Source organism: Lithobates pipiens, unplaced genomic scaffold, assembly GCF_037356315.1.
Source record: "Lithobates pipiens isolate NorthernLeopardFrog02 unplaced genomic scaffold, aLitPip1_a1.2 Scaffold_8, whole genome shotgun sequence".
NCBI classification, from domain to species: Eukaryota; Metazoa; Chordata; class Amphibia; order Anura; family Ranidae; genus Lithobates; species Lithobates pipiens.
The window spans coordinates 646,385,021-646,445,754 of NW_027507903.1; the positions used below are offsets into that span (position 1 = coordinate 646,385,021).

At 48.0% G+C, this 60,734-nt stretch overlaps 1 protein-coding gene across 2 annotated transcripts; it reads left to right on the forward strand.

The window, feature by feature from the left end:
* The first annotated feature begins 8,061 nt into the window (after positions 1-8,061).
* On the forward strand, positions 8,062-56,006 carry LOC143961667 (sentrin-specific protease 3-like). 2 transcript variants are annotated; one of them, XM_077470987.1, is made up of 11 exons: positions 8,062-8,211; positions 16,487-16,904; positions 16,990-17,184; positions 21,254-21,365; positions 28,981-29,128; positions 29,209-29,256; positions 38,346-38,423; positions 41,256-41,393; positions 52,255-52,338; positions 52,432-52,482; positions 55,432-56,006. In XM_077470987.1, the coding sequence occupies exons 2-11, from the start codon at positions 16,496-16,498 to the stop codon at positions 55,540-55,542; spliced, it is 1,374 nt and encodes a 457-aa protein (XP_077327113.1). In that variant the 5' UTR covers positions 8,062-8,211; positions 16,487-16,495; the 3' UTR covers positions 55,543-56,006. The 2 variants fall into 2 exon arrangements, with proteins under 2 accessions (XP_077327113.1, XP_077327114.1); XM_077470988.1 differs by having other exon boundaries at positions 8,093-8,245.
* The last annotated feature ends 4,728 nt before the right edge of the window (positions 56,007-60,734 follow it).

A 60,734-nucleotide genomic window follows, 5' to 3' on the forward strand; every position in this document is an offset into this window, starting at 1 on the left:
TAGCAGTGTCAGTATACGGGTTTTGTTTATTAGGATTTTATTCAATTCAGTGTTCCAGTTAGGGAGTGTATAATAACATATAACCTGGTTGAAAGGGTGGGGGAGAGATAAGTGTATAATAACATATAACCTGGTTGAAAGGTGGGGGAGAGATAAAGGAGGAAGAGAGAGCTGGGGGGGAGATGGGGAAAGAGAGGGAGAAAAGGGGAGAAAGAAAGATGGGGAGAGATGGGGGGAGAGAGGAGGGGGGGAGTGGGGAGAGAGAGATGGTGGGAGAGAGGAGGGGGAGAGAGAGAAGTGAGAGAATGGAGAGAGAGAAAGAGAGGGGAGAGAGAGAGAGAGAAATAGGGGGAGAGAAAGAGGGGAGAGAGAGATAAAGAGGGTGGAGAGAGAAAGAGGGGGAGAGAGAGAGAAGAGAGAGAGAAAGGGGGGTAGAGAGAGAGAAAGAGGGGGGAGAGCGAAGGGGGTGAGAGAGAGAAATAGGGGGAGAGAGAAAGAGGAGGGGAGAGAGAAAGGGGGGGGAGAAAGAGGGGGAGAGAGGGAGAGAGAAAGCGGGCGAGAGAGAGAAAGAGGGAGAGAGAGAAAGAGGGGGGGGGAGAGGGTGAGAGAGAGAGAGAGGAGAGAGAGAAGAGGGGGGGAGAAAAAGAGGGGGAGAGAGAGAGGGAGAGAGAAAGAGGGCGAGAGAGAGAAAGAGGGAGAGAGAGAAAGGGGGGGGAAGAGGGTGAGAGAGAGAGAGAGGAGAGAGAGAAAGAGGGGGGGAGAAAAAGAGGGTGAGAGAAAGGGGGGGAGAAAGAGGGGGATAGAGAGAGAGAAAGAGGGGGAGAGAGAGAGAAAGAGGGGAGAGAGAGAAAGAGGGGGAGAGAGAGAAATAAAGAGGGGTAGAGAGGGGGGAAGAGGGGGGAGGGGAGAGAGAAAGGGGGGAGAAAGAGAGAGGGAGGAGGGGGTAGGGAGTGAGAGGAAAAGAGCCGGGAAAGAGGGAGAGAGAGAGAAAAGGGGGAGAAAAGGAGGAGGGAGAGAGAAAGGAAAAGAGGTAGGAAGAGAGGGGGAGAGAGAGATGGGAGAGAGAAAGAGGGAGGAGAGAGGAGGGGGAGGGTGAGAGGTGAGAGAGAGAGTAGGAGGGGAACTGAGAGGGGAGAGATGAGGGGAAGAGAGAAGGTAGGGAGGGGGAAGGAGAAGGGGTGGAGAGAGAGAAAGAGAGAGGAGGGAGAGAGGGAAAGAGTGAGGGGAGATAAAGAGATGGGGAGGGGGAGAGAGAGATTGAGAGAGAGAGCAGGGTGGGTGGAAGGGACAGAAAAAGAGGGGGTGGGGACAGAGAGGAGGGAGAGAGAGAGAGTAAGAGGTGGACAGAAAGGGGGGGGGGGAGAGATGAGGAAGGAGAGAGAAAGATGGGAGAGAGAGCAGAGAGGGAGGAAGGGGGAGAGATAAAGAGTCGGGAAAGATTGAGAGACAGAGAGGGGGAGAAAGAGTGAAGGGGACAGAGAGAGATGGGGGAGTGATAAGGAGAAAGAGAGAGAGGAGACAACAAACCTCTCCAAGCTCCATGTGAGCTCTGCGATTGGCTCCCAGGGGGATCACATGAACGCATACAGTATCTACTTGGTTCCTAGTTGTGGGTCTGGGGCTCAGATATAGGAGTGTGCACAGGTGCACATTCCAATTTCACAGCTACAACATAGATGAACATTCTCACAGTATGGGGTACTATCCAAACACTTGAACCCCCCCCCCCAAGGGGAAAGGACCAGCCTTGGGATTTCTGCATTTCCAGGCAGACGGAGCTGCCGCCACTATGATTTGCCTATCCTTCCTCTAAAAGGGGCCTTCCGCAAAGGTTCTAGAGAGCCCACTTGTACTGGATGGAATACAACGTGCCATGTGACTACCTGGCGCATTTCACCTTCGCACTACTAACTAACCTACCCTCACATCGTCAGTGCCACGGGTGTCCTCCTTCAAGAGGCTTCAAAGCATGACCTAACCTCCTCACACTCCAGAGATGACTTTCCGGTTCTCCTCCACTGTCTTCTTTCAGCACCATGGATTTGACACGGGGGGGGGGAATTGGTCCCTAGAAATGCCAGAAGACTATCTATCCATACAACCAATAGTGATTCTAGTCTCCACGCAGCATTAAAATGTCACGGGAGTGGCTCCTCCCTTTTTTAAGATGCCTCAATATGAAGTTTCAATCAGAGAAAGGGAGGTCCAAAGCAATCCACTCTGCTGTCTATTTGGATAATCCTTAGTGCTCTGCAAATCCTTTTTCAGGAGAAAAATCTCTCCCATTTCGGAGAGATAATAAAACAAATGTAAGATGAAAAAGCCCAATTTGATCTTCATTTTTTTTTTTTGGGCTCCCCAACCCCAAAAGGACTGCTTCCCCTTCTTCACCTTCCAGTGCTGCTCTCTGTATCCTCCTCAGCTGCCGGTCCTCTTCCAAACTGAATGACCTAGTGGTCAGTCAACCTGCTTTCTGTGAGCCTGGGTGTCATGGACACACCCCCTTGAGGCTTAGTGCTAATACTTCATCCTGGGCTTGCTGCACAATACTGAAGAGAACGGCACTCCTGTCATAAGACTGCCCACCGCTGCACCTTCAAAAGAAGAGGATGGGCCCCGGGATATCATGTGACCAGGCATAAGAATAGCTGGAAAAACAATGAAGTGAAGTGAAATCCTTGGACCGGTGTCCCCAATAGAAGACACCAGGAGAGGTTGAGTCACAGACAGCAATGGCCCTTCTATACGCCACCCAAAACGTAAAAAAAGGAAAAAAAAAGGTTTTTTTTGAGGGGGTGGTCAACCATATCAAAGGCAGCCAAAAGGTCCAGAAGTAGGAGAGTAGGAGTACACAATGGTGTCCATTGGTTTTTGCTGTTAGTAAGTCATTTGTGAGTTTTAGGAGAGCAGTTTCTGTGGAGTGTTGAGGGTGAAATCCAGACTGAAGGGGATCAAGAAGGTTATTCTTAATGAGGTGGTCATTTAGCTGGTTGTAGACCAGGCGTTCGAGGAGTTTAGAGGAAAAGGGGAGCAAGGAGATAGGGCGTAGATTGTTAACATTGGTAGGGACCAAAGAAGTATTTCCTGTGTCTCCAGTGACCCCAGAGCTTTTGTGCCCAACCCAAGTGTCTCCCATGATTCCTTTGACAAAAGTGTCACCAGTGACCTCAGAGTTCCTACGTCAGACCCCAGTGTCTCCAGTGACCTCAAAGCTCTTACATCTGACTCCTGTGCCTCCAGTGAATCCAGAGTTCCTACATCAGACACCAGTGTCTCCAGTGACCAAAGAGCTCCTACATCTGACCCCAGTGCCTCCAGTGACCGCAGAGTTTCTATGCCAGACCCAGTGTCTCCAGAGCTCCAACACCTGACCCAAGTGCCTCCAGTGCTCCCAGAGTTCCTACATCAGACCCCTATGTCTCCAGTGACCCCAGAGTTCCTACATCAGACACCAGTGCCTCCAGTGACCAAAGAGCTCCTACATCTGACTCCAGTGCCTCCAGTGACCGCAGAGATTCTATGTCAGACCCAGTGTCTCCAGAGCTCCAACATCTGACCCAAGTGTCTCCAGTGCTCCCAGAGTACCTACATCAGGCCCCATTGTCTCCAGTGACCCCAGAGCTCCTACATCTGACCCCAGTGACCCCAGAGTTCCTAAGTTAGACCCCTGTGCTTCCAGCAATTGCATTGGCAAAAGTGCCTCCAGTGACCCCAGAGTTCCTAGGTTAGACCCCAATGTCTCCAGTGACCCCAGAGCTCCTACATCTGACCCCTGTGCTTCCAGAAATTGCATTGACAAAAGTTCCTCCAGTGACCCCACAGTTCCTAGGTTAGACCCCAATGTCTCCAGTGACCCCAGAGCTCCTAGCCTCTTACATCTGACCCCTGTGCTTCCAGCAATTGCATTGACAAAAGTGCCTCCAGTGACCCCAGAGCTCCTATGTCAGACCCCAGTGTCTCTGGTGAACCCCGAGCTCCTACATCTGACCCCAAAACTCCTGTGTCCACTCCAGTGCCTCAGTGTCCCCAGAGCTCCTGTGCCCACCCCAGTGCTTCTGGTGACCCTAGAGCTCCTGTACCTGAACCCAGGGCCTCCAGTGACCCCGTGACTCCAGGTTTTCAATGACCCAGTGGCTCCAGTGACCACAGCACCTCCAGTGGCCCCAAAGCTCTTATACCTGAACCCAGGGCCTCCAGTGGCCCCAAAGCCACTGTGACTGACTACAGGGCTTCCAGTGACAACAGTGCCTCCAGAGCTCCTGAACCCAGGGTCTCCAGTGACCCCAGAGCTCCTACATCTAACCCCAGTGCCTCCAGTGACCCTAGAGCTCCTAAGTTAGACCCCAATGTCTCCAGTGACCCCACAGCTCCTACATCTGACCCCCGTGCTTCCAGCTATTGCAATTGACAAAAATGCCTCCAGTGACCCCAGAGTTCCTAGGTTAGACCCCAATGTCTCCAGTGACCCCAGAGCTCCTACATCTGACCCCTGTGCTTCCAGCAGTTGCATTGACAAAAGTGCAAACAGTGACTCCAGAGTTCCTAGGTTAGACCCCAATGTCTCCAGTGACCCCAGAGCTCCTACATCTGACCCCTGTGCTTCCAGCAATTGCATTGACAAAAGTGCCTCCAGTGACCCCAGAGCTCCTATGTCAGACCCCAGTGTCTCCGGTGATGAACCCAGAGCTCCTACATCTGACCCCAAAGCTCCTGTGTCCACTCCAGTGCCTCAGTGACTCCAGAGCTCCTGTGTCCACCACAGTGCTTCCGGTGACCCTAGAGCTCCTGTACCTGAACCCAGGGCCTCCAGTGACCCGTGACTCCAGGTTTTCAATGACCCAGTGGCTCCAGTGACCACAACACCTCCAGTGGTCCCAAAGCTCCCCTACCTGAACCCAGGGCCTCCAGCGGCCCCAAAGCCGCTGTGACTGGCCACAGGGCCTTCAATGACAACAGTGCCTCCAGAGCTCCTGAACCCAGGGCCTTCAGTGATCCCTGTGACTTCAGGGACCCCAGGTCTCCAATGACCCAGTGCCTCTAGTGTCCCTGTGACTCCAGGGACCCCACTGACTCCTGTGCCTCCAGTGACCATGGAGCTTCTATACCCAAGCTCAGGGCCTTCAGTGACCCCAGAGCTCCTATACCTGAACCCAGGACCTCCAGTGACCCCACAGCTCCTGTGACTGACCCCAGGGCCTCCAGTGACCTCAGTGCTCCTGTACCTCATCCCATGTCACCTCAATTCATCCCATGTCACCCCTGTCACCCCAATTCATCCCATGTCATCTCTGTGATCCCAATTCATCCCATGTCACCCCAATTCATCCCATGTCATCCCTGTGACCCCAATTCATCCAGTGTCATCTCTGTGACCCCAATTCATCCCATGTCATCCCTGTGACCCATATTCATCCCGTGTCATCCCTGTGACCCCAATTCATCCCATATCATCCCTGTGACCCAAATTCATCCCATGTCACCCCTTTGACCCTCCCCCCCCCAGCTATTGCTTTACATTATCTTATATACTTGCTACAAGAGGAAGTATCCAGCACAGATCTCCTCTGTATTTGCTGAAAATGTTCCTAGACTGGTGAAAAACAAACAAATTCAGGTGCCTCACCTAAGGACCAGAGTGACAACATCTGACATTTCTGTCCCCAGGTTTACACACACTTCCTGTATTAGAGTCACGCTGCTGCTCCATAGATGTAGAATGTGTAAGCGTTGTTGTCACCTTAAGATCACCCAGTGAGAATGTGTACATATATATATATATATATATATATATTTGATGGTAAAACGGCAATTGTTGTCGATGTTATTAATAGGGAAAGGCCACAAGGCCAGGATTTTATCCCAGGGTCTCTGGTTACCATGGTGACAGAACATGGATGCCTTTTTTGTGTTTTTGGCGACAGCGGCCTACTAAGGTATTTTGTATTTGTGGTCGATGTTACTAATAGCGTAAGGTCACAGGCCCAGGATTATATCGAGGGGTCTCTGGTTACCATTTTGTGGTTTTGGAATTACCATGGCAACAGCGGCTTTGTAAGGTGTTCTGTGGCGGGTAAAAACAGGAATGGTTGTTGACGTGATTAAAAGGGAAAGGCCACAAAGCCAGGATTTTATCCCAGTGACACCGGTTACCATGGTGACAGAACATGGATGCCATTTTGTACTCTTAAGCCGCGTACACACGGGCGGACTGTCTGGCCAACTAAGTCCGTCAGACAATCCGACGGACAGTCCGTCCTACTTTTGAATGAACGGACTTGACCACACACGATGAACAGACAGTCCGTTGAAAGCTTGCGCGATGACGTGTACAGCACGTACGACGGGACTAGAAATAGGACGTCCAATACTCAGCAATGCAACCTTCCGCCGTGTAAATCCTTTCTGAGCATGCGCCATACTTAGTCCGTCCAACTAGCCTACTCACGAGCGGACTGTCCGCTGAAACCAAAGTTGGACGGACTGTATTACGGAAATTCCGAAAGACTTAGTCCGCCAGACTGTCCGCTGAAAAAGTCCGCTGAAGCCCACACACGAGCGGACTGTCCGCTGAAATGTGTTTCAGCGGACTAAGTTGGACAGACAGTCCGCCCGTGTGTACGCGGCTTTAGAATTACTGTAGCGATGGTGGCCTAGTAGTCTTTTCTGGAGGATAAAAATTAGACTTGTCATCCATATTACTAACAGCAAAAAGTCACAGGCCCAGGATTATATCACAGTGTCTCTGGTTACCAAGGTGATAGGACATGGACGCCATTTTTGACTCTTGGAAATACTGTGGCGACAGCGGCCTTGTAAGGTGTTCTGTGGTGGATAAAAACGGGAATGGTTGTTTGACGTTATTAATAGGGAAAGGCCACAAGGCCAGGATTTTATCCCAGTGTCTCTGGTTACCATGGTGACAGAACATGGACGCCTTTTTGTGTTCTTGAAATAACTGTGGCGACAGCGGGCCAGTAATGTATTCTATGGCGGATAAAAATTGTATTTGTGGTGGATGTTACTAATAGCAAAAGGTCACAGGGCCAGGATTATATTGCAGTGTATCTGGTTACTATGGTGACAGAACATGGATGCCATTTTGCAGTCTTGGAATTACTGTGGTGACAGCGGCCTTGTAAGGTGTTCTGTGGCGGGTAAAAACTAGAATGTTTATCGATGTTATTAACAAGGGAAGGCCGCAAGCCCGGGATTTTATCCCAGTGTCTTTGGTTACCATGGTGACAGAACATGGACACCATTTTGTGTTTTTGGAATTACCATAGCGACAGCGGTCTAGTAATGTATTCTGTGGTGGATAAAAATTGTATTTGTGGTCGATGTTACTAATAGCAAAAGGTCGCAGACCCAGGATTATAAAGCAGCGTCTCTGGTTACCATGGTGACAGAACATGGACACCATTTTGTGTTTTTGAAAATACCATGGCGACAGCGGCCTAGTGAGGTATTTTGTGGCGGAAAATATTGCACTTGTTAATGTTACTAATAGCAAAAGGTCACAGGCCATGGAATTATATTGCAGGACTGCTTGGTACACTGGCGTGAATTTAGCAGTGACGCTCTGGGGGTTGGGTCGAGAGGAAAGGTTATAAATGGTGGGGCACTTGGTGATTGTGGCTCAGCCTGGAGCACTGCCCTGTCCTGTGAAGGGGGTTCAGTTGAGGTTGGAGCCGAGTTCAGGTGGAGCACCTGGAGGACAGAGAACAATGAGCACGTGCTGCCAGGTTTCTGGGTGTACCAAGATGGCGGCCGCGCCTTCACCTATATAGGCCTCCGATGCTCTCCGGAGCTTCTTCCGCCTCACGCAGGGAAGATATATCGCGGTAAGAGTCCGCTCCCGCTACGGCCGACCGAAAATACCGGAAAATGTTGACTTTTGGCCGCCCTGAACCGAGAGGAGGGTGTCGGCGGGTGTACAAAGATGGCCGCCGTCCTGTGGAGCACCAAGATGGCGGGAGGATCGCTTCCTGGATACTCGGCTGAGCGGCGGCGCGGGAGTCCCAAGGTGGCGGCGCTTCCGGCGTGGGAGGAGGCGTTACCATAGTGACCCGCTCCGTCGGCCTGTCAGGGCCCTGACGTCATTTCCCCGCGACGCCCGCCACCGACGACGCCAGAGAGAGGAGAGCGCCGAGACCCGGAGCGCCGGGAGAGGGATGAGAGGAGGAGCCGCCGGCCTGACAGTACCGAGAGCCTGTGCGGGAGAGTTCGAGACACCCCCTCCCCCATTGTGTGTGCACCGCCTTACCCTCTCCCCCCCAGCATATATCCTGTGTACCCCTCCCCCACCCCGTGTGTACCCCTCTGTACTGCACCCCCTCCCCCCATTGTGTCTGACCTTCTGTACTGCACCCCTCCCCCATTGTGTGCACCCCTCCATACATGCTGAGCACCCCTCCCCCACATGTGTGCACCCCTACTATATACTGAGCACCCCTCCCCCACATGTGTGCACCCCCACTATATATACACAGAGCACCCTCCCCCACATGTGTGCACCCCCACTATATATACACAGCACCCCTCCCCCACATGTGTGCACCCCCACTATATATACACACACAGAGTACCCCCCCCCACATGTGTGCACCCCCACTATATATACACAGCACCCCTCCCCCACATGTGTGCACCCCCACTATATATACTGAGCACCCCTCCCCCCACGTGTGCACCCACTGTATATGCTGAGCACCCCTCCCCCCACATGTGTGCACCCCCACTATATATACACAGAGCACCCTCCCCCACATGTGTGCACCCCCACTATATATATATATATATATATATATATACACACACACACACACAGAGCACCCTCCCCCACGTGTGCACTCCCACTATATATACACACAGAGCACCCTCCCCCACGTGTGCACTCCCACTATATATACACACAGAGCACCCTCCCCCACGTGTGCACCCCCACTATATATACACACAGAGCACCCTCCCCCACGTGTGCACCCCCACTATATATACACAGAGCACCCTCCCCCACATGTGTGCACCCCCACTATATATACACACAGAGCACCCATCCCCCACATGTGTGCACCCCCACTATATATACACAGAGCACCCCTCCCCCATATGTGTGCACCCCACTATATATACACAGCACCCCTCCCCCACATGTGTGCACCCCACTATATATACACACAGAGAACCCCTCCCCCACATGTGTGCACCCCCACTATATATACACACAGAGCACCCATCCCCCACATGTGTGCACCCCCACTATATATACACAGAGCACCCCTCCCCCATATGTGTGCACCCCACTATATATACACAGCACCCCTCCCCCACATGTGTGCACCCCACTATATATACACACAGAGAACCCCTCCCCCACATGTGTGCACCCCCACTATATATACACAGAGCACCCCTTCCCCATGTGTGCACCCCCACTATATATACACAGAGCACCCTCCCCCACATGTGTGCACCCCACTATATATACACAGAGCACCCTCCCCCACATGTGTGCACCCCACTATATATACACACAGAGAACCCCTCCCCCACATGTGCACCCCCACTATATATACACAGAGCACCCCTCCCCCACATGTGTGCGCCCCCACTATATATACGCTGAGCACCCCTCCCCCATGTGTGCACCCCCACTATATATGCTGAGCACACCTCCCACTATATATACTGAGCACCCCTCCCCCACGTGTGTACCCCCACTATATATACTATGTACCCCCACTATATATACTATGCACCCCCACTATATACACACACTATGCACCCCTCCCCCACATGTGTGCACCCCCACTATATATACTGAGCACACCCCCACTATATAAATATATATATATTACTCCTCCGTGTGACATCCTGTGCACTCTCCACTATGCATAGTGCTCCCCCACTCCACCATATGCCCTCCCCCCACAGTGTATGTACCCCACCATACATACTGTGTACCCCACTATACAAATTTGTTACCCCCCCCTCCCCCCAATGTCACATCCTGTGCACCACCTTCCCCTCCCCCACTGTACAAATCTGTACCCCCGCTTCTGTGTGTGATAGCTTGTGCACCCCTCTATACTGCACCTCAGAGCATGCATACTGCACCCTCTCCCCCACTGTGTACCCCTGTATACTGCACCCTCTTCCCCACTGTGTGCCCCTGTACACTGCACCCCCTCCCCCACTGTGTGCCCCTGTACACTGCACCCCCTCCCCCACTGTGTGCCCCTGTATACTGCACCCTCTTCCCCACTGTGTACCCCTGTATACTGCACCCTCTTCCCCACTGTGTACCCCTGTATACTGCACCCTCTTCCCCACTGTGTACCCCTGTACACTGCACCCTCTCCCCCACTGTGTGCCCCTGTATACTGCACCCTCTTCCCCACTGTGTACCCCTGTATACTGCACCCTCTCCCCCACTGTGTGCCCCTGTACACTGCACCCTCTTCCCCACTGTGTACCCCTGTATACTGCACCCTCTCCCCCACTGTGTGCCCCTGTACACTGCACCCTCTCCCCCACTGTGTGCCCCTGTACACTGCACCCTCTCCCCCACTATGTACCCCTGTACACTGCACCCCCTCCCCCACTGTGTACCCCTGTACACTGCACCCCCTCCCCCACTGTGTACCCCTGTACACTGCACCCCCTCCCCCACTGTGTACCCCTGTACACTGCACCCCCTCCCCCACTGTGTACCCCTGTACACTGCACCCCTCCCCCACTGTGTACCCCTGTACACTGCACCCCCTCCCCCACTGTGTACCCCTGTACACTGCACCCCCTCCCCCACTGTGTGCCCCTGTACACTGCACCCTCTTCCCCACTGTGTACCCCTGTATACTGCACCCTCTTCCCCACTGTGTACCCCTGTATACTGCACCCTCTTCCCCACTGTGTACCCCTGTACACTGCACCCTCTCCCCCACTGTGTGCCCCTGTATACTGCACCCTCTTCCCCACTGTGTACCCCTGTACACTGCACCCTCTTCCCCACTGTGTACCCCTGTACACTGCACCCCCTCCCCCACTGTGTACCCCTGTACACTGCACCCCCTCCCCCACTGTGTACCCCTGTACACTGCACCCCCTCCCCCACTGTGTGCCCCTGTATACTGCACCCTCTTCCCCACTGTGTACCCCTGTACACTGCACCCTCTTCCCCACTGTGTGCCCCTGTACACTGCACCCTCTTCCTCACTGTGTGCCCCTGTACACTGCACCCTCTTCCCCACTGTGTACCCCTGTACACTGCACCCCCTCCCCCACTGTGTACCCCTGTACACTGCACCCCCTCCCCCACTGTGTACCCCTGTACACTGCACCCCCTCCCCCACTGTGTACCCCTGTACACTGCACCCCCTCCCCCACTGTGTACCCCTGTACACTGCACCCTCTTCCCCACTGTGTACCCCTGTACACTGCACCCTCTCCCCCACTGTGTGCCCCTGTACACTGCACCCTCTTCCCCACTGTGTACCCCTGTATACTGCACCCTCTCCCCCACTGTGTGCCCCTGTACACTGCACCCTCTCCCCCACTGTGTGCCCCTGTACACTGCACCCTCTCCCCCACTGTGTACCCCTGTACACTGCACCCCCTCCCCCACTGTGTACCCCTGTACACTGCACCCCCTCCCCCACTGTGTACCCCTGTACACTGCACCCCCTCCCCCACTGTGTACCCCTGTACACTGCACCCCCTCCCCCACTGTGTACCCCTGTACACTGCACCCCCTCCCCCACTGTGTACCCCTGTACACTGCACCCCCTCCCCCACTGTGTACCCCTGTACACTGCACCCCCTCCCCCACTGTGTGCCCCTGTACACTGCACCCCCTCCCCCACTGTGTGCCCCTGTATACTGCACCCTCTTCCCCACTGTGTACCCCTGTATACTGCACCCTCTTCCCCACTGTGTACCCCTGTACACTGCACCCTCTCCCCCACTGTGTGCCCCTGTATACTGCACCCTCTTCCCCACTGTGTGCCCCTGTACACTGCACCCTCTTCCCCACTGTGTGCCCCTGTACACTGCACCCTCTTCCCCACTGTGTGCCCCTGTACACTGCACCCTCTTCCTCACTGTGTGCCCCTGTATACTGCACCCTCTTCCCCACTGTGTACCCCTGTATACTGCACCCCCTCCCCCACTGTGTACCCCTGTACACTGCACCCCCTCCCCCACTGTGTACCCCTGTACACTGCACCCCCTCCCCCACTGTGTACCCCTGTACACTGCACCCCCTCCCCCACTGTGTACCCCTGTACACTGCACCCCCTCCCCCACTGTGTACCCCTGTACACTGCACCCCCTCCCCCACTGTGTACCCCTGTACACTGCACCCCCTCCCCCACTGTGTACCCCTGTATACTGCACCCCCTCTCCCACTGTGTACTCCTCTATACTGCACCCCCTTCCCCAATGTCTGCACCCCCAAATTTACACCTCTGCATGCCAATATACATATGTGTATTCCCCCCTCCCTCATACTGCACCCCCAATATTCATACTGCTCCCCTCCCCCCGTACTGCACCCTAGAGGTCGGCCGATATCTGGCCGGTTTTAATTCATCGCCATTGGCCGATTGTGCTGATAAAAAAAAAAAAGGCAGATTTAAAACTTCAGCGGGACTTGCAAATGACGTCTGTAATAGAAGTCACTGCAAGTTGTGTGAAGTCTTCCTGTGTCTCCTCTCTGAGCCCTTCCCAAGTCTGAGAGAAGAATCTACAGATACAAAGTTTCTTCTTCTTCAATGGGCTGAGCTCTGTGTGTGGAGGAGATCTCAGAATAACCGATGCTTACAAGTAAAAATCCTGTGTTTTCTGCTAGAAAATCACTTGGAACCCCCAAACATTATATATATTTTAGCAGAGACCCTAGGGAATAAAATAGCGGTTGTTGCAATATTTTATGTCACGCGGCATTTCCGCAGCGACCTTTCACACGCAATTTTTTTGGAAAAAATACATAAATGAATAAAAAAAAAAAAACAGTAAAGTTAGCTTTTTTTTTTTATCCAAAAGTTCGATACCCATTTTTGTGTATTTAATATTTAAGATATAGTTTTTTTTTTTTATTATTATTATTCTAAATTATACATACAAGTGAACTGATTGGAGGTTTGTTTTGTTTAATGTTTAAATGTAAGAAATTTTCCGTATCGCTTATTACTGAAGGCTGCTTTCACACTGGAGCAGGTGAAACGCAGCTAGTTTTAGCGGCGTTTTAACGTCATTTTAGCGTTAAATGCGCCACTGCAAATTGCAAAAGCGCCTGAAAAACACCTCAGTGTGAGAGGTGTCTGTTAGATTTTATGAGATGAAAGGGGGGGGGGGGGAATCGGTCTAACATATCGGCCCAAAAAAATCGTTGTCGTCTATCGGCCGCCGCAATTTGTAAATATCGGCCAGAGAAAAACCCATATCGGTCGACCTCTACTGCACCTCCCAAGTATAGGATGCCTGACCATCCCCCGCACTCCAAAATATCCACCTGTACCTGCACCCCAATATACTTTTCATATACTCACCCCCCCCCCCCCCCCCGATTGTACACAACCCCCCTTATGTTACTGTCTCTGCACCCCCCACCCATTATATTCTGTCACTGTACCCCTCCATTATATTCTGTCTATTACACTGTACCCCCCAATTATATTCTGTCTGTTACACTGTACCCCCACATCTGTCTGACACACTGTACCCCCCACATCTGTCTGTCACACTGTACCCCCCACATCTGTCTGTCACACTGTACCCCCCACATCTGTCTGACGCACTGTACCCCCCACATCTGTCTGACGCACTGTACCCCCCACATCTGTCTGACGCACTGTACCCCCCACATCTGTCTGTCGCACTGTACCCCCCCACATCTGTCTGTCGCACTGTACCCCCCCACATCTGTCTGTCGCACTGTACCCCCCCACATCTGTCTGTCGCACTGTACCCCCCCACATCTGTCTGTCGCACTGTACCCCCCCACATCTGTCTGTCGCACTGTACCCCCCCACATCTGTCTGTCGCACTGTACCCCCCCACATCTGTCTGTCGCACTGTACCCCCCCCACATCTGTCTGTCGCACTGTACCCCCCCACATCTGTCTGTCGCACTGTACCCCCCCACATCTGTCTGTCGCACTGTACCCCCCCACATCTGTCTGTCGCACTGTACCCCCCCACATCTGTCTGTCGCACTGTACCCCCCCACATCTGTCTGTCGCACTGTACCCCCCCACATCTGTCTGTCGCACTGTACCCCCCCACATCTGTCTGTCGCACTGTACCCCCCCACATCTGTCTGTCGCACTGTACCCCCCCACATCTGTCTGTCGCACTGTACCCCCCCACATCTGTCTGTCGCACTGTACCCCCCCCACATCTGTCTGTCGCACTGTACCCCCCCCACATCTGTCTGTCGCACTGTACCCCCCCCACATCTGTCTGTCGCACTGTACCCCCCCCACATCTGTCTGTCGCACTGTACCCCCCCACATCTGTCTGTCGCACTGTACCCCCCCACATCTGTCTGTCGCACTGTACCCCCCCACATCTGTCTGTCGCACTGTACCCCCCCACATCTGTCTGTCGCACTGTACCCCCCCACATCTGTCTGTCGCACTGTACCCCCCCACATCTGTCTGTCGCACTGTACCCCCCCACATCGGTCTGTCGCACTGTACCCCCCCACATCGGTCTGTCGCACTGTACCCCCCCACATCGGTCTGTCGCACTGTACCCCCCCACATCTGTCTGTCGCACTGTACCCTCAATGTTCCTTTGGGGCCGACTCATAAAGAAATGACGGTTGTACTTTATAAGCCTTTATGTACTCTGGGGGTGTATGGAGTGTAGATGGGGGGTGGGGAACACTGTTTTTTTTTTTCGTTTTGGATGAGTGGAGAGGGATTATAACCCCTGTCAGTTTTTATTGCTGTCTGTGCCCCCGTTGGGGAGATTCACCCTCCTCTACTTGTCCCGTTGAATATTATCATTGAAAGTAAAAATAAAAATCCCCAAATTTTGGGTTGTCCCCAGAACAGGATTAGAGGGGAAATCTTCCTATGGGGACACTAGTTCTGGTACTTCCCTCACTGTGGAGGGATTTCCTCTCACTTCCTGTTTGGCTGTGGGACAGGAAGTGACGGGAAATCCCCCCAATGGGACACGGATGGCAGGAAAAAAAATTTGCTCAAAAATGTTTTGTCTGTAGTTCTACCTTAAGGCGTTGTGATGTCTCACAAGCCCCCCCCCCCCCCCCCCCCCGCCAGTTGCCCTCCTGCGCTTGCCGAGATCTCTCGCCCTCACTGACCTTTCCCGCCCCCCCCCCCCACACTACGCTTGCCGACCTCTCCCGCACCCCTCCCCCTACTACGCTTGCCGACCTCTCCCGCACCCCTCCCCCTACTACGCTTGCCGACCTCTCCCGCACCCCTCCCCCTACTACGCTTGCCGACCTCTCCCGCACCCCTCCCCCTACTACGCTTGCCGACCTCTCCCGCACCCCTCCCCCTACTACGCTTGCCGACCTCTCCCGCACCCCTCCCCCTACTACGCTTGCCGACCTCTCCCGCACCCCTCCCCCTACTACGCTTGCCGACCTCTCCCGCACCCCTCCCCCTACTACGCTTGCCGACCTCTCCCGCACCCCTCCCCCTACTACGCTTGCCGACCTCTCCCGCACCCCTCCCCCTACTACGCTTGCCGACCTCTCCCGCACCCCTCCCCCTACTACGCTTGCCGACCTCTCCCGCACCCCTCCCCCTACTACGCTTGCCGACCTCTCCCGCACCCCTCCCCCTACTACGCTTGCCGACCTCTCCTGCACCCCCTCACTACGCTTGCCGACCTCTCCTGCACCCCCTCACTACGCTTGCCGACCTCTCCTGCACCCCCTCACTACGCTTGCCGACCTCTCCTGCACCCCCTCACTACGCTTGCCGACCTCTCCTGCACCCCCTCACTACGCTTGCCGACCTCTCCTGCACCCCCTCACTACGCTTGCCGACCTCTCCTGCACCCCCTCACTACGCTTGCCGACCTCTCCTGCACCCCCTCACTACGCTTGCCGACCTCTCCCGCCTTTGCTGCAAGATCCCCTCACCCACTCGCCGAGACCTCCCGCTCCCCGAGCTCTTGCCCTCTCCGCCCCCTCGCGCTACACTCGCTGGAGTCACCCGCACTACGAGCACCGAGGTCTCCCGCGCCCCCCACCCCGGCGATACACTCGCTACTTTCTCCTGCGTGTGTTCAGGAACATTACAAGCAGCGTACTGGTGGTGTGGGGACGTATGAACATTACAAGCAGTGTGTGTAGGGCAATGTTACACTGAGGGTCTAATATAATATTATCATCACATAAAAATCTCTTCGTTAGTGCAGGATTTGCCCCTCCCCCGATATGTTGGCTGTTGTGTGTGATTTGATGTTTTGTATGGGTAATCTGAATATCTTTTCTGTATCATTACAGATCGCCGCGATGAGGCACACCCCCGTCCAGCGCCATCTTCCCCCTTTCTCTAGCCACCTGGTGCCCCCGGGCAAACACAGCAAGCTCTTCCCGCTCAAGGAGGACAATGGCTGGGAGGAGGAGGAAGAGGAGGAGCCTCAGTTCCGCAAAGCATGCCGGCAGCCTCCCAGACAGCGGAAGGGGCGGAGGGTGCGGCTGCGCGTCTTACGCTCCCTGTACCGCCGCCTCTACAACCGGACAGTTGCACTGCCCTTCTACTGGAAACTTTGGGGTGTGGGGGGGAGGAGGAGGCGGGCAGGGAGCCGAAGAAGAGAAGGAGGCGGGGGGAGTGTGGGGGTGGAACTGGGGAAGGCTCAACACAGATTTGCAAGGGAGGAAGAGTCGCTGGCCAATCATATAGCGGAGGCGGAGGAGACGGGTAAGTGGCGGATCGCCCTGATGATCTTGGTGCACACTTCCCAGAATCCACCCCACCCCTCACCTCGGATTGGTTTCTTCCTCAGGTCCTACTCACGGGATCCCCAACGGCTTTTCTCCACTACCAGCAGAACCCGAAAACATCCTCATCACCAACGTCTACAGTATCAACAATGAAGACGGCCTGGCTCCAAACGGGCCCCACCAACAAGAAGACTTCACTCCGCCTCTAGAGAAGGAGGTCCCAGCCTTGACTGAAGAGCACGTGGCCTGCGTACAAAGTAAGACACCCCCTTGTCTGCAGAGGTGCCATGGTTTTGGGGTACCCTGGGAGGGGGGGGGGTGGGGGTGGGGGTATCGAGCAGTCAAAAGAATATATGCAGAGCCATGCTTGATCATGGTAAAGGCCATTGGTTTCTACTGCTGTCAATCAAACGCAGCGACCAATGGTCAAGTCCCGCCATCTGTGTCAATAGATGGCAAGGTTCGGGAGCGAGCCCGGGCGAGTTCCTCCATAAAGCATTCGAGGCATTTGAGGGGAGGAGCCAGGAGCGCCAGCAGGGGGAACTAAAAAAGGAGGATTGGGGCAATTCCATTTCACTTGAAATCAAGTAGGGCTTGTATTTCGTGGTGGATTCGCCGCGAGATCACTTTTATCGGTGGAGGGAGAGGGGGCCCCCCCTCCCGCCGCGATCCGGTGCCCTCCGCCACTTACCTGAACCGCCTGCGGAGGCAATCGCGTCCTTGTCTTGGCTAGGTATGGAGATGAGTGAGGGCCACCTGTCTCTATACCATTGCAGAAGTGACGTCAAAACATCACTTCCACCCATAGCTCTTAAAGGCACTTTTTTTTTTTTATGTCATTCTGAAAACGGTGTTCAAACCACATGTGAGGTATCGCCGCGATCGGTAGAGCGAGAGACATAATTCCAGTCCTAGACCTCCTCTGTAACGCAAAACGTGCAATTTTTTTAAATGTCGCCTATGGAGATTTTTAAGGATAAACGTTTGTTACCATTCCGCGAGCGGGCGCAGTTTTGAAGTGTGACATGTTGAGTATCAATTTACTTGGCGTAACTTCATCTTTCACAATATAAAAAAAATTGGACTAACTTTACTGTTATTTTTTAATACAAAAAAGTTTATTTAAAAAAAAAAAGTGCGCTTGTAAGAGCGCTGCGCAAATACGGTGTGACAGAAAGTATTGCAATGACCGGCATTTTATTCTCTCGGGTGTTAGAAAAAAAAAAAGTATGTTTGGGGTCCTAAAAAATTTTCTAGCAAAAAAAAAAAAGTTTTTAAGAGGCCCGGTCTTTAAGTGGTTAACATTACTCTGAAATCTATGCCTTTGTGTCCTCCTGAAAAATATTGCACTTCCTGGCATGTGCGGGTGCCTTGGCACTTTTCGCCTCTGACTTCTAGTCTCAGGAGATTTGGTGAAGCCACTGTTGTGCTGCTCGCCATTTTCCCTGTGCCGTTTTTATTTTTTATTTTTTTTTCACCGCTGTTTTCACTAAACTGCTTTCCCACTGGTTTTCCCTGTGCTGCTCCACTGTTTTCCTGCTTTTTTCCCCTGTGCCGCCTGCCACTTTCCCGCCCTTTTTCCCCTGTGCCGCCTGCCGCTTTCCCGCCCTTTTTCCCCTGTGCCGCCTGCCGCTTTCCCGCCCTTTTTACCCCGGCGCCGCTTTCCCGCCCTTTTTACCCCGTGCCGTTCGCTTTTTTGCCGCTGGTTTTCCCTGTGCTGCTCCACTGTTTTCCTGCTTTTTTCCCCTGTGCCGCCTGCCACTTTCCCGCCCTTTTTCCCCTGTGCCGCCTGCCGCTTTCCCGCCCTTTTTCCCCTGTGCCGCCTGCCGCTTTCCCGCCCTTTTTACCCCGGCGCCGCTTTCCCGCCCTTTTTACCCCGTGCCGTTCGCTTTTTTGCCGCTGGTTTTCCCTGTGCTGTGCCACTGTTTTCCTGCTTTTTTTTCCCCTGTGCCGCCTGCCGCTTTCCCACCCTTTTTCCCTGTGCCGCTTTCCCGCCCTTTTTCCCTGTGCCGCTTTCCCGCCCTTTTTCCCTGTGCCGCTTTCCCGCCCTTTTTCCCTGTGCCGCCTGCCGCTTTCCCACCCTTTTTCCCTGTGCCGCTTTCCCGCCCTTTTTCCCTGTGCCGCATGCCGCTTTTACCGCCCTTTTTACCCCGTGCCGTTCGCTTTTTTGCCGCTGGTTTTCCCTGTGCTGTGCCACTGTTTTCCTGCTTTTTTTTCCCCTGTGCCGCCCCCGCTTTCCCGCCCTTTTTCCCTGTGCCGCTTTCCCGCCCTTTTTCCCTGTGCCGCTTTCCCGCCCTTTTTCCCTGTGCCGCTTTCCCGCCCTTTTTCCTGTGCCGCCTGCCGCTTTCCCTCCCTTTTTTATCCCGGCGCCGCTTTCCCGCTCTTTTTCCCTGTGCCGCCTGCCGCTTTCCCGCCCTTTTTACCCCGCGCGCCGCTTTCCCGCCCTTTTTACCCCGCGCGCCGCTTTCCCGCCCTTTTTACCCCGCGCGCCGCTTTCCCGCCCTTTTTACCCCGCGCACCGCTTTCCCGCCCTTTTTACCCCGCGCGCCGCTTTCCCGCCCTTTTTACCCCGCGCGCCGCTTTCCCGCCCTTTTTACCCCGCGCGCCGCTTTCCCGCCCTTTTTACCCCGCGCGCCGCTTTCCCGCCCTTTTTACCCCGCGCGCCGCTTTCCCGCCCTTTTCCCTGTGCCGTTCGCTTTTTTGCCGCTGGTTTTCCCTGTGCCGTTCGCTTTTTTGCCGCTGGTTTTCCCTGTGCTGCTCCACTGTTTCCCTGTTTTTTTTTTTCCCCTGTGCCGCCTGCCGCTTTCCCACCCTTTTTCCCTGTGCCGCTTTCCCATCCCCGCTTTCCCGTCCTTTTTCCCGGTGCCGCTTTCCCGCCCTTTTTCCCGGTGCCGCCTGCCACTTTCCCGCCCTTTTTCCCTGTGCCACTTACCCGCGCTTTTTCCCGGGTGCCGCTTTCCCGCCCTTTTTTCCTGTGCCGCATGCCGCTTTTACCGCCCCCGCTTTCCCGCCCTTTTTCCCTGTGCCGCCTTCCCGGCCTTTTTCCCTGTGCCGCCTGCCGCTTTCCCGCCCTTTTTCCCGGTGCCGCTTTCCCGTCCTTTTTCCCTGTGCCGTTCGCTTTTTTTTCCCGCTGGTTTTCCCTATGATGCTCCACTGTTTTCCTGCTTTTTCCCCCTGTGCCGTCTGCCGCTTTCCCGCCCTTTTTCCTAGCGCCGCCTGCCGCTTTCCTGCCCTTTTCCCCTGAGCCGCATGCCGCTTTCCCGGCACCGCTTTCCTGCCCATTTTTCCGGCGCCGCTTTCCCGCCATTTTCCCTGTGCTGTTCGCTTTTTTCCTGCTGTTTTCACTATACTGCTTCCCCCTGTGCTGCTCCACTGTTTTCCCGCCCTTGTTCCCCTGAGGGCCGGTTCACACTGCGGGCGATGCGAGGCGACACGACTTGCCTCGCCGCGATCTGACAAGTCGCCCCCGTTCTGTACAATGGAACCGTTCTGAGAGGAGCGACTCGAGTCGCTCCGACTCAGAAAAAAGGTTCCTGTACTACTTTTGGGCGACCTCGGGGCGACTTGCATTGACTTCTATACAGAAGTCATTTGCAAGTCGCCGCGAGGCAAGTCGGTGTCGCCTCGCATCGCCCGCAGTGTGAACCGGCCCTGACGCTTTCCTGCCCTTGTTCCCTGTGACGCTTTCCCGCCCTTGTTCCCTGTGACGCTTTCCCGCCCTTGTTCCCTGTGACGCTTTCCCGCCCTTGTTCCCTGTGACGCTTTCCCGCCCTTGTTCCCTGTGACGCTTTCCCGCCCTTGTTCCCTGTGACGCTTTCCCGCCCTTGTTCCCTGTGACGCTTTCCCGCCCTTGTTCCCTGTGACGCTTTCCCGCCCTTGTTCCCTGTGACGCTTTCCCGCCCTTGTTCCCTGTGACGCTTTCCCGCCCTTGTTCCCTGTGACGCTTTCCCTTTTCCCCTGGCGATGCAATGATCTCTATGATCTTTGGAGGTCAGAAGCGACATCAGGGCGTCACTTGCGGCTCTGGTAGATGTAAACATAACCAGTTCCAGGGTAGAAGAGAGATCTGGAGTCTTATAGGCTCCAGATGTCTCCATAGAGAGACATGTTAGGTATCTATTAAGCGGCGTAACATCTTTTATATTTTACTAATAAAATTGGGTTATATATTGTGCATGAAGTGTTTGTTTTGTTTTTTCCCTAACACATAAATATATAGTTTTGAGGATTCTGAGTAATTCACCTTCTAAAAAAAATGAGGAGAATTCAGATGGTGGCTTTCCCATCACTGTCCATGTAAATGACGGCTGCTGCTCTTCCCGGCAGGTATTCTGGACCAGTTCCTCCAAACGTACGGCAGTTTGATTCCGCTGGGGACAGATGAAGTCTTGGAGAAGCTGGAAGACGTGTTCCAACAGCCATTTAACACACCAACAAGGTATTACTGCTGCCTGATTGTGGGGGGATGGGAGGGGCTTTCCATGACAAGTTAGAATAATTCAATAGCAATGTTGATCGCTGCGCTACCCTTGAAGGTGTCCCATTGATATAAACATTTTATATTGTTGATTTTTATCACTGTATTGCTGCTGCTAAATCCTTTTTATTTTTTTATTTATTTTTTGATATGGAAAGTTATGTCAAACTGATAGAAAACCCTTTAAAATGGTTCCAGCAAAAAACGCTCTCTGCCGGCTTCTCTCTGGATTATTGCAGGGCTCGACAAATTCCAGGAGCCAGGTTGCCATGGCAACTAGAGAATGCGTCCTCGCGCCTGGGCTCTTGTCAACCCATTCCTGTCGGAGGTGGCACTGTGTGCGCTCTCTCCGCCTCCTCCCCTGCGCACGCTCTCTTCTCCATCTCCTTTTGCACTTGATGTCATCGGTTGCTAGGGCCGCCGATGTCCTAGCAACCAATGGTGCTTTAGTCGCTGTGTGTGTGCACATAGGATTCCTGTTGGCTGTGCAGGAATCTTTGGGTGATCCGCTTGCATCCAGATTGGTCAAGTAGTCGGCACCGCTTTGTTCTTTCATTGGCTGTAGAGGCGACAGGGTGGGCGGCACATCGAATGGCTAGGGAACGAGCTGCACTTCGATTGGCTCATGGACCGGAGCCGCACTGCATGTTTTAAGGAAGACGTGGCCGCTGCTTTACCCAGAGCCCAAGAGGGAGCAGAAAGGAAGGCACGCCCACCGCCACCCGGACAGCCGTTAACATGATCTTTCACCAACACCCAGTGTGAGAAACTGAGCACAACTCCGGCATCACCCCGGGGCATATATATTGCGTGTTACTGAATACCACAGAGGCTGAAAGACATTGTGAGATATATAGATATATAGAGATAGATATATAGAGATAGATATATATATATATATATATATAGATATAGATATAGATATAGATATAGATATAGATATAGATATAGATATATATATATATATATATATATATATATATATATATATATATATATATATATATATATATATATATATATAATATCTCTATCTATCTCTATCTAATTATACAGCTTATCACAGAAGTGAGTACACCCCTCACATTTTTTTAAATATTTTCTTCTATCTTTTCATGTGACAACACTGAAGAAATGACACTTGTCTACAATGTAAAGTAGTGAGTGTACAGCTTGTATAACAGTGTCAATTTGCTGTACCTTCAAAATAACTCAACACACAGCCATTAATGTCTAAACCGTTGGCAACAAAAGTGAGTACACCCCTAAGAGTAAATGTCCAAATTGGGCCCAATTCGCCTTTTTCTCTCCCCAATGTCATGTGACTCCTTAGTGTTACAAGGTCTCAGGTGTGAATGGGGAGCAGGTGTGTTAAATGTGGTGTTAGCGCTCTCACTCTCTCATACTGACACTGGAAGTTCAACATGGCACTTCATGGCAAAGAACTGAGGATCTGGAAAAAAAGAATGGTTGCTCTATATAAAGATGGCCTAGGCTATAAGAAGATTGCCAAGACCCTAAAACTGAGCTGCAGCACGGTGGCCAAGACCATCCAGCGGTTTAACAGGACAGGTTCCACTCAGAACAGGCCTCGCCATGGTCCACCAAAGAAGTTGAGGTCACGTGCTCAGCGTCATATCCAGAGGTTGTCTTTGGGAAATAGATGTATGAGTGCTGCCAGCATTGCTGCAGAGGTTGAAGGGGTGGGGGAAAGTCAGCCTGTCAGTGCTCAGACCATACGCCGCACATTGCATCAAATTAGTCTGCATTGCTGTCATCCCAGAAGGAAGCCTCTTCTAAAGATGATGCACAAGAAAGCCGCAAACAGTTTGCTGAAGACAAGCAGACTAAGGACATGGATTACTGGAACCATGTCCTGTGGTCTGATGAGACCAAGATAAACTTATTGGGTTCAGATGGTGTCAGGCGCGTGTGGAATCAACCAGGTGAGGAGGACAAAGACGAGTGTCTTGCCTAAAGTCAAGCATGGTGGAGGGGGTGTCATGGTTTGGCGCTGCATGAGTGCTGCCGGCACTGGGGAGGGACAGATCATGTACTGTGACATACTAAAGCAGAGTATGATCCCCTCCCTACAGAGAGTGGGCTGCAGGGCAGTATTCCAACATAATGACTCCAAACACACCTCCAAGATGACCACTGCCTTGCTAAAGAAGCTGAGGGTAAAGGTGATGGACCGGCCAAGCATGTCTCCAGACCTAAACCCTATTGAGCATCTGTGGGACATCCTCAAATGGAAGGTGGAGGAGAGCAAGGTCTCTAAGATCCACCAGCTCTGTGATGTCATCATGGAGGAGGGGAAGAGGACTCCAGTGCCAACCTGTGAAGCTCTGGTGACCTCCATGCCCAAGAGGGTTAAGGCAGTGCTGGAAAATAATGGTGGCAACACAAAATATTGACACTTTGGGCCCAATTTTGACATTTTCACTTAGGGGTGTACTCACTTTTGTTGCCGGCGGTTTAGACATTAATGGCTGTGTGTTGAGTTATTTTGAAGGTACAGCAAATTGACACTGTTATACAAGCTGTACACTCACTACTTTACATTGTAGACAAGTGTCATTTCTTCAGTGTTGTCACATGAAAATGAGGGGTGTACTTTTGTAAGATACTGTGTGTGCCTATCCCTCTCTCCAATTCTAGGCAGGTTCGGGGTTGAGTGGAGGACCAGCCAAATGATAGAAAAACCAATGCGAGGTTGCTTTATTGGAAATGCGTGACAAGCATTTGCCTGTCCTTCTGCTCCCTCATCCCACTGAACTTCAAAGATTGCACAGAGACCCATCTGATGTCGGTGTTCAGGTGTCGGCTCTCCTCCTGGTATCAGTGTAGGGGCCCCCCCTGCATCTGCCACCATTTTATATGTAGAGAAGCTGACCTGCCTATCCTCCTCTTCCTGGTAGAATGTAAAATCCTTACCTTTCTGAAGGTTACAAGGATTTTGGGTTGCTGATCTGAAAGTGCAGAACTTGAGGTGGTCAGGCGAGGGGGTTGAAGGTGCATGAACTGGGGCTCAGGCGAGGGGGTTGAAGGTGTAGGAAGTGGGGCTCAGGCGAGGGGGTTGAAGGTGCATGAACTGGGGCTCAGGCGAGGGGGTTGAAGGTGCATGAACTGGTGCTCAGGCGAGGGGGTTGAAGGTGCATGAACTGGGGCTCAGGCGAGGGGGTTGAGGGTGCATGAACTGGTGCTCAGGCGAGGGGGTTGAAGGTGCATGAACTGGGGCTCAGGCGAGGGGGTTGAAGGTGCATGAACTGGTGCTCAGGCGAGGGGGTTGAAGGTGCATGAACTGGGGCTCAGGCGAGGGGGTTGAAGGTGCATGAACTGGTGCTCAGGCGAGCGGGTTGAAGGTGCATGAACTGGGGCTCAGGCGAGCGGGTTGAAGGTGCATGAACTGGGGCTCAGGCGAGGGGGTTGAGGGTGCATGAACTGGGGCTCAGGCGAGGGGGTTGAGGGTGCATGTCAAACCTTAACTTTGCGTGTGCCTGTGAAATGGTGACAACTTCAGTACCTTATATTTTCTAAGATCACACCATTTGCAAGAAGATACCAGTCTTGGTAGCACAACTGGTGCACATTAGATCTGTCTAGGTGTAAATGTGGGCCATTTGTTGGGGGGGGGGGGGTAGTATTCCCATTGAGGGCAGGGATATCGGCCCGCCAAAGCTACAGTTGTAGGCCAAAGACAAGAGGAGGTACAAAGAAGACGAGGGTTTGGTCTTCTAAGACAGAAGGAGCTCGATAGGCCCAGGCTGCAGCACAAGGCGGTCTTGTAATATATATGTTGCTTATATATAACTGCAAATATGTTTCAGATGCCTATAGGGCTGCAACTATTATTTTCATAATACATTAGTTGGCCGGTTTTTATTATTTAGATTAATCGGATAACCTTAAAGTGTGGTGCATAATTTTAGTTAATATGAAAAGTAAAAAAAGGCAATTTATTCTTAAATATCTCTATGCAGTGGTAAAAATAACCAACTACCATATTTATCGGCTTATAACACGCGCCGGCGTATAACACGCACCCCAAGTTTAGGAGGGAAGTTTAAGGGAAAAAAAAAACTTATTTATATGCCCATCAGTGTCATCTGCAGCCTTGTCCCCCATTGCAGCCTTATGCAGCCTTGTCCCCCATTGCAGCCGTGTCTTTTATTTTTTTTAAATGCCGCCGCCGAGATACAGAGCCGGATGTGTATCTCGGCGGCGTGCGGTAGTTCTCAGAGGGCCTCCGGCCGCCTTCGGCTCTTCTCGGGCCGCCTTCGGCCGTTCTCGGAAGCTTTCGGCCGCCGAGAACGGCGGAAGGCGGCCGGAAGCTTCCGAGAACGGCGGAAGGCGGCCGGAAGCCGCCCAGAGGCTCAGTATTTCTGGGGATCGGCGTATAACACGCACCCACGATTTTCCCCTGCTTTTAAGGGGAAAAAAGTGCGTGTTGTACGCCGATAAATACGGTATTTGGTTAGGCAGCAAAATATCTAATCCACTCTGAGAATGACAGAAGAGAGATACTGTATATACTATTAGAATAGAGATACTGTATATATTAGAGGAGATATACCGTATATACTATTAGAAGAGATACTGTATATATTAGAGGAGAGATACTGTATATATTAGAGATGCTGTATATACAGTGCATCGCTCTAATATATACAGTATCTCTCCACTACTAGTATATACAGTATATCTCTCCTCTATTAGAGAGATGTACTTTATATACTAGTAGAGGCGAGATACTGTATATACGAGTAGAGGATGAGTCTGGTAAATATCATTGGACTCCAATCAAATTTTTTATTTAACCACTTCCATACCGGGCTTTTTGACCCCCTTCCTGCCCAGGCCAACTTTCAGCACTGTCACACTTTGAGAATTGTAGCAAAATAGCTTTCTTTTGGTGGTATTTGATCATCTCTGCGTTTATTTTTTGCGCTATAAACAAAAAGAGCGTCAGTTTTGAAAAAAACACAATATTTATTACTTTTTGCTATAATATCCCAATTTAAAAAAAAAAAAAGAAGTTTATTCCTCAGTTTGGGATGATAAGTATTCTTCTACATATTTTTGGTAAAATCGCAATAAGCGCAGACTGATTGGATTGCGCAAAATAAGGGATAGATTTATGGCTTTTTTTTTTTTTAGCTAGTTATGGTGGTGGTCTGCGTGGGTTTTTTTATCTTTTTTTTTTTTTTTTTTTTTTTTTGTGACTGCGATATTGCGGTGGACACATCGGACACTTTTGACGCTTTTTTGGGACCATTAACATTTATACAGCGATCTGTGCTATAAAATGCATTGATTACTGTATAAATCTCCTGACAGGATGTGGGTCTGTGTGTTTACATAGATTCACAATCCTGGTCAGTTAACGGGAAATCGTGGGTGCCCCGGCGGACACGCGCATTGGGTCCAGAGAGATGCGGCAGGCGTGCTCTCCACAATGCAGGGAATCCCAGGATGTCATATGACGCCGCTCGGAGGGATAGAGGGTTCCTTGCAATAGAGCGGTAGGGAAGTGGTTAAAGAACAAAAAAAAATACACTTCTTTTGCCGATTTTCAGACATATTATATGCTGGCCATACAAAAACAATGTCTTTCTTCAAAAAAAGTGTCATTTAACAATTTTCTAATTGTTAGTGGGGTCTAATCGATATTTGTTTTTGACCACAGTGACGGGGAAATTTAGAAATACAAAACTTCTTGGTCAAAGGAATTTTCAGACAATGTATGTGGTTTTCGTTCAGAAATTACCGTATTTATCGGCGTATAACACGCGCCCCAAGTTTAGGAGGGAAGTTTAAGGAAAAAAAACTTACATTTAAATGCCCATCAATGCAGCCTTATCTGTGTCCATCTGCAGCCTTGCCCAGTGTCCATCATTGCAGCCTTGCCCAGTGTCCATCATTGCAGCCTTGCCCAGTGTCCATCATTGCAGCCTTGCCCAGTGTCCATCATTGCAGCCTTGCCCAGTGTCCATCATTGCAGCCTTGCCCAGTGTCCATCATTGCAGCCTTGCCCAGTGTCCATCATTGCAGCCTTGCCCAGTGTCCATCATTGCAGCCTTGCCCAGTGTCCATCATTGCAGCCTTGCCCAGTGTCCATCATTGCAGCCTTTTGTCCATCTGCAATTTTGTCCATCTGCAGCCTTGTCCAGTGTCCACCATTGCAGCCTTGCCCAGTGCCTCCGCAACATTTCTAGATTTAAAATTGGTTCCGACTGAGAGGAGCGAGCGCCGACAACATACAGAAAGCCAAGTGTACTTCGGCTTAGTCTCGGCTCCCCTCGCAATCGGTGGAGATGGGTGGGACTGCGAGAGGAGCCGAGTAAAGCCTAAGTACACTCGGCTTTCTGTAGCTCGGCCCCTTTTTTCAGAATCAGCGGGGATCGGCGTATAACACGCACTAGCGAATTTTTTTTTTTTTTTTCCCCCTGATTTTAAGGGGAAAAAAGTGCATGTTATACGCCGATTAAATACGGTATATTTACTTCAAAACAGAATGGTAAAAGCAAGTGAAAGTTTCAAACGTTCCTTCAGCGGATGTACAAAGATTTTTCGCATGGATATTCTCATCCAAAAAATGGATTTATGTGGCCAGTATAAGGCTTGCTTCACGCCTATGCAGTTTGCTTTTGATCCATTTCTACAGTGCTTTTTTCTGTTTTTTTGCATTTGTTCTTTTTTTTTTATTTTTTTATAAAAAAAAAAAAAAAAAAAAAATTGAAGGAAGGGTTCCCCAGGTACTACACTTATGGGTGAATTGAGAGAGTAACAGAGAAACACTGTACTACTCTTAGGCAACAGTAGTACTTCCCACCCATAGCTCATCAGTTTAGTATTTCGGAGGAGCTCTGGTACCAGAATTATTCATCGCACTCAATGTTTTCATATGTAGGCACCCCAGAAGCGTGTTTTTACATTCGTATATGGTGGGGGGGCCTCCATTTTTTTGGTGGGGGGGATATTTTTACTTTGAGGAACTCAATCTTTCAAAACACTTTTACATAATTCGTATGGGCCGAGCTGGGTTATGTCCCTCACTACCCTGTGAGGCCGCTGTATGTGTGGTATATACTGTATGTATCTGCGGCTACCATGAGCATATCGCACTGTGTTCTGTGTGTGAGCCGAGACTTCCTGTCTTATACCCGGGAACACACATCAGTCTACAGCAGCCATTCAGAGCAAGCAATGTATTCTGTTAATGAATGCAAAGTTTCCTCGGACTGAGTCAGGTTGTGACATCAGCTCGCCCTCTGTGGCGGTAGGATCCCAGCGGCGCTCGCCCTCTGTGGCGGTAGGATCCCAGCGGCGCTCGCCCTCTGTGGCGGTAGGATCCCAGCGGCGCTCGCCCTCTGTGGCGGTAGGATCCCAGCGGCGCTCGCCCTCTGTGGCGGTAGGATCCCAGCGGCGAGATTAGTTGGGTTTCGTATGTGGCACAAGTCTGTAAGAACTCGGTAACACCAAGTGATAACTGATCGTTCTGATCCTGGTAGAGATTTATCAGTATTTTATGTAATCGATTGTCACTTCAGGACTAACAAGATCTCCCCTGCAGGAGGACGGTGGTCCAGCACGTCATCCAGTCATATCAGAGACTCCCAGGAAACACTCTCCTACGCAGCTTCCGTGTCACATACAAAAGACACGTATTAACCATGGATGACCTGAGCACCCTGTATGGCCAGAACTGGCTGAATGACCAGGTAAGTGACCGCCCTGATCAGCAGTGTAGTGTGTACGGGACGGAGAGATATGTGTATATTAACGCATGTGTATTTTGCAGGTGATGAACATGTATGGGGATTTAGTCATGGATGCAGTACCAGAAAAGGTTGGTTTGCTTAGAATCTTTTCTCTGTGATGTTTGACGTGATGACGTTCAGCTCTCGAGGAAGCGGACGTTTTTGTTTTTTGCTTTGATCCGACTTTACTCTCTCTGGATCAAAGGCGTACTAAAGTAGGGCAGGCACCTTTTCAAAGTCTTTGCGACTAAGTCACACTGATTTGGATGGGTGCAATTGAATAAAATGGGCTACGACTTGTCACGTGACTGATATCCAAAGTCACATGACAAGTGGCACAAATGTGAATAGAGCCTTAAGGGTCAGGTTTCACGAATAACTGATGACTTATAAAGGCTTTTAAAATATTGCCTATGGGACATGTTTTCGGGGACATGCAATTTTAAATTCCGGCTCATTCGGTATCTTCCTTTTTGACACAACCCCAACTTTTATAGGTTCCCGAAAATTTTGGTAATCTTTGCACCAAAAAGTCTTTGCTGATAGCCATTGAACAAAGTACTGAGGCGGGGTGCTGTAATGTTATCAGGAAGCTATGTTTAGCACCCTGCCAGCTCCTCCTGTCAGCCAGTGTACTGCCCATCCCTGCTGGCCCCTCTCACGAGCCAGTGTATGCCTGCCGGCCCCTCCCGCCAGCCAGTGTACGGCCCACCCCTGCTGGCCCTTCCCAGGAGCCAGTGTATGCCTGACGGCCCCTCCCTCCCGCCAGCCAGGGTACGGCCCACCCCTGCCGGCCCCTCCCTCCCGCCAGCCAGTGTACGGCCCACCCTTGCCGGCCTCTGCCAACAACCAGTATCTGCCTGGCTGTTTTATCCTTGCTCCCAGCAACCAAATTATGGTACATTAGATTTATCCATAGGCGACGCTTTTAAAAGCACTTATTGGTTAGCAGTTTAGAGTTACACCGGATGCCTGCTGCTAAAATCATTGTTCTTGCTCTGACATTTGGGGTGATACCTCAAGTGTGGTGCATTCACCATTTACCTATGGGCCTGGGACCCGAGTGTGTGCATTGGTGTGCAGGGGAGCTTCACCTTTTTTTTTTTGCAACTTTATTGCTTTCATGAGGAATGAACAACATGCTTTGTAATAGCATGGGCCATGACAGGTCGTCTTTATGGTGCGATCTGGGGGGTCTCTTCTCTGGCCTCCAAAGTAGTCGATCAAACCGAGATTAGTTTGGCTGCTTTACAAAGCCGGTAACGCTTGTAAATAAAGTGATGGAAGTTTCCCCTCTCTCTCACTGTGTACAGATTCTGATGTGACTGGTCGTATCAGTCCTGGTCTCCCTGGTGGGGCGGGAAAGGCAGGGGACCCCCTTTTTGCCACCTGTAAAAGTGAACAGTACCAGAATCACGGCTGTAGCTGCAACCATGAACCACCTCAACAACCACGGCTATGTACAGTCGTGCTCAAAAGTTTACATACCCTGGTAGAAATTGTGACATTAATATTGAAAATATGACTTATCATGCCAAAAAACTATTTTGATTTTAAGAATAGTGATCACATGAAGCCATTTATTAAATTTTTTGTATCCTTTATAAATCGTAATAACAGAAATCGCCCAAATAGCCCCGATAAAAAGTTTACATACCCTGGAATGTTTGGCCTTGGTACAGACACAGAAAGTGGCACAAACATTAAATTGTTAATTAAAGGTTATTTTCTCACATTTTGTGGCTTTTTAAATTACAATTAATGTCTGTGTATAAATAGTCAATGAGTTTGTTAGCTCTCCCATGGATGCACTAAGCAGGCTAGACACGGAGCCATGAGGAGGTAGAAAAGAACAATCAAAAGACCTGCGTAACAAGGTAATGAAACTTTACAAAGATGGAAAAGGATATAAAAAGATATCCAAAGCCTTGAATATGCCAGTCAGTACTGTATAATCACGTAAGTGGAAAATTCAGGTCAGCTAGACAAGAAAGATTGCAACCGCAACTGGCGGAAGAATTGCTCAGGATACAAAAGAAAAACCCCACAGGTAACCTCAGGAGAAATACAGGCTGCTCTCCAAAAAGACGACGTGGTTGTTTTTTTAAGGAGCACAATTCAACGATACTTGAACAAAAAAGAGCTGCATGGTTGAGCTGTCAGAAGGAAGCCTTTACTGCGCCAATGCCTCTAAAAAAGCCCTATTAGGCATGTCGAGCTGTTGGGCATATTGTAACCAGGCTTTTTTGTGGAACTTTGTACAAGGCTTCTTTTTGGCAACTTCACCATGCAGCTCTTTTGTTCAAGTATCATCATATTGTGCTCTTTAACCACTTCAGCCCCGGACCAATTAACAGCCTAAGGACCAGAGGCCTTTTTACAATTTCGCACTGCTTTAACTGGTAATTGCGCGGTCATGCAATGTTGTACCCAAACGATATTTGCGTCCTTTTCTTCCCACAAATAGAGCTTTCTTTTGATGGTATTTGATTGCCTCTGCTATTTTTATTTTTTGCGATATAAATGGAAAAAGACCGAAAATTTTGAGAAAAAATTATATTTTCTACTTTTTGTTATAAGAAAAATCGAATAAACTCAATTTTAGTCATACATTTAGGGCAAAATTTATTCAGCCACATGTCTTTAGTAAAAAAAATGTCAATAAGCGTATATTTATTGGTTTGCGCAAAAGTTATAGCGTCTACAAACTAGAGTATATTTTCTGGAATTTACACAGCTTTTAATTTACGACTGCCTATCTCATTTCTTGAGGTGCTAAAATGGCAGGGCAGTACAAAACCCCCCCAAATGACCCCATTTTGGAAAGTAGACACCCCAAGGAAGTTGTGAAGAGGCATGTTGAGCCCATTGAATATTTTTTTTTTTTTTTTGTCCCAAGTGATTTGAATAATGACACAAAAAAAAAGTTTACAAAAAGTTGTCACTAAATGATATATTGCTCACACATGCCATAGTTATATGTGGAATTGCACCCCAAAATATATTCTGCTGCTTCTCCTGAGTACGGGGATACCACATATGTGGGACTTTTTGGGAGTCTAGCTGCGTACGGCACCCTGAAAACCAATCACTGCCTTCAGGATTTCTAAGGGTGCAAATTTTTGATTTCACTCCTCACTACCTATCACAGTTTCGAAGGCCATAAAATGCCAAAATAGCACAAACCCCCCCCCCAAATGACCCCATTTTGGAAAGTAGACACCCCAAGCTATTTACTGAGAGGCATGTTGAGTCCATGGAATATTTTATATTTTGCCACAATTTTTTTATTTTTTATTTTTTGCACAAAGTTGTCACTAAATGATATATTGCTCACACATGCTATGGGCATAAGTCAAATTACACCCCAAAATAAATTCTGCTGCTTCTCCCGAGTACGGGGATACCACATGTGGGGGACTTTTTGGGAGCCTAGCCACGTACGGGACCCCAAAAACCAAGCACTGCCTTCCGGATTTAAATATAAAATGCTACCAAAAAAAACTGACTCTGCGATCGCTGCAGTTATGTGTTTAGTGTTTTGTAAGTGACAGTGATCGATACTGCACTTGGGTGGGCTGGGCGGAGGGGCAAAACGCAGGTGCTAGCAGGTATCTGGGCTGATCCCGCTAACAATGCGTTTTTTTGGAACCTTAAACTGCTGGAGACGCTAGTATAGATCTGATCAGATCAGATATTGATCTGTTCAGATTCTATACCACTACGGGAGGTTTATGCTTTGCGTGTGGGTGTTAGCGGTACTGGCACTAACCTAGCGCTGCCTGGGGCGACGCAGACCCTGACCCTAAAACCTAATTGATATCACCCGCCGGGTGATCAGGGGGTTAAACCTTTATTGGGTAATAAATGGTGGGTGCCCTGATGCTATAAAAAGCAAACTAACCAGAGTCACCCGTAACACTTATACGGTGATCACTGGTGAAAGGGTTAACTAGGGGCAATCAGGGGGTTCAAATTTTTATTAGGTAGTATATGGGGGTCCCTGGCGCTATATAAAAACCTGACGGGGAACCTAAATAACTAACTGGCTAACCAGCGTCACCAGTGACACTTATACTGTGATCGCTGGTGAAAGGGTTAACTAGGGGCAATCAGGGGGTTAAAACCATTATTGGGTAGTATATCGGGGTACCTCGCGCTATAAAAACCTGGCGGTGAACCTAAAAAAATAACTAGCTACCTAGCGACACTAATGCAGTGATCAGAAAAATGATCGCTTAGTGACACTGGCAAAAGGGGGTGAAAGGGTTAACTCTAGGGGCAATCGGGGGGGTTAAACCTTTATTGGGGGGTGGTAGGGGGCTAAAAAAATTATCACTGCAATCAGTGACACTGTGACTGTGGGGGGGGGGGGGGGGGTTTGTGTGCCTGTGTGTACCTACATGTCAGCGTAGTGTTGGTGCACACTTACTTTCTGTCTTCTCCTCGTAGTCCGGTCAAAAAGACCGCCCCGAGGAGAATGACATCACTTCCTCCTTCCTGTGTATACAATACACAGTGGGAGGAAGCTTCTCATTGGCCAGGACCGATCGAGAGGGGATGGCCAGAAACCAACGGCCATCCCCTCATCCCGGATCGCTCCTGCAGCGAAACGGACCGCCGTATCCAGCGGGAGGGGTTCCGATCGGACCCCCCACCCGCTGGAAGGCAGGCATGTACATGTACGTGCTTGTGCCTGCCGGTGCCATTGTAATGACGTACATTGGCAATACGGCGGTCCTTAAGTGGTTAAAAACAACCACACCATCTTTTTTCCAGAGCAGCCTGTATTTCTCCTGAGGTTACCTATGGGGTTTTCTTTGTATAACGAACCGTTCCTGTGGCAGTTGTGGCTAAAATCTTTCTTGATGTACCTGACCTTGACTTGTTATCAAGAGATCTCCTTATTAAGTGATTGCACATTACTAACTGGCATATTCAAGGCTTTGGATATCTTTTTATATCCTTTTCCATCTTTGTAAAGTATCATTACCTTGTTACGCAGGTCTTTTGACCGTTCTTTCCTACCTCCTCATGGCTCATCCATGTGAGAGCTAACAAACTCATGGACTATTTATACACACACTAATAGTGATTTTAAAAGCCACAAATGTGAGAAATTAACATTTTAATTGCCATTTTAACCTGTGGGCCACCTTCTGTGTCTGTACCAAGGCCAAACATTCCAGGGTATGTAAACTTTTCATCAGGGCCATTTGGGGGATTTCTGTTACGATTTAAAAAGGATCCAAAAAAAAAGTGATAATGGCTTCATGTGATTGCTTTCCTTAAATAAAAGACAGTTTTTTTTGGCATGATCAATCATATTCTCAATATTAATGCCAAAATTTCACAATTTCTGCCATGGAATGCAAACTTTTGAGCACAACCGTGTGTGTACAATATCTCACAAAAGTATGTACACCCTCACATTTTTGTAAATATTTTCTTCTATCTTTTCATGTGACAACACTGAAGAAATGACACTTGTCTACAATGTAGTAGTAGTAGTGAGTGTACAGCTTGTATAACAGTGTAAATTTGCCGTCCCCTCAAAATAACTCAACACACAGCCATTAATGTCTAAACCGCTGGCATCAAAAGTGAGTACACCCCTAAGTGAAAATGTCCAAAGTGTCTATTTTGCATGACCACCATTTATTTTCCAGCATTACCTTAACCCTCTTGGGCATGGAGGTCACCAGAGATTCACAGGTTGGCACTGAAGTCCTCTTCCCCTCCTCCATGAAGACATCACAGAGCTGGTGGATGTTGGAGACCTTGCGCTCCTCCACCTTCCGTTTGAGGATGTCCCACAGATGCTCAATAGGGTTTAGGTCTGGAGACATGCTTGTCCAGTCCATCACCTTTACCCTCAGCTTCTTTAGCAAGGCAGTGGTCATCTTGGAGGTGTGTTTGGGGTCGTTATGTTGGAATACTGCCCTGCGGTCCAGTCTCTGAAGGGAGGGGATCATGCTCTGCTTTAGTATGTCACAGTACATGTTGGCATTCATGGTTCCCTCAATGATCTGTAGCTCCCCAGTGCTGGCAGCACTCATGCAGCGCCAGACCATGACACTCCCACCACCATGCCTGACTGTAGACAAGACACACGTGTCTTTGTAATCCTCACCTGGTTGCCCCCACACATGCTTGTCACCATCTGGACCAATTAAGTTTATCTTGGTCTCATCAGACCACAGGACATGGTTCCAATAATCCATGTCCTCAGTCTGCTTGTTTTCAGCAAACTGTTTGCAGGCTTTCTTGTGCATCATCTTTAGAAGAGGCTTCCTTCTGGAATTTGATGCAGTGTGCGGCGTATGGTCTGAGCACTGACAGGCTGACACCCCCCCACCCCTTCAACCTCTGCAGCAATGCTGGCAGCACTCTATGTCTATTTCCCAAAGACAACCTCTGGATATGGCGCTGAGCACGTGGCCTCAACTTCTTTGGTCGACCATGGCGAGGCCTGTTCTGAGTGGAACCTGTCTTGTTAAACTGCTGTATGGTCTTGGCCACCGTGCTGCAGTTCAGTTTCAGAGTCTTGGCAATCTTCTTATAGCCTAGGCCATCTTTATGTAATTTTTTTTCAGATCCTCAGAGTTCTTTGCCATGAGGTGCTATGTTGAACTTCCAGTGACCAGTATGAGAGAGCAAGAGCGATAACACCAAATTGAACACACCTGCTCCTCATTCACATCTGAGACCTTATAACACTAACGAGTCACATGACACCGGGGGAGGGAAAATGGCTAATTGGGCCCAATTTGGACATTTTCACTTAGGGCTTTACTGACTTTGTTGCCAGCGGTTTAGACATTAATGGCTGTGTGTTGAGTTATTTTGACGGGACTGAAAATGTACGCTTTTATACAAGCTGTACACTCACTACTTTACATTGTAGACAAGTGTCATTTCTTCAGTGTTGTCACATGAAAAGATAGAAGAAAAGATTTACATAAATGTGAAGGGTGTACTTTTGTGAGATACTTATTTTACCCGGGAAGTATGTACAATATGGAACACGTCACCATTTTTCTAGGTAAATCTATTTCTACAGGTGATATTGACATGAAACTTTCACCACATGTCAGTAACAGCCCCTGCAATCCATACATACAAAGACACCAAAACAGTCAGAAATTATAGCGGATTTCCACACACATTTTGAAGGTCCAATCACTCATGCCCCTAAATGCTGTAATAAATGGCTATATATATATATATATATATATATAATTTTTTTTTTTCTCTTTGTACATATGTTTTTTTCACTTTCTTCTGCAGCTGCCTTGGTGATTTACGTCACTAGGCGATCTGCAATGGCTCCTGGGATAGCGGCGTCATGTATCCCAGGAGTCCTTGTGAATCGCTCAGTGGTGAAATCTTGCGTTATTTCCAGACCGGAAATGACCAGAACGGGAGGACCAAGATGTCATGTTTGACAAGTTGCTATAGCAATGGGGTGGGAACTTCCACCGATGCCACCATTGTTATGGCAACCTGTCGGGAAGATATAGAGCTGCTCAGTGCACAGGCACGAGATCAGGGGGGGTGCATGCTGGGTAGCCGGCTGCACCGAATTCCGGAAATCAAGACGCGGGCTTGAGATGCCCACAGATGACATGGAACTTGCCTGCTTCTGAGATTTGGTTAGTCTTAAAATATTTTAATACACACTACAGGAACTACTCGTGACCTGTTCTAAATGTTGCTAGATATATTTAAACAAGTATGGAGGAGCGTTTATAAAAAGTTTTTGGGGGACTGGAACTCCGCTTTAAAAATATGTGTAATAAAATAGAATGGCACAGGAAAAAAGTATTGAACACGTGACGAAAGGGAGGTGCAAAAAGGGTATGGAAAGCCAAGACACCAGTTGAAATCTCTCAATAATTAGAAAACTATCCTGCCCCTTGGTGCAAATTAATATCAGCTGGTTTAGTCTCAACTGATGGCCTATAAAAAGGTGTCTCATTACCAAGGTGTCACACAAGAAACCTCTTCATGATGATGGGTAAGAGCGTAGAGCTCTTTCAAGACCTTTGCAACCTTATTGTTGCAAAACATACTGATGGCATTGGGTGCAGAAGGACTTCTGAATGTTCCAGTGAGCACTGTTGGGGCCATAATCCGTTAAGTGGAAAGAACATAATTTCACCATAAACCGGCCATGACTAAGTGCTCCTTCCAAGGTTTCCAAAGAGGTAAAAAATGATCAGAAGAGTTGTCCAAGAGCCTGGGACCACTTATGGAGATCTTCAGAAAGACCTGGAATTATCAGGTACAATTGTTTAAAAAAAAACAATAAGTAATGCAGTCACCCGCCATGGCCTGTATGCACACTCACCATGCAAGTCTCCATTGCTGAAGAAAAAGCATGTTGAAGCTTGTTTAGAGTTTGCTGCTCAACATTTAGCCAAGACTGTAAAATACGGGGAGACTATAGTTTGGTCAGATGAGACCAAACCTGAACTCTTTGGCTGCCATAATACACACCATGTTTTGAAGGTCAAATAGCACTTCACCCCAAAAAACAACCCCCCTACCAACAGCGAGTTTTGGAGGTAGGGACATCATCTTGTTGGCGGGGCTGTTTTTCAGCATACGGGACTGGCAACCTTCTGATAAAAATCTGCTGCCATCTACCAGGATGATGAAGATAAAATGAGGGCGGGCATTTCAGCAAGACAATGATCCCAAAGCCAAGGAGACTCTCAAATGGTTTCAAAGAAAGAGAAAATAAAGCTGCTTTAATGGCCCAACCAATCACCTGACTTGAATCCAATATAAAATCTATGGAAAGAACTAAAGATCAGAGTTCATAGAAGAGACTCGTGAAACCTTGAAGATTTGAAGACTGTATAGAAGAATGGGCCAAAATCCCACCTGAGCAATGACTAGTCCATACTATAGGCGTCCTGAAGCTGTCATTACCAACAAAAGATTTTGTACTAAGTATTAAATACATTTCTGTTGGTGTGTTCAATACTTTTTCCGCGTGTCATTCCATTTTATTACACAGAACTTAATTTCTGAACTTATTTACCTAGAAAAATGGTGACGTGTAAAATAGTTTTTTTTTTTAGCCGCTGTGTGTGTGTCTATAATGAGGTGGGTAATATCTCTATTGTGGACAGAATATTCTAAAGACCTGATCATCTTCCCATTTTAGGTTCACTTTTTCAACAGTTTTTTCTACGATAAATTGAGAACCAAGGGATATGAAGGCGTAAAGAGGTGGACGAAGAACGTAAGTGTGTCCTGATGAAGATTGCTGGTACCTGTAGTTTCTCTAGCCTGCTGCTTCCAACAGTGACCATACAGTGGGGAAGTTCTCTGCTTGGGGTTAGGTTCTAGAACATCTTTTAATGTCTCAAAATATTTAGGCCCTTGGTCACCATTGTCCTTCAGCTGTCCCCTGGCTAGGCTAGGTCACCATTGTCCTTCAGCTGTCCCCTGGCTAGGCTAGGTCACCAGTGTCCTTCAGCTGTCCCCTGGCTAGGCTAGGTCACCAGTGTCCTTCAGCTGTCCCCTGGCTAGGCTAGGTCACCAGTGTCCTTCAGCTGTCCCCTGGCTTGGCTAGGTCACCAGTGTCCTTCAGCTGTCCCCTGGCTAGGCTAGGTCACCAGTGTCTTCTAGCTGTCCCCTGGCTAGGCTAGGTCACCAGTAGTGTCTTTTAGCTGTCCCCTGGCTAGGCTAGGTCACCAGTAGTGTCTTTTAGCTGTCCCCTGGCTAGGCTAGGTCACCAGTAGTGTCTTTTAGCTGTCCCCTGGCTAGGCTAGGTCACCAGTAGTGTCTTTTAGCTGTCCCCTGGCTAGGCTAGGTCACCAGTAGTGTCTTTTAGCTGTCCCCTGGCTAGGCTAGGTCACCAGCGCCTTTCCAGGCAGATCTTGTTTAAAACCAGAGAATAAACTTTATTTTATTATTTATACATTGCCATGGCTTCAGAAACATGAGTGTCAGCTGACATAATGACGCAGGTGTCATCAACCGTCACACTCCACCATGGAGTCCAACATTGCCTTGCTTGTAGGGAATGTTCCCCCTACACTGCTTTTGTGCTGCCACCTAGAGTTCTGATCTAGTGCATGTGCAGACACCGCAGTGTGTCTACCCAGACATCTGACCCCCCTACACGTGCAGAAAAGCTGCATTTCCTACCAGTAAACTGGCAGAGACCCTGCTCCGTTTCTGTGTATGCCTCAGATCCTGCAAGTTGTCTCCTGGGATACGTGATGTAGGATTCCCAGGAGACAGATCACAGGACCTCGTGCACGGTTCCTGTGGGGTTAGGGGTTGGGAGAGAGGAACATTAGAAAAGGGGTGACAGTCTGCTTTAATCTTCAGAAAAAAAATGTGAATTTTAAGAGTAAAAAAAAAAGGGGAGACTGCCATTTCATTGCTTAATTTGGAGCTGCGATTGTTAAAGCTCAGCTTACATAATGCTCTGGAGTAGCTTCCCTGCTGCTACAACCAGCCATATGTCGCTCTGTTGCTACTCCCTCGCTAGCGATTTAGTTCCAGCAGTGCTTCAGGCACCGACGGAGCGACTTCCACCGGGGATCACAAAAGCTCAATTTCCGTCATTATGCCGCCGGCGTGGTGTCACCACCATACAATCACAGATGAAGCATTGCGCAGAAACTACACGGCTTCCGGCTCCCACATCTGCCAATGAAACATGGAAATGAGTTTATTAGGAAATAAGTATGTTTGGTAATATAAGAAGAAAAGTTTACTAAATAGTTGGGTGAAGTTATATCAGTGAAAGAGGAGGGCAGAAAATGTTGATTCCAACAAATGGGAGAGCTAGGACATTGTTGCTCATATGGAAGGATTGTAAAGGACAAGGAATGAACTCCGGACAGTTTGGTACAGTGATATGATGCAGGAGTAGATGTTGAGGGTATGACAGTGGGCAGTATGTACAGGAGAGGAGTGTAGTGGGTATGATAGTTGGGCAGGTTGTACAGGAGAGGGGTTTGGAGGGTTTGATGGCTGGCAGTATTTTACAGGTTAGGAGTGTGGAAGGTATGTCATGGGCAGTATGTACAGGAGAGGAGTGTGCAAGGTATGACAGTAAGCGGTATGTACAGGAGAGGAATGTGGAGGGTATGAAAGTGGGCAGTATGTACAGGAGAGGAGTGTGGACGGTATGACAGTGGACAGTATGCACAAGAGGAATGTGGAGGGTATGACAGTGGACAGTATGCACAAGAGGAATGTGGAGGGTATGACAGTGGACAGTATGCACAAGAGGAATGTGGAGGGTATGACAGTGGACAGTATGCACAAGAGGAATGTGGAGGGTATGACAGTGGGCAGTATGCACAAGAGGAATGTGGAGGGTATGACAGTGGGCAGTATGTACAAGAGGAATGTGGAGGGTATGACAGTGGGCAGTATGTACAAGAGGAATGTGGAGGGTATGACAGTGGGCAGTATGTACAAGAGGAATGTGGAGGGTATGACAGTGGGCAGTATGTACAAGATGAATGTGGAGGGTATGACAGTGGGCAGTATGTACAAGAGGAATGTGGAGGGTATGACAGTGGGCAGTATGTACAAGAGGAATGTGGAGGGTATGACAGTGGGCAGTATGTACAAGATGAATGTGGAGGGTATGACAGTGGGCAGCATGTACAAGAGGAATGTGGAGGGTATGACAGTGGGCAGCATGTACAAGATCAATGTGGAGGGTATGACAGTGGGCAGTATGTACAGGATGAATATGGAGGGTATGACAGTGGGCAGTATGTACAGGATGAATGTGGAGGGTATGACAGTGGGCAGTATGTACAGGAGGAGTGTGGAGGATTGTGAGGCCCCCCCGCCCCCCAAATGACTGAGCTCTTTGATGCATTAAGCAGAACTCTCAACACCGTGACCTACATTTTATGAATGGGCCGTACAGTTCATGCCAGAGAAGAGCTAGAGATACATTGCAATGTGTAGCAATTCAGGATATTTGGTCCTCCTTATGAGTGTCATCCAGTGTATAGGGGGGGTTGGGGTCTGGGTAGGTGTCTAATAGGAGGTCTATACTATGTGTCATGTGATTCTCTATCTCCTCTTCCTCCAGGTTGATATATTCAGTAAGCAGTTCTTGTTGATCCCCATACACCTGGAGGTGCACTGGTCGCTCGTCTGCGTCGACGTCTCTAAACGGACCATTACTTACTTTGATTCCCAGCGTACGCTGAACAGGCGCTGCCCGAAGGTGAGCTGTGCTGGGACCCATTGTGTGATGTGTGCTTCCTATCTGTATACGTATTTCACGTCTCTACAACGCTCCCTTTTTCATCGCTCTCATCTGTAGACTACGGAACTGTATTTGGCGCCTCCTAGTGTAAGCTTGACGTATTGGCAGCCCATAGAACTAAAGCTGCTCCGCTGGCTCAGAAATTGTCTTTTTTTTAAATGAAAGATGATGTCATAAATAGAGGTCGACCGATATGGGTTTTTCTCTGGCCGATGCCGATATTTAGAATTCGCCACGGCCGATATATGATGCCGAATTTTTTGGGCCGATATGTTAGGCCGATTTTTATTTATTTATTTATTTTTTTTCCCCCTTCATCTTATAAAATCTAACAGTTAGACCCCTTTCCCACTGGGGCGTTTTTCAGGCGCTTTTGGGCTAAAAATAGCGCCTGTAAAGTGCCTGCAAAACGGCTCCCCCTGCAGTCTGTGTGGAAGCCCCGAGTGCTGTCACACTGAGGAGATGCGCTGGCAGGACGTTAAAAAAAAAAGTCAAGCAAACAGCATCTTTGGAGTGGTGTATACCGCTCCTCCACCACTCCTGCCCATTGATAATAATGGGCACCACTCCCGAAGCACCTGCAATGCGATTTGGCAGCAGCGCTTCACGGGCGCATTTAACCTCCTCCTCGGCCGCTAGCTGGATTATAAGTGCCCTGCTAAAATGACGGTAAAGCACCGCTAAAACGGGCAGCGTTTTACAGTCAACGCCTGCCCGCCCCAGTGTGAAAGCAGCATTAAGTGATACAGAAAATTTCTTATATTTAAACATTTATTAAACAAAACCTCCACTCAGTTCACTTGTATGTATAATTTAGATTTAATTTTTTTTATATATACTGTATTTATCGGCGTATAACACGCGCCGACGTATAACACGCACCCCAAGTTTAGGGGGGAATTTTAAAGAAAAAAACTTTTAGGAGGGAAGTTTAAGGAAAAAAAACTTACATTTAAATGCCCATCAATGCAGCCTTATCAGTGTCACTTGCAGCCTTGCATTTAGCCTCGTGTGTCACTTGCAGCCTTGCATTTAGCCTCGTGTGTCACTTGCAGCCTTGCATTTAGCCTCATCAGTCACTTGCAGCCTTGCATTTAGCCTCGTCAGTCACTTGCAGCCTTGCATTTAGCCTCGTCAGTCACTTGCAGCCTTGCATTTAGCCTCGTCAGTCACTTGCAGCCTTGCATTTAGCCTCGTCAGTCACTTGCAGCCTTGCATTTAGCCTCGTCAGTCACTTGCAGCCTTGCATTTAGCCTCGTCAGTCACTTGCAGCCTTGCATTTAGCCTCGTCAGTCACTTGCAGCCTTGCATTTAGCCTCGTCAGTCACTTGCAGCCTTGCATTTAGCCTCGTCAGTCACTTGCAGCCTTGCATTTAGCCTCGTCAGTCACTTGCAGCCTTGCATTTAGCCTCGTCAGTCACTTGCAGCCTTGCATTTAGCCTCGTCAGTCACTTGCAGCCTTGCATTTAGCCTCGTCAGTCACTTGCAGCCTTGCATTTAGCCTCGTCAGTCACTTGCAGCCTTGCATTTAGCCTCGTCAGTCACTTGCAGCCTTGCATTTAGCCTCGTCAGTCACTTGCAGCCTTGCATTTAGCCTCGTCAGTCACTTGCAGCCTTGCATTTAGCCTCGTCAGTCACTTGCAGCCTTGCATTTAGCCTCGTCAGTCACTTGCAGCCTTGCATTTAGCCTCGTCAGTCACTTGCAGCCTTGCATTTAGCCTCGTCAGTCACTTGCAGCCTTGCATTTAGCCTCGTCAGTCACTTGCAGCCTTTTCTGTGGCTTTGTCATTTAAAAATGGCGCCGCCGAGATACAGAGCGGATGTCCTGTGTATCTCGGCGGCGCTCGGTAGTTCTCGGCGGCTTTCAGCTATTTTCGGCCGAACTTGGCTATCTCCGGCCGTTGCTGGCTATCTTCGGCCTGCACTCTGCTATTTTCGGCCACAGTCAGCCGTTCTCGGCGGCTTTCAGCTTTCCGAAAGCTGCCAAGAACGGCCGAGAATGGCCGAAGATAGCCGGGAACGGCCGAGTGCACCGAAAATACCCCCGAAGCCGCAAAGAGCGGCTGAAAGGGTTACAAATTGTGGGGGGGGAGGTTAATAGGGGGAAAAAAAAACACAGGTGGGAACAGAAATATGGGGAGCATTGATCCCTTCTGACAAGGGGGAGAATTTCGCCTTCTGCTGACTTATCTACTCCGCCTCCTCCCCCACCTCAAAGGCCGCTTTAACAGAGTCGTAGGATATCCTGTAATATAGAACCTAGTTATATTCTTGCTTGAGCCATAACTCCAGTATATTTTGGGGTGGATGTAAAATGTTTCCAACAGGTCCAAATTATGTTACATTTTTGAGGTTGTATCTCTGGAAATGTGAATCAGTTCTTCCATGTCCGCCATTTTGTTGATCCTATGAAACCATTCTTTCAGTGTGGGGACCTTGGGGGAGCCCCAGTGGACGGGAATGCATTGTTTCACTGCGTTTAAGCATGAACATTGCAAGTGACTTGTGATAGGTGCAGTGTGGTAGAGGTGACAAGTGGAGGAGGCATTGGGCAGGGGTCGCGTCTATCTGGTAAGATGTCACTTGGGATGTGATTTGACAAATTTCCTTCTAGAAGGTCTGTATCAACAGACACGTCCACCATATGTGCACTAATGTCCAAACATGATTAGGCTAGGTCACCCCTCCAGGGTAATTGTGGTTCAGCTCTATCACCTTGATTGTAATTGTAAATGTACACATATTAGCTTCATTAACTGTTTGTGAAGTTAGCTGTTTTCAGCCATTGGATATTGGTTTCCGTAAGAAATGATGGATTGTCCTTTACTTTCCTCTGTGCTTGTATTATTTTCTTTGTTTCCCCCAATAAAAATGTTTATAAAAAAATTTTTTAAAAAAAATTGTGGGGGATCGGCGTATAACACACACCCCCACTTTCCCCCTGATTTTAGGGGGGGAAAAGTGCGTGTTATACGCCGATAAATACGGTATATATTATTGGGGGTTCTAAGTGAATTTCCAGCAGAAAATACAGGATTTTTATTTGTAAGCATCAAGTGTCAAAAAAGATTTAGTCTTTAAATTGGTTAAACTGAGAACTTCTACACACTGAGATGAATTCATTCAGAAGTGTAAACATTGTATCTCTTTGATCTTTTCTTGGCAGACTGCCCAGAGAGGAGACAAGTCCCTTCACTGCTGTCTTCAGGCAACTTGCATTGACTTCTATTACTGAAGTCATTTGCAAGTCGTGCTGAATATATCATCGGCCTGGCCGATGCCCATTAATTAAATGCCAAATATCGGCCGATATATCGGTCGACCTCTAGTCATAAACATTGGAGATTTTCAGATAATTGTACACATGTAATGGTGCCAGGAAATAGGAAATGGATGTGACACAGCTGTCTTAGGATGGGTAAAAATGTTTAACGCTGAACTCCAGCTTTTCCAACAAGGGGTCATGTACAGTACATTGTATGGAGATTCATGATGTTTTTTTTTTTTTATGACTCTGATCCCCGCTGTGTGTTATGGGCCCATGCACAGAAATCTCTAACATGGAGCTGCATTCAGCTGCGGTCTAACCTTAGACGCATGTAAATGTTTGCGCTAACAATTATATGCATAAAACTCTTAGTGTAATTATACAGCTATTAGTGTAAACATATGCTTTTGGCCCTGAATACCCAGGATGCTAGGCAGCTTAGCAAGTGAGGATGCTAGGTGGCAGGAGATGCTTGCATCTTAACTGAAGACACTAGGCAGGAGGAGATGTCTGCACCTTAGCAACTGAGGATGGTAGGCAGCAGGAGATGCCTTTTCCTTAGCAACTGAGGATACTAGGCAGCAGGAGATGCCTTTTCCTTAGCAACTGAGGATACTAGGCAGCAGGAGATGCCTTTTCCTTAGCAACTGAGGATACTAGGCAGCAGGAGATGCCTTTTACTTAGCAACTGAGGATACTAGGCAGCAGGAGATGGCTTTTCCTTAGAAACTGAGGATACTAGGCAGCAGGAGATGGCTTTTTCTTAGCAACTACGGATGCTAGGCAGCAAGAGATGTCTGCACCTTGGCAACTGAGGATGCTAGGCAGTAGGAGATGTCTGCACCTTAGCAACTGAGGATACTAGGCAGCTGGAGATGCTTGTTTCTTAGCAGCTGAGGATGCTAGGCAGCAGGAGATGTCTGTACCTTGGCAACTGAGGAAGCTAGGCAGTAGGAGATGTCTATCTTAGCAACTGAGGAAGCTAGGCAGTAGGAGATGTCTGTACCTTAGCAACTGAGGATATTAGGCAGCTGGAGATGCTTGTTTCTTAGCAGCTGAGGATGCTAGGCAGCAGGAGATGTCTGTACCTTGGCAAACGAGAATGCTAGGCAGCAGCAGATGTCTGCACCTTAGCAACTGAGGATGGTAGACAGCAGGAGATGCCTTTTCCTTAGGAACTGAGGATACTAGGCAGCAAGAGATGCCTTTTTCTTAGCAACTGAGAATGCTAGGCAGCAGGAGATGGCTGCATCCTAACAACTAAAGGCAGCAGGTATTGCTTGCCTCCTAGCAACTGAGGATGCTAGGCAGCAGGAGATGCCTGTATCCCTAGTAAACCAAAGATGCTGAGCAGCAGAAGATGCATGCGTCCCAACAACTGAAGCCAGGTATTGCCTGTCTCCTAGCAACTGAGGAAACTAAGCAACAGGAGATGCCTGTATGCATAGTAAACCAAGGACACTAAGCATCAGAAAATGCTTGCAGCTCAAGAACTGAAAACACTAGGCTGCAGATATTGCCTGCATCCTTGCAACCAAGGCTGCAAGGCAGCGGGAGGGGCCTGAATTCTAGCAACTGAAGACACCAGGGATTGCCTTCATATCCGCAACCAAGGATGCTAGGCAGCAGGAGACACCTGCATCCTTATTTGCAAAACTACTACTTTCTGGTTAAAGTTGGCTGTGGAGCACTTTCCAGGTCCAGAACCATTGGATTTTGCCTTGGCCAAGTTGTCCTGTCTCCAAAAACTAGGGGAGTAGACCAGACGGCTCAAGCACTGTGAGCTGCTCATTTTCACAGGAGGTGTTGACGCTGTGGGACTGAGTGCTGATGACATGCAGCGTTGAAGTATCCACCTGCTGCTACTCCTGCTTGAAAAGGGCCACATTGAACGTTGATCTGTTCCTGCTGCCTACAGTGATTTTGGTCACCTAATAATCTAACCTTCCCCTTCTATCTAGGGGGTTTTTCGTAATTACCTAAGGCCTTTCCTCTTACACTGAGCCTATACACATTTCCATACCACCATGTGGTTACGGTACGTCTCATCCTAGACACGGGTTGGGGGGACAAGGGGCTTGTATTGAACAGTCCCCCAACTTGCATTCTACTAATGGTTCTGGGTCTCTACACCTACCAACGGTGCCAACATCTGCAGCCTGGAATCACTATATCCTCGACTTTTAGACTGCTCCAACTCCTCCTTTGCTCTAATGGGTTTGGCTGGACCCTCTCACCTGAATATTTTACCATGGTAATGCAAGATTTATTGAGGTCCTTCAGATGGCTCACAGAGCTGCAGCCAGGCCCCCGGTTCCTGACTCTGTTAGTAATTTGCCATGGGTGCTTCTGGGTGTCCCAAAGATGTCACTTCCTGTTTCCCTTTTAATAAATGAGATTATATGACCATCCTAATGTATGTTATGCATGCTACTTGCCTGTAAAAGCCTCCCTTGTTTAGACTTCCAAATCACAAAGTATCCCAATTGTATATCCTTTTACGAGCACATTATACCCCAGTAAATTCTCTACAGAATGGCCAAACTACCTGACTCAGTGTGTGGCAAGTGTAAAATGGTGCTAGGTGACCTGATGCATCTCCTCTGGCATTGCCCCAAACTCCATAGATATTGGAAGGGGGGTTCTGACCACGCTTAACCAGGTATTCCAAACAAATGTCCCTCTTGATGATCCACTATGTTGCCTTCTAGGAGTACTGGAGAGGGCAATCCAGAGGAAATGACAAGGATGGCCTTCGCCAGAGCCTTCTTCCAAGCTAGGAAAATAGTAAATCGAAGAAATTTCAGAGAGCAGATAAAAATCTGTCCCTCAAGAATAATTTGGATTTTAAGGATGCCTATGTCTGTCATGAGGCAAGCACAACCACAAAAGGTAATACAAAAAATATAGTTTATTAAAAAATATACAATTTTTAAAACAGTATTAGTCACAAAAACAAATGACCAAGATTAATACTCATTTTTGTGGAGCTTGAGCAGATGCTTATATATTTGGTAGCCAATGTGTTTCGCAGTCTAGATTGCTGCTTCTTCAGGGCTGTTCCCCATGCATCCAAATATTCTGACATTGATCATATCACGACATCGGCGAGGGCAGACACCATCCCTTGACAAACATGCAATGTCAGAATCGCCTATATAAGTGGTCATCAACCCTGTCCTCAGGGCCCACTAACAGGCCAGGTTTGCAAGATAACTGAAATACATCACAGGTGATATCATTTGCTGCTCAGTGATTGCCGTATTCTAGTCTGCATCTCCCCAAGGTAATACATAAAAGCTGGCCTGTTAGTGGGCCTTGAGGACAGGGTTGATGACCACTGACTTATATGGTCTTGTGGATGTCGAACCATATGTATAAGTTGGAAGAGTCTAGTATGTTGGTGGCTTATAAGTACTAGAGAACCAATAAGTGATATTGAAAATGGAGTGAAAGAAGTTGGTCACTCCAAAACCAAGACCGGGCGTATCCGTTCTGTTCCTCCCGACTAGGGGTAAGGATAAAGCTTGTGTCCTCCACTGGCATACACAGTGCGTCCTTCCCAGCTGCCATGATGAGTCACATTGGTTTTGGAGTGACCAACTTCTTTCACTCCACTTTTTAATATCGCTTACTGGTTCTCCAGTACTTATAGGCTACAACATACTAGACTATTCCAACTTATACATATGGTTCGGCATCCACAAGACCCATATGCTGATGTTGCGATGTGATCAATGTCAGAATATTTGAATGCATGGGGAACAGCCCTGAAGAAGCGGCAATCTAGACTTGGAAACACGTTGCCTACCTAATATATATAAGCATCTGTTCAAGCTCTTTGAAAATGAGTATTAATCTTCCGCATTTGTTTTTGTGACTATTACAGTTTTAAACTGTATATTTTGTTATCAATTATATTTTTTTTCTATTACCTTTTGTTGTTGAGCTTGTCTTAAGACAGACATAGGCATCCTTTTAAAAATCACAATTATCCTTGAGGGACAGATTTTTATCTGCTCTCTGAAATTCCTTCTATTTACCCTACATCAGGGATGTGGATGCAATACTCTGCCTCTATAATCTGTCCAAAAAAAAAAAATGTATAGAGATATATAGAGATATATATATAGAGATATATAGAGATATATAGAGATATATAGAGATATATAGAGATATATAGAGATATATAGAGATATATAGAGATATATAGAGATATATAGAGATATATAGAGATATATAGAGATATATAGAGATATATAGAGATAGTGGGGATCGAAAGTTTGGGCACCCCAGGTAAAAATGTGTATTAGGTCGGGTTCACACCGCTGCGATGCGGGAACGCCGCGAATCCGCGGCGTTTTCCCGCATCGCATTACTCCCGCCGGCAGTTCACACTGCCCTATGCGGACGGCTGGGAGTGTCAATGATATGTTAATGACACCCCCAGATCCGTCCGCATATCGCAGTGCGATCTGCCGACTCGCACAGGAATCGGATCGCATGGTGTGAACCCCCATGCGATCCGATTCTGTTGCGGACCAAAAAAAGGGTCCCGTGCGAGTTTGCTGCGGGAGCGATGCGAATTCAGCCATACTATCTGTATGGCTGAACTCGCATCGCTACGGAGATCGGATGTGATTTGCGGTGCGAATCACATCCGGATCTCCCCCCGCAGCAGTGTGAACCCAGCCTTAATGTGCATAACGAAGCCAAGGAAAGATGGAAAAATCTCCAAATGGCATCAAATTACAGATTAGACATTCTTATAATATGTCAAAAAAAGTTAGATTTTATTTCCATCATTTTACACTTTCAAAATTACAGAAAACAAAAAAATGGCGTCTGCAAAAGTTTGGGCACCCTGCAGAGTTAATATCTTATACTGCCCCCTTTGGCGAGTATCACAGCTTGTAAACGCTTTTTGTAGCCAGCCAAGAGTCTTTCAATTCTTGTTTGAGGTATCTTTGCCCATTCTTCCTTACAAAAGTGTTCCAGTTCTTTTGAGATTTCTGGGCTGTCTGTCACGCACTGCTTTTTTAAGGTCTATCCATAGATTTTCAATAATGTTGAGGTCAGGAGATAGTGAAGGCCATGGCAAAACCTTCAATTTACTCCTCTTGATGTAATCCCCCTGTGGATTTTGAGGTGTGTTTAGGATCATTATCCATTTGTAGAAGCCATCCTCTCTTTAACTTCAGATTTTTCACAGATGGCATCAAGTTACCATCCAAAATTTGCTGAAATTTTATTGAATCAATTTTTCCTTCTACTCGTGAAATGTTCCCTGTGCCACTGGCTGCAATACAACCCCAAAGCATGATTGATCCACCCCCATGCTTAACAGTCGGACAGAGGTTATTTTCATTAAATTCTGTACCCTTTCTTCTCCAAACGTACCTTTGCTCATTCCGGCCAAAAAGTTCTATTTTAACCTCATCGGTCCACAGAACTTGTTTCCAAAATGCCTCAGGCTTGCCTATATGTTCATTTGCAAAGTTCAAACGCTGATTTTTGTTTTGAGGATGTAGAAAAGGTTTTCTTCTGATGTCTCTTCCATGAAGACCATATTTGTACAAGTATCTCTTCATAGTGGACCACAACTCCAGTGTCTGCCAGATCTTTGTGGAGGGATCGTGCAGTCGAACGTGGGTTTTGAATTGCTTTTCTCACAATCCTGCGAGCTGTTCTGTCTGATATTTTTCTTGGTCTTCCAGATCTTGCTTTAACTTCCACTGTTCCTGATGACTGCCATTTCTTAATTACATTCCGAACAGAGGATATTGACATCTGAAAACGCTTTGCTATCTTCTTATAGCCTTCTCCAGTTTTGTGAGCGTCAACTATTTTCAGTTTCAGTTTTCTAGACAACTGCTTAGAAGAACCCATGGTGCTGATTGTTGGGGCAAGGTCAGATGAGTCTGGCCATTTAAAACCTTTGAGATTGACATCACTTGGTCTTCCCAGATGATGATTGAGAACAATCCATGACACTGGCAGGTCTCAGCTTTGCAAAGGGGGCAGTGCATGCTATAAATTCTGCAGGGTGCCCAAACTTTTGCAGACGCCATTTTTTTTTTTGTTTTCTGTAATTTTGAAAGTGTAAATGATGGAAATAAAATGTAATTATTTTTTTGACATATTATAAGAATGTCTAATCTGTAATTTGATGCCATTTGCAGATTTTTCCATCTTTCCTTGGCTTCGTTATGCACATTAATACACATTTTTACCTGGGGTGCCCAAACTTTCGATCCCCACTGTATATAGATACACATAGAGATCTCTCCCTCCATATGTACTAGGAAAATAATACTTATGAGCTGAAAATCTGCCATTCCGCCATCAGTTAAATCCTGGTTTCAGCACATGGGTAATACCCTTATCATGGAAAAATACCGTACATATATCAACATAGGGGGAAATCCTGGGAAATTTGAGATTATGGCCGCATGGCTTGAGACATCTGGTATTAGTCCCAGAGAACTAGTACAGATGATGCTGCTCAGATGCCCATGGATACAATGGATGCCCGGGGGAAATGTCTGCTTGAAAATAATGTAAGGTTGTAGGGAAAAAAGTGGGGATGTTGAGGCTGTCCGTACAATGGCAGGAGATCAGTGTATGTGCCATACATTGACTACTCACTGCTATGTGTTGAAGGATATGACTAATGGTTATGTCACTGATTTTTTTTTTTTTTTTTATGACAAATTGAAGTGTGATGTTTGTTTTAGATTTGCTTTGTGTTTTTCTTTTGTAATAAACCTTTTTGATTAAAAAAAGACATCTAAAAGCCCTGAGACTGCTGCTGGGTGCCGCCATCTTGGATTTGATGTCGACAGCCTTGGAATCACTCAAGTGGCTCCCTATAGCAGTCTCTCAGCCTTTTCAACACGGAGGAACCGCGTACAACTTATGATACATTAGTGTGGTCAGTAGGAAGAATGTTCCTTACACTTGTGGTCATTGGAATGAATTATCTTCTTACAGATGGCTAAAGATATCCAATGGCGCCAGTGGGAACTTCTATGGGAAGCATTTGCTCATTGCTCAGGGAATCCCTAGCAACATCTGGAGGGATTCTAGAGTTTTTCTAGAACTTTGGTTGAGGAACCCTGCTCTAAAGTATGTCCCATCACTCCTCCTTAAGCAGCTGATATAAAAGGATGTGTGGGGAGGAGAATGGAGGAGCTGGTCCAGCATCGACAGTAATTAGACGTTTCCAAACGAAGAGGGGCTGTGCTGAGAATTTAACACTTTGTGGAGGTTCAGTCCTTGGCAAGTTCAGAGGCATATTGCAATTCAGTAAAAAAAAAAAAAAAAAAGTTTATAAAAATGTAAAACACTGCAAGCATTTACAATGCTTACTTAGTTTTGTTTCTGTGCTTTAATTTGCAATTAATTTAAGTTGGAGACGGGTCTTAACGACATCACAGTCTACATGGTGGCAACGCTGCTGCGATCCACTGCTCAGCAAAAAGCGTTGTCCTCTTATTTCAGAAGATGGAAATATTTCTGGCCATAATGAAATTTCCCTTCCCTCCATAGCACATAGCCAAATATCTGCAGGCTGAAGCCGTGAAGAAGGAGCGTGCAGAATATGTGGAAGGCTGGAATGGACTCTTCAAGATGGTGAGCGCAGAACGGTCACTTTTAATCTGTTTTGGTAACGTTTTGTTATGAGTGTGATTTTTATTTTTTTTTTATTATTTTTTTTTATTTCAGAACGTGGCAAGACAGAATAATGACAGCGACTGTGGAGCGTTTGTTTTGCAGGTGAGGGCGCTCCACCTCTAAGCTGCCAATGATCGAGACTAAATATGACCGCTTCCCACCCCAGGGTTGGAGGAGAAGTCTTCCACCTCCCCTTCTTGGCCCGCCACCTTTGCTACTATTCCTCCATCTGCTTCTTTTCTAAACCCGAACTCTCATCTGCTCTTCCTTTCATTCCACAACCCCTTTGCCACATTACAACCCTCTCCCCCTATTCTCCCTCCTTTTATACTATTCCCTTCCATACCCTTTCCAAGACCAGCACATCACATTACGACCATCTCCTCCTATTCTCCCCTTTATACCATTCCCTACCCTTTCTGAGACCACCACATTGCGACCCTTTCTCCTCCTATATATGCCCTTTTATACCATTGCCTTTTTGAGACCAGCACACCACATTATGACCCTCTCCTCTTCCCTTCCCTGCCCTTTCCAAGACAGCACACCACATTATGACCCTCTCCTCTTCCCTTCCCTTCCTTTTCCAAGACAGCACACCACATTATGCCCCCCCCCCCCTTAATACCATTTCACTCCCTACTGTTTCCAAGACCAGCACACCACATTACGATCCTCTCCTCCTATTCCCCCCCTTTAGATCATTCCCTTCCCTACGCTCTCCCACTATTCCTCACCTCATACCATTTTCTGCCCTTCCTTACCCTTCCCAAGACCATCACACCACATTATGGCCCTCTCCTCCTATTTCTCCCCTTAATTCCCTTCCCTACACTCTCCAAGACCAGCACACCACATTAGAACACTCTCCTATTCCCCCCTTTAGATCATTCCCTTCCCTACCCTTTCCAAGACTAGCACACCACATTACAACCCTCTTCTCCTATTCCCTCTTTAGATCATTCCCTTCCCAAGACCAGCACACCACATTACGACCCCTCTCTGTGATCTCTGTAAAATATTATACAGTTTATATAGCGCCAACTGTTTGCGCAGAGCTTTACAAAATGAAGGTAGACATTACAGTATCAATACAATTTGGTACAAAAGGAATCGGAGTGCCCTGTTCGTTAGCGCTTACAATCAAACGTTGCATAAATTTACCAGCCTTTCTCAATCATTTACAGAGGAGCTCTTGAATTAAATGTCAAGCCTCAGGGATCCCTGGTTTCTACATCTCATGGCACATTAGCATAAACACTTAAGTTGTGGACATAAGAAATTATTTAGTAGGTAATGTGACTCACTTGGCATATTTGACACCTAGAGCTGCTTGATAACCACAACATCTTTTTTAGTAACTGTAATGAAGTGAAACAAATGGCCAAACAATTAAAGCGGTTGGTGAAAGTTGTAGTAAAGAAATGCCTGTTAAATGATTAGTGGAATAGCCACCATTACACTGATTTTCAGTGATGTGCCATCTTCCACTGGTTAATGGAACAGGGGCTTCTCGAAGTAGTGCTCCATGAAATGCTCCCTTATATTGGGCATCAGTGGAGACGTTTATTGTATATTTGTTTAGGTTATTAATAGAGAGGCTTTCTTATATAGGTGGTCAATGGAGAACAGCTGGTTTTTTTTTTTTATAGGCGTGTAGGTGGTCAATTAAGAAGGGCCTTCTTGTATAGTTGGTCTGCGAAGAAGGTCCATCTGGTAGAGTTGTATGGCGGAGAAGGTCCGTCTGGTAGAGTTGTATGGCGGAGAAGGTCCGTCTGGTAGAGTTGTATGGCGGAGAAGGTCCGTCTGGTAGGGTTGTATGGCGGAGAAGGTCCGTCTGGTAGAGTTGTATGGCGGAGAAGGTCCGTCTGGTAGAGTTGTATGGCGGAGAAGGTCCGTCTGGTAGAGTTGTATGGCGGAGAAGGTCCGTCTGGTAGGGTTGTATGGCGGAGAAGGTCCGTCTGGTAGGGTTGTATGGCGGAGAAGGTCCGTCTGGTAGGGTTGTATGGCGGAGAAGGTCCGTCTGGTAGGGTTGTATGGCGGAGAAGGTCCGTCTGGTAGGGTTGTATGGCGGAGAAGGTCCGTCTGGTAGGGTTGTATGGCGGAGAAGGTCCATCTGGTAGAGTTGTATGGCGGAGAAGGACCTTTTTATATAGGTGGTCAGCAAAGAGCCGCCTTGTTGAGATGGAACCCCTGATTTCTACAGCTCACCATGTTTTAATATAAACAGTAAGTTGTGGGTGTAAAAATAAAATAATGTGACACACAGGGCTACTCTATACCACAACATTTTCTGTATAGGTGTGTGTGTATATATAAGGTCATTACAAAGTGGGCTTCTTATATGGGTGTAGAGGTGGCCAGTGGAGAGGGACCACCTTGTCCACCATTGACCGTCTTGTCCACGTGGTGAGTGCGGAAGGGCCGCCTTGTGTAGAAATATAGGTGATTAGTGGTGAAGGTCCTTATGTGTGGTCAATGGAGGAGGTCTTTATATAGATGTATACCGTGGTCAGCAGAGAGAGATTTTCTGATATAGATGTAGCAATGGTCAGAAGAGAAGGACTTTCTTGTATAGGTCTGGAGATGGTTGGTGGGAAAAGTCCTTTTTGTATAGGTTGTCAATGGAGAACATCCTTTTTATATAGCTAGCCAGTAGTAAAGGTCCATATTATATACAGTAGGTAGTCAGCAGAAAATGGTTGTCTTATATAGGTGCTGTAGAGTTGGTCAGTGGAGAAAGTTCATCTTGTATAGGTAGTCTTAGAGGAGAAGGACCTTTTTATGTAGGCGGTCAATGGAGAAAAGACCTATGTAGATGGTTGGTGGAGAAGGTCCATCCTACTATAGGTGGTCAGAGAAGGGTTGTCTTAGGTGATGTAGAGGTTGTCTATGGAGCAGGGCCTTATATAATTGAATAGGTGGCCAATATAGGAGAGCCTTTATATATAGATGGTCAGTAACAAAGGGTTTTTCTGAGAAGGGTGGCCTTACAATGGTGGTCAGTGGGGAGAATGGCTGCTCTCATGTCCTGTTTCTTTGTCTTTGCAGTACTGCAAGTTCCTGGCACTGGAGCTGCCATTTTCCTTCGGCCAGCAAGACATGCCTAAACTGAGGCGCCAGATGTACAAGGAACTGTGTCATTGTAAGCTAACCGCGTGAAGAGAAGTAACCCGGCCCGAGCGTCCGGACTGAGCCAGAGTCCCGTGGTATTATGACAGAGGGGCTCTCCGTGATCTATCACTGCCCCGCTCTGTGCCCGTACTGTGAGGGGACAACCCCCTCACTCTACACCAAGGCTTTTTCAGCCTCCACTTGTACATTGTTTTATGGAGTCGCGGGGGGGTTTTCTAAATGCCCGTTCCCAAGGGTTTCCTTCTCGTCTCTGCAGACAGTCTTGTGTCTGTGTCCTGCCGAAAAACTTTTCTCAGACTATGTTACGCCCCCTTCTTCATCCTATGTGTCTTTATTTTTTATTGTTGTTTTTTTTTTTTTTTTTTTTTTTTTCTTATTTAAACGGTTTCTGGGAAAAGAGAAAAAAAAAACATTTGTAGGTCTTTTTTGTTTTTTGTTTTTTTGGCAGAAAAGAAGAAAAAGTGAAAAATAAATAAAATGTTCTATAGAAATCCTGTCTGTAAAGTCGCAGTTTTCAAAATGTCCTCTTTTAAAAAAAAAAAAAAAATCTGCTGTGGCTGCATCTCTTTGGCAAACCTATATTTGAGCGTGAAAAAAGGGCGGAGCTTAATGAAGTCATTTGGGTCAGTTCTGGGGAGGGGCTTATAGTTCGAAATATTTGGTTAGCCAACCTATATTTTGCGTGTGAAAGAGGGTGAAACCCAATGAAGTAAGTCTTTGGGTCTGTTCTGGGGTGGGGCTTAAAAAAAATATATGGTTAGCCAACCTGTTTGGTCTAAGAAGGGGTGGAGCTCAAGGAAGTGAGTCTATTTGCATGTGTTCTTGGGAGGGGCTTATAGTTACAAATAATTTGTTTGCCAACCTATATTTGGTCGAAGAAGGGGGTGGAGCTCAATGAAGTCGTTGTTTGGGTCTGTTCTGGGGCGGGGCTTATAGTTACCAATATTTGGTTAGCCAACCTATGTTTAGTCGAAGAAGGGGGTGAAGCTCAATGAAGTAAGTCTTTGGATCCGTTCTGAGGAGGGACTTGGTTATATTTTGTTAGCCAATCTATATTTGGTAAAGGAAGGAGGAGGAGCTCAATTAAGTCTTTGGGTTGGTTCTGGGGAGGGGGGGGAGGTTATAGTTACAAATATTTGGTTAGCCAACCTATATTTGATCGGAGAAGAGGGTGGATCTCATGGAAGTAATTCTTTGTTTGGGTCTGTTCTGGGGAAGGGCTTATAGTTACAAATATTTGGATATCCAACCTCTGTTTCAGGGGGTCTCCAAACTATGGTCCTCCAGTTGTAAAGGGACTAGACTTCCCATCATGCCTTGTCATGTCTGTGAATGTCAGTGTTTTACAGTGACTCATAGGACAAAAAGTTCCTCAACAGCTGAGGACCATAGTTTGGAGATCTTTGTACTATTTGGTGGTTTGGGTCCGTTCTGGGGAGGTGCTTATAGTTACAAATATTTGGTTAGCCAATCTATATTCATTGAGATCCACCCCCTTCTTTGAAGTGGGTCGTGGGGGACTCTGGGAAGGGGCTTAACAGTACAAATATTTGATTAGCTGACCCATATTTGGTTGTGGAAAGGGGGTGGAGCGGACGTTGCACTGGGGAGAAGCTTATTAAGTTCTGATGTATAGAATACATTTTCAGCAACAAGTAAAAGTTCAGGAACTACAAGTGACAATTTCATTGCGTTTGCATCTGCTTTAAAAGTAAAGACCTAAACCTTTACTCACACATGAGGAACAAAAGGGTAGTCACCAGTATTGCCTGTGGTCTCCCTGCAGTTCATTTCCACACTGACTTTACCATGCCTTGTTCTGCACTGCGTGTCTGTGTGGTGGCCATCTTGGTAGATGAGCAGGGCTTTGCTTCCCCATATCATACTGACTGGTAACTGATGAATATTTTTGATATTAAAGCAGCAGGAGATGTGATGGAAGCACAGATCCACAAAATGGATGAAGCAGAAGACTTTTCCTGCATGTCCCTGAAGTACAGCTTTCTCTCCAGCAAGGAGAACAGTGAGCAGCAAAGTAGTTACATCCCCAAACCTGGTCAGAATAGGAGTCGGACAGCAGTGCCTTAATTGACCTCACACTGCTAGTGAGGCTACAAAACAAAAGAAACTAAGCACAGGAATTGATTAGGCAAAATGAATATTACTAGATCTCTCATGTACAGCTTCCTCTCCAGCAAAGAGAACCGTGAGCAGAAGAATAGTTACACCACCAAACCTGTCCAGACTAGGAGACAAACGGTAGTGACCTAGCTGACCTAACACTGTTGGTGAGGCTATAAATAAGTGTTTCTCAACTCCAGTCCTTAAGGTGCCCCAACGGTTCGTGTTTTCAGGCTTACCCTCAGATGAAATGGCTGTGGTAAATACTAAGGCAGTGAAACTGATCAAATCACCTGTGCAAAATAATGGACAGCCTGAAAACCTGATCTGTTGGAGCGCCTTGGGGACAACCAAATTTACAGACTGTCCTGGACCACCTCCTGTCCCAGGGAGCAGTGGTTCTGATCTCTCTGGAGGATAGGATCAAGGGATCCTATTCAAACCTGTTCACCGTACCAAAACCCAATGGGAGGTATCCTCCTATCCTTGACCTAAAATACCTAAACAAGTACCTTTTTAGGTTCCAAAGTTTTCTATGGAATCTGATAGGTCAGTTGTCACCTCTCTGAGACAAATGGAATACCTGGCATCGGTAGACAACCATGATGCTTATCTGCATATTCCTGTTTACCCACTTTATCAGTGCTTTCTGCTCTCCGCAGTAGGGGACTAACACTTGCAGTTACATTGCCTTTTGGTTTATCATCTGTTCCCAGAATATTCACAAAGGTACTTGCACCCTTTCATGTTCTCTTGGGAGCTTGGGGCATTCAGTTCACGGTATCTAGATGACCACCTTCTGAAGGACTCTTCTCCCTTCCATCTTCTAATGTCCACAGATGTTTAAATACTTCAGCCTTTTGGTTGGGTAGCCAATTCAACTCTCCAACCTTCCCTTTGCCTGGAATACTTGGGCATCAGATCTTGCATGGTCACCTAAGAAAGCCAAGCTCCCCACCAAAATCTTGGCGCTCTTGGCTCTGCACCAATCGTCCCCTCTTCTTTAGGGACTCCCGATCAGTGTTATTTCAGACAATGCCACGGCTGTAGCTTAAATCAACCACCAGCAGAGTGCTGGGGGTCATGTGGTCTAGATGGAAGCATGGCCAATTAAGTTCATGGACAGAGAAATGCTGCCCAGCAATCTCTGCTGTTCACATCCTGGAAGTGGACTATTGGAAGGTGGGTTACCTCAGTCTTCAACACCTGGACCAAGCAGGATGGGCCCTACACCCAAACCTCTTCAATCTGATGTTTGTGATGGTGGGCCCCATAATGTGGTTATCCTGGCCTCTATGTTCAAGAAGTTACCCCTGTTTGTAGCTAGGAGCCAGCATCCTCTGCTAACCTGTGTTTTCCCTCCAGTGTGCATTCTGCGTTGACTACTTTGCAAAATAGAGTGAGAAACCAACAATTCGTTTTGCACCAAACTGGCCCAGAAGAACCTGGTACACAGACATACTCGGACTTCTAAGAAATGACCCCTCTTCTCAACAGAAAAGACCTGCTGTCTCGGGGTCCACTGTTCCAGCCTGCTTCTAATGGTGGCTATAGATGCATAGAAATTTTTGACGAATCAGCAGGGACCAGGCGGATTTTGATCCATATGTGGCCGCTGACGCTCTATCGATCAACTTCAGCTGAATGGACTTTGGGGAGGGAAAAAAGACACTTGATCAGTGGCAGCAGCACTGATCTGTTTTCTGACAGCGGAGGAGTCCCCCTGCTGGCAGAATACAATAGTGCAGCAGAGAGAATTCTTCCGCCCCCCTCAAATGTGTGGATGGGGGGGGGGGGGCGGAGTCTATTCGGTTGTTTTCGTTAAGCCTGCTGGTTGAACAAAAAAAAAAGTTTGACCAGTATATGGCAAGCCTTGGTCACTGGCTTTAAACACCTTAATACCACTTGAGAGAAAGAGATAGATAGATATAATATATATATATATATATATATATATATATATATATATTATTGGCCTCATATTAAGGTGGTCATACCATGATCATGGTTGCATCTACAGCCATGATCCTATTTGTTTAGCCAGAGAGTCTCACAATGTGAAAGTGATCCAATTGCCAACTTCCCCCCCTGCATCTAGTGCACTAGACAGAGGGAGAGTTGCTTCGTTTTTCTGACCCTTTTTTGAAAGCAGAAACCGGAAACAAGGATTTCCTCACTTCTGTTTTTTTTTTTTTTACAAGTCGTTACTGGCTTGTAAAGCAGCTGATCAAATCGATCTGTTCGATTGGCTACTTTGGAGACCAGAGAAGACAGTTGGGTCTCCTAGACTCCAGATCTCTCCAGCAAGAGGACCTGTTGTGGTTTGTGCTATCACAACGGGGGGGGGGGGGGGGAAATGTTCAGCCCTTGTGTTAGCAATAACGTTGATTTAAATTCTTTTTTTTAAATAAAGTGAAGAAAAAAAAAATGTAAGCACCCTCTGTGCTAACGTGCAATATGTGTACACGCACGTCAGTCCCACACACATACCGGCTATTATACCACATGTGAGATATTGCTGCGAACGTCAGAGCAATAATTCAAGCACCAGACCACCTGTGTATCTCTAAGACCCCTTTCACACTGGGGCTGCTTTCAGGCGTTATAATGCTAGAAATAGCGACTGAAAACTGCCTTCTCTGCTACCCCAGTGTGAAAGCCGGAGTGCTTTCATACCGGGGCGGTGCACTTGCAGGACGTTAGAAAAAAAAAAGTCCTGCAAGCAGCATCTTTCGGGTGGTTTGGGAGGGTTGTATACACAGATGCCGCTGCCCATTGGAATCAATGGGCAGCGCTTCCATAGCGGCTGAAAACTGCTTCGGAAGCTCCGCAACATGGGTGCTTTTAACTCCTCCTTGGGTGGGTTAAAAAGCGCCCTGCTCCCACCCGAATAGCAGCGCCAAAGCTATAACCGCACTAAAACAAGTGGTGCTTAAGACCCCATTCACACCTGAGCGTTTTGTAGCTTGAAGCCTGAAGCTACAAAACGATAGAGGGGAAAAATTCTATTATTCTCAATGGAGATGGTTCACATCTCCACTCCATGTCGCCTGAAGCTCAAACAAGTTCCGGACCCTTTTTTTTGTCGCTCGAATTGA

Coding starts and splice junctions, on each gene's coding strand:
- LOC143961667 (XM_077470987.1), top strand. CDS start 16,496: ATGAGGCACACCCCCGTCCAGCGCCATCTTCCCCCTTTCTCTAGCCAC. Junction 21,366..28,980: donor CCATTTAACACACCAACAAG/GTATTACTGCTG, acceptor TCTCCCCTGCAG/GAGGACGGTGGTCCAGCACG. Junction 41,394..52,254: donor TGAACAGGCGCTGCCCGAAG/GTGAGCTGTGCT, acceptor TTCCCTCCATAG/CACATAGCCAAATATCTGCA.